The sequence below is a fragment of the Stegodyphus dumicola genome, chromosome 3 (assembly GCF_044657685.1).
Source record: "Stegodyphus dumicola isolate Sdum_Otavi_A_Nest chromosome 3, ASM4465768v1".
NCBI lineage: Eukaryota > Metazoa > Arthropoda > Arachnida > Araneae > Eresidae > Stegodyphus > Stegodyphus dumicola.
The window spans coordinates 25769992-25834165 of NC_140770.1; the positions used below are offsets into that span (position 1 = coordinate 25769992).

At 34.0% G+C, this 64174-nt stretch overlaps 1 protein-coding gene across 3 annotated transcripts; it reads right to left on the reverse strand.

Annotated features, from left to right (window-relative positions):
- Positions 1-28558: 28558 nt before the first annotated feature.
- On the reverse strand, positions 28559-56316 carry LOC118202022 (solute carrier family 35 member G1-like). Of its 3 annotated transcripts, XM_035374181.2 has the most exons (3): positions 56117-56316; positions 38476-38611; positions 28559-29996 (listed from the first exon to the last, which is right to left on the reverse strand). In XM_035374181.2, exon 3 carries the CDS (start codon positions 29978-29980, stop codon positions 28910-28912), a length of 1071 nt encoding a protein of 356 aa, XP_035230072.1. In that variant the 5' UTR covers positions 29981-29996; positions 38476-38611; positions 56117-56316; the 3' UTR covers positions 28559-28909. The 3 variants fall into 3 exon arrangements, with proteins under 3 accessions (XP_035230072.1, XP_035230073.1, XP_035230071.1); XM_035374182.2 differs by lacking the exon at positions 38476-38611; XM_035374180.2 differs by lacking the exons at positions 38476-38611; positions 56117-56316 and adding an exon at positions 45108-45456.
- Positions 56317-64174: the final 7858 nt, after the last annotated feature.

The following is a 64174-nucleotide window of genomic DNA, read 5'->3' on the forward strand; positions in this document are numbered from 1 at the left end:
CTGAAGATAAATATTATAATCAAAAGGGCTATTTTGAATACGCATCTCTATCCCAATCAAATATACATGAAGACATAAGAGCAGAAATTGACGTTATCGGTCGCTGCACGGAACTGAACCCAAACATAGGATATGAAGGAAGTCTTTTGAATGAAACCCAACTTTTGAATGACGTTAATGATGATTTTGAATTAATTGATCTCTTTACGGAACTGAACCCAAGTTTAGGATATGAAGGAAATCTCTCGAATGAAAACCAACTTTTGAATGACGTTAATGATGACGTTGACCTAATTGATCTCTTTACGGAATAGGACCAAAATATAGCACACGAAGAAAATCCAGTTTTATCTGAAATTGAAATTGACAACGAAAATGGTAACCTGCCTGTTCGTCGTGAAAGAAATAATAAGGCAATCAAGAACGAAATTTCGAACCATGATAAAAATACAGAAATTCTGAAGCCTGAAATTGGAAAATTTTCGGATCAACTGCCAATGCTTTTCACCATGTTTATACATAGCATCTGTGTTGGGTATTTTATTGGAACCTGTATCCGAAAATGACTTCTTATTCTATTTGATTGTTTTTATTTTTTATGTATATTTAATTTTTATTTATTCAGTCTATTTTTAAAATTTTTTTCTCTAACTATAAAATGAAAAATTAGTAAAAAATAGTAAAATTTTGGAAAACTGGAATAACTTTAGAAACTCGGTGTACAAATTGATATATTCATCAATATTTTTTTTATTTCTACAATATATTTAGTTTTTAAATAGGAAAGAAGTATAGTAAAATTTAAATAGCTAAAAGAACACAAGAACTTTCATGCGAAAATGCTTTGCTGTATTGTTTTCTTTTTTCTTTCGGCATGCGAGAACTTTAAATGCACAGAATAAAACTCTCAATATCAGAAATCTGAAGCAACGTTGGAGCCTAGAGAAGAAAATAACTTATTCCTCCGTATTGTCACTTACGACATATATCATAAAACGAGAAAAAGAAAATAGAAGATTTTCTAAACCCAAACTATTGATGCTAGTAAGAAACATCCACGGTGAAACCCACAGAAACCAGCAGAAGTCAATAGAGACTTGTAAAATTCCAAGACTACCTATAGGAAGATTTACTGGTTTCTATGGGGCATTTCGAGACCAGTACGAGATTCCAACAGAGACCAATAGAAACCAGTAAAAGTCAGTAGAAATCCGTAGAATGTCATGGGTACCATAAAACGTTTCACAGGTTTCTCTTAGGCACTTTTAGCATAGACGTCAATTCAAATGCAGAAATCTCCGATAGAAAAACAGATAAAGCTTCTCACAGCTCAGTTCTCCCGTACACTAAAACTTTTAAATCCCATAGTTGAAAGAATTACTGAAAAATTTTGAAGATCTTAAAAGAATACATCTATACAGGAAACGATACAAATTATTATAGCAGTCAAAAACCTCATAGTGATAAAATGATTACAAGATTCCGCGCCTTCGAATTAATTACGAAATTGGCAGAGCAGAAAGAATAGATGGTAGCTAAACAGTATCTACACTTTACTGAATTGAGGATCGAGTGATCGTTCCCCGCTCGGGCAGAATCGACATAATTCAAGATTATTTTACTCGTGAAGACTGGAAATAATTCAGGATTATTTAAATTTCCCAATTCCACGCATTCGTTTTTAGATTTAACTGCTCTGAATATTTTTTCTCCGCTCTAAATTACCCTATGACACGAATGATGACCGGAGTCAGAGCCTTGAATAAGGCCGGTACTTCAACTAGTGTAATGTCCTGACCTGACGTGAAGTCCATCCTCGTTGTGGCTCTAGCAACCATTCTTCCATAAAATTTGGATTCAACGTAAGCTTCATCTCCGATGTCAAAAATTAATTTCGCGACTTGGTACAATCTATCCCTACTTATAAATTAAATTAAAATTTATTCCGAGCAAAAGGTTTTGCTAAGTATGTTAAAAGAAATTAGTTTCTTTTCTAGATTGTATACAGAAATATGCGGTGCGATGATGCTTCGAATGCAGAATTTTAATTTGAAAGTACCTCAATACTATCAAACGGCAACTTGTATTTAACTGGCTATAAGTATTCCAAAACAGCTAGTTAAAATTATTTAAAAAATTTTAATAATTAGAAAACCTTTCTACAACAAATACAAAATAGAAACAAACATAAAGCATTTTGTGTTGGATATGCATTTATTAACACTGTTGCTTGATATTCTCAAGACAGATATATGGCTATTGTTGGAAAACAGATTTAAACAATGTAATTTAGCATAAAAGTCATTTTGTTCCTTAAGCTAACTAAGGTGCTTGCGGAATGCGATTTCTCTTCTTTGATGAAAAGATTATTTTGTACGTTAAAACTGTTTGCCAGCTAAACTGGTGAGGTGTTAAGGAGAGGACTAGTTGATATAATGGAAGGACTGATAAAAAGAATAATTTTTATTACGCTGTTTTTCATAATAGCGATTCTGATATTCTTACCTACCAATGCTTTCGCTCCTCATGTATTTGAATTCCTTGGATTTCAAGCAATTTTCCGGCTTTTTCTCAGCTGTATGACTATTATTTTCATATCGATCATGGCACTGAAGAAAATGAAAACAGATGTCCATAACTTCGAATTTACTGAAGATAAATATTATAATCAAAAGGGCTATTTTGAATACGCATCTCTATCCCAATCAAATATACATGAAGACATAAGAGCAGAAATTGACGTTATCGGTCGCTGCACGGAACTGAACCCAAACATAGGATATGAAGGAAGTCTTTTGAATGAAACCCAACTTTTGAATGACGTTAATGATGATTTTGAATTAATTGATCTCTTTACGGAACTGAACCCAAGTTTAGGATATGAAGGAAATCTCTCGAATGAAAACCAACTTTTGAATGACGTTAATGATGACGTTGACCTAATTGATCTCTTTACGGAATAGGACCAAAATATAGCACACGAAGAAAATCCAGTTTTATCTGAAATTGAAATTGACAACGAAAATGGTAACCTGCCTGTTCGTCGTGAAAGAAATAATAAGGCAATCAAGAACGAAATTTCGAACCATGATAAAAATACAGAAATTCTGAAGCCTGAAATTGGAAAATTTTCGGATCAACTGCCAATGCTTTTCACCATGTTTATACATAGCATCTGTGTTGGGTATTTTATTGGAACCTGTATCCGAAAATGACTTCTTATTCTATTTGATTGTTTTTATTTTTTATGTATATTTAATTTTTATTTATTCCGTCTATTTTTAAAATTTTTTTCTCTAACTATAAAATGAAAAATTAGTAAAAAATAGTAAAATTTTGGAAAACTGGAATAACTTTAGAAACTCGGTGTACAAATTGATATATTCATCAATATTTTTTTTATTTCTACAATATATTTAGTTTTTAAATAGGAAAGAAGTATAGTAAAATTTAAATAGCTAAAAGAACACAAGAACTTTCATGCGAAAATGCTTTGCTGTATTGTTTTCTTTTTTCTTTCGGCATGCGAGAACTTTAAATGCACAGAATAAAACTCTCAATATCAGAAATCTGAAGCAACGTTGGAGCCTAGAGAAGAAAATAACTTATTCCTCCGTATTGTCACTTACGACATATATCATAAAACGAGAAAAAGAAAATAGAAGATTTTCTAAACCCAAACTATTGATGCTAGTAAGAAACATCCACGGTGAAACCCACAGAAACCAGCAGAAGTCAATAGAGACTTGTAAAATTCCAAGACTACCTATAGGAAGATTTACTGGTTTCTATGGGGCATTTCGAGACCAGTACGAGATTCCAACAGAGACCAATAGAAACCAGTAAAAGTCAGTAGAAATCCGTAGAATGTCATGGGTACCATAAAACGTTTCACAGGTTTCTCTTAGGCACTTTTAGCATAGACGTCAATTCAAATGCAGAAATCTCCGATAGAAAAACAGATAAAGCTTCTCACAGCTCAGTTCTCCCGTACACTAAAACTTTTAAATCCCATAGTTGAAAGAATTACTGAAAAATTTTGAAGATCTTAAAAGAATACATCTATACAGGAAACGATACAAATTATTATAGCAGTCAAAAACCTCATAGTGATAAAATGATTACAAGATTCCGCGCCTTCGAATTAATTACGAAATTGGCAGAGCAGAAAGAATAGATGGTAGCTAAACAGTATCTACACTTTACTGAATTGAGGATCGAGTGATCGTTCCCCGCTCGGGCAGAATCGACATAATTCAAGATTATTTTACTCGTGAAGACTGGAAATAATTCAGGATTATTTAAATTTCCCAATTCCACGCATTCGTTTTTAGATTTAACTGCTCTGAATATTTTTTCTCCGCTCTAAATTACCCTATGACACGAATGATGACCGGAGTCAGAGCCTTGAATAAGGCCGGTACTTCAACTAGTGTAATGTCCTGACCTGACGTGAAGTCCATCCTCGTTGTGGCTCTAGCAACCATTCTTCCATAAAATTTGGATTCAACGTAAGCTTCATCTCCGATGTCAAAAATTAATTTCGCGACTTGGTACAATCTATCCCTACTTATAAATTAAATTAAAATTTATTCCGAGCAAAAGGTTTTGCTAAGTATGTTAAAAGAAATTAGTTTCTTTTCTAGATTGTATACAGAAATATGCGGTGCGATGATGCTTCGAATGCAGAATTTTAATTTGAAAGTACCTCAATACTATCAAACGGCAACTTGTATTTAACTGGCTATAAGTATTCCAAAACAGCTAGTTAAAATTATTTAAAAAATTTTAATAATTAGAAAACCTTTCTACAACAAATACAAAATAGAAACAAACATAAAGCATTTTGTGTTGGATATGCATTTATTAACACTGTTGCTTGATATTCTCAAGACAGATATATGGCTATTGTTGGAAAACAGATTTAAACAATGTAATTTAGCATAAAAGTCATTTTGTTCCTTAAGCTAACTAAGGTGCTTGCGGAATGCGATTTCTCTTCTTTGATGAAAAGATTATTTTGTACGTTAAAACTGTTTGCCAGCTAAACTGGTGAGGTGTTAAGGAGAGGACTAGTTGATATAATGGAAGGACTGATAAAAAGAATAATTTTTATTACGCTGTTTTTCATAATAGCGATTCTGATATTCTTACCTACCAATGCTTTCGCTCCTCATGTATTTGAATTCCTTGGATTTCAAGCAATTTTCCGGCTTTTTCTCAGCTGTATGACTATTATTTTCATATCGATCATGGCACTGAAGAAAATGAAAACAGATGTCCATAACTTCGAATTTACGGAAGATAAATATTATAATCAAAAGGGCTATTTTGAATACGCATCTCTATCCCAATCAAATATACATGAAGACATAAGAGCAGAAATTGACGTTATCGGTCGCTGCACGGAACTGAACCCAAACATAGGATATGAAGGAAGTCTTTTGAATGAAACCCAACTTTTGAATGACGTTAATGATGATTTTGAATTAATTGATCTCTTTACGGAACTGAACCCAAATTTAGGATATGAAGGAAATCTCTCGAATGAAAACCAACTTTTGAATGACGTTAATGATGACGTTGACCTAATTGATCTCTTTACGGAATAGGACCAAAATATAGCACACGAAGAAAATCCAGTTTTATCTGAAATTGAAATTGACAACGAAAATGGTAACCTGCCTGTTCGTCGTGAAAGAAATAATAAGGCAATCAAGAACGAAATTTCGAACCATGATAAAAATACAGAAATTCTGAAGCCTGAAATTGGAAAATTTTCGGATCAACTGCCAATGCTTTTCACCATGTTTATACATAGCATCTGTGTTGGGTATTTTATTGGAACCTGTATCCGAAAATGACTTCTTATTCTATTTGATTGTTTTTATTTTTTATGTATATTTAATTTTTATTTATTCAGTCTATTTTTAAAATTTTTTTCTCTAACTATAAAATGAAAAATTAGTAAAAAATAGTAAAATTTTGGAAAACTGGAATAACTTTAGAAACTCGGTGTACAAATTGATATATTCATCAATATTTTTTTTATTTCTACAATATATTTAGTTTTTAAATAGGAAAGAAGTATAGTAAAATTTAAATAGCTAAAAGAACACAAGAACTTTCATGCGAAAATGCTTTGCTGTATTGTTTTCTTTTTTCTTTCGGCATGCGAGAACTTTAAATGCACAGAATAAAACTCTCAATATCAGAAATCTGAAGCAACGTTGGAGCCTAGAGAAGAAAATAACTTATTCCTCCGTATTGTCACTTACGACATATATCATAAAACGAGAAAAAGAAAATAGAAGATTTTCTAAACCCAAACTATTGATGCTAGTAAGAAACATCCACGGTGAAACCCACAGAAACCAGCAGAAGTCAATAGAGACTTGTAAAATTCCAAGACTACCTATAGGAAGATTTACTGGTTTCTATGGGGCATTTCGAGACCAGTACGAGATTCCAACAGAGACCAATAGAAACCAGTAAAAGTCAGTAGAAATCCGTAGAATGTCATGGGTACCATAAAACGTTTCACAGGTTTCTCTTAGGCACTTTTAGCATAGACGTCAATTCAAATGCAGAAATCTCCGATAGAAAAACAGATAAAGCTTCTCACAGCTCAGTTCTCCCGTACACTAAAACTTTTAAATCCCATAGTTGAAAGAATTACTGAAAAATTTTGAAGATCTTAAAAGAATACATCTATACAGGAAACGATACAAATTATTATAGCAGTCAAAAACCTCATAGTGATAAAATGATTACAAGATTCCGCGCCTTCGAATTAATTACGAAATTGGCAGAGCAGAAAGAATAGATGGTAGCTAAACAGTATCTACACTTTACTGAATTGAGGATCGAGTGATCGTTCCCCGCTCGGGCAGAATCGACATAATTCAAGATTATTTTACTCGTGAAGACTGGAAATAATTCAGGATTATTTAAATTTCCCAATTCCACGCATTCGTTTTTAGATTTAACTGCTCTGAATATTTTTTCTCCGCTCTAAATTACCCTATGACACGAATGATGACCGGAGTCAGAGCCTTGAATAAGGCCGGTACTTCAACTAGTGTAATGTCCTGACCTGACGTGAAGTCCATCCTCGTTGTGGCTCTAGCAACCATTCTTCCATAAAATTTGGATTCAACGTAAGCTTCATCTCCGATGTCAAAAATTAATTTCGCGACTTGGTACAATCTATCCCTACTTATAAATTAAATTAAAATTTATTCCGAGCAAAAGGTTTTGCTAAGTATGTTAAAAGAAATTAGTTTCTTTTCTAGATTGTATACAGAAATATGCGGTGCGATGATGCTTCGAATGCAGAATTTTAATTTGAAAGTACCTCAATACTATCAAACGGCAACTTGTATTTAACTGGCTATAAGTATTCCAAAACAGCTAGTTAAAATTATTTAAAAAATTTTAATAATTAGAAAACCTTTCTACAACAAATACAAAATAGAAACAAACATAAAGCATTTTGTGTTGGATATGCATTTATTAACACTGTTGCTTGATATTCTCAAGACAGATATATGGCTATTGTTGGAAAACAGATTTAAACAATGTAATTTAGCATAAAAGTCATTTTGTTCCTTAAGCTAACTAAGGTGCTTGCGGAATGCGATTTCTCTTCTTTGATGAAAAGATTATTTTGTACGTTAAAACTGTTTGCCAGCTAAACTGGTGAGGTGTTAAGGAGAGGACTAGTTGATATAATGGAAGGACTGATAAAAAGAATAATTTTTATTACGCTGTTTTTCATAATAGCGATTCTGATATTCTTACCTACCAATGCTTTCGCTCCTCATGTATTTGAATTCCTTGGATTTCAAGCAATTTTCCGGCTTTTTCTCAGCTGTATGACTATTATTTTCATATCGATCATGGCACTGAAGAAAATGAAAACAGATGTCCATAACTTCGAATTTACGGAAGATAAATATTATAATCAAAAGGGCTATTTTGAATACGCATCTCTATCCCAATCAAATATACATGAAGACATAAGAGCAGAAATTGACGTTATCGGTCGCTGCACGGAACTGAACCCAAACATAGGATATGAAGGAAGTCTTTTGAATGAAACCCAACTTTTGAATGACGTTAATGATGATTTTGAATTAATTGATCTCTTTACGGAACTGAACCCAAGTTTAGGATATGAAGGAAATCTCTCGAATGAAAACCAACTTTTGAATGACGTTAATGATGACGTTGACCTAATTGATCTCTTTACGGAATAGGACCAAAATATAGCACACGAAGAAAATCCAGTTTTATCTGAAATTGAAATTGACAACGAAAATGGTAACCTGCCTGTTCGTCGTGAAAGAAATAATAAGGCAATCAAGAACGAAATTTCGAACCATGATAAAAATACAGAAATTCTGAAGCCTGAAATTGGAAAATTTTCGGATCAACTGCCAATGCTTTTCACCATGTTTATACATAGCATCTGTGTTGGGTATTTTATTGGAACCTGTATCCGAAAATGACTTCTTATTCTATTTGATTGTTTTTATTTTTTATGTATATTTAATTTTTATTTATTCAGTCTATTTTTAAAATTTTTTTCTCTAACTATAAAATGAAAAATTAGTAAAAAATAGTAAAATTTTGGAAAACTGGAATAACTTTAGAAACTCGGTGTACAAATTGATATATTCATCAATATTTTTTTTATTTCTACAATATATTTAGTTTTTAAATAGGAAAGAAGTATAGTAAAATTTAAATAGCTAAAAGAACACAAGAACTTTCATGCGAAAATGCTTTGCTGTATTGTTTTCTTTTTTCTTTCGGCATGCGAGAACTTTAAATGCACAGAATAAAACTCTCAATATCAGAAATCTGAAGCAACGTTGGAGCCTAGAGAAGAAAATAACTTATTCCTCCGTATTGTCACTTACGACATATATCATAAAACGAGAAAAAGAAAATAGAAGATTTTCTAAACCCAAACTATTGATGCTAGTAAAAAACATCCACGGTGAAACCCACAGAAACCAGCAGAAGTCAATAGAGACTTGTAAAATTCCAAGACTACCTATAGGAAGATTTACTGGTTTCTATGGGGCATTTCGAGACCAGTACGAGATTCCAACAGAGACCAATAGAAACCAGTAAAAGTCAGTAGAAATCCGTAGAATGTCATGGGTACCATAAAACGTTTCACAGGTTTCTCTTGGGCACTTTTAGCATAGACGTCAATTCAAATGCAGAAATCTCCGATAGAAAAACGGATAAAGCTTCTCACAGCTCAGTTCTCCCGTACACTAAAACTTTTGAATCCCATGGTTGAAAGAATTACTGAAAAATTGTGAAGATCCTAAAAGAACACACCTATACAGGAAACGACACAAATTATTTTAGCAGTCAAAAACCTCAAAGTGATAAAATGATTACAAGATTCCGCGCCTTCGAATTGATTATGAAATTGGCAGAGCAGAAAGAATAGATGGTAGCTAAACGGTATCTACACTTTACTGAATTGAGGATCGAGTGATCGTTCCCCGCTCGGGCAGAATCGACATAATTCAAGATTATTTTACTCGTGAAGACTGGAAATAATTCAGGATTATTTAAATTTCCCAATTCCACGCATTCGTTATTAGATTTAACTGCTCTGAATATTTTTTTCCTCCGCTCTAAATTACCCTATGACACGAATGATGACCGGAGTCAGAGCCTTGAATAAGGCCGGTACTTCAACTAGTGTAATGTCCTGACCTGACGTGAAGTCCATCCTCGTTGTGGCTCTAGCAACCATTCTTCCATGAAATTTGGATTCAACGTAAGCTTCATCTCCGATGTCAAAAATTAATTTCGCGACTTGGTACAATTTATCCCTACTTATAAATTAAATTAAAATTTATTCCGAGCAAAAGGTTTTGCTAAGTATGTTAAAAGAAATTAGTTTCTTTTGTAGATTGTATACAGAAATATGCGGTGCGATGATGCTTCGAATGCAGAATTTTAATTTGAAAGTACCCTAATACTATCAAACGGCAACTTGTATTTAACTGGCTATAAGTATTCCAAAACAGCTAGTTAAAATTATTTAAAAAATTTTAATAATTAGAAAACCTTTTTACAACAAATACAAAATAGCAACAAACATAAAGCATTTTGTGTTCGATATGCATTTATTACCACTGTTGCTTGATATTCTTAAGACAGATATATGGCTATTGTTGGAAAACAGATTTAAACAATGTAATTTAGCATAAAAGTCATTTTGTTCCTTAAGCTAACTAAGGTGCTTGCGGAATGCGATTTCTCTTTTTTGATGAAAAGATTATTTTGTACGTTAAAACTGTTTGCCAGCTAAACTGATGAGGTGTTAAGGAGAGGACTAGTTGATATAATGGAAGGACTGATAAAAAGAATAATTTTTATTACGCTGTTTTTTATAATAGCGATTCTGATCTTCTTACCTACTAACGCTTTCGCTCCTCATGTATTTGAATTCCTTGGATTTCAAGCAATTTTCCGGCTTTTTCTCAGCTGTATGACTATTATTTTATTATCGATCATGGCACTGAAGAAAATGAAAACAGATGTCCATAACTTCAAATTTACTGAAGATAAATATTATAATCAAAAGGGCTATTTTGAATACGCATCTCTATCCCAATCAAATATACATGAAGACATAAGAGCAGAAGTTGACGTTATCGGTCGTTGCACGGAACTGAACCCAAATTTAGGATATGAAGGAAGTCTTTTGAATGAAACCTAACTTTTGAATGACGTTAATGATGACGTTGACCTAATTGATCTCTTTACGGAACTGAACCCAAGTTTAGGATATGAAGGAAATCTCTTGAATGAAAACCAACTTTTGAATGACGTTGATGATGACGTTGACCTAATTGATCTCTTTACGGAACTGGACCAAAATATAGCACACGAAGAAAATCCAGTTTTATCTGAAATTGAAATTGACAACGAAAATGGTAACCTGCCTGTTCGTGGTGAAAGAAATAATAAGGCAATCCTGAACGAAATTTCGAACCATGATGAAAATACAGAAACTCTGAAGCCTGAAATTGGAAAATTTTCGGATCAACTGCCAATGCTTTTCACCATGTTTATACATAGCATCTGTGTTTGGTATTTTATTGGAACCTGTATCCGAAAATGACTTCTTATTCTATTTGATTGTTTTTATTTTTTATGTATATTTAATTTTTATTTATTCAGTCTATTTTTAAAATTTTTTTCTCTAACTATAAAATGAAAAATTAGTAAAAAATAGTAAAATTTTGGAAAACTGGAATAACTTTAGAAACTCGGTGTACAAATTGATATATTCATCAATATTTTTTTTATTTCTACAATATATTTAGTTTTTAAATAGGAAAGAAGTATAGTAAAATTTAAATAGCTAAAAGAACACAAGAACTTTCATACGAAAATGCTTTGCTGTATTGTTTTCTTTTTTCTTTCGGCATGCGAATACTTTAAATGCACAGAATAAAACTCTCAATATCAAAACTCTGAAGCAACGCTAGAGCCTACAGAAGAAAATTACTTATTCTTCCGTATTGTCACTTACGACATATATCATAAAACGAGAAAAAGAAAATAGAAGATTTTCTAAACCCAAACAATGATTGGCACCTGCAACTGAATTCGATTTGCTCATCTTTTTTTATTCACTTACTGGAACATCCATAAAATCCGACGAAAAAATTAGCAAAATCTGAAAAGCTGAGATAAAATTGAGAACTTTATCCTAAAATATTTCGTTCTCCGACTCTCAGACTCTAATTCTTAACTGGAAATAATAACATATGAAAATCCTAAAAGCTAAAACATTAGAGTATGGATACGAAAAACATTTGTTCCTACCTTTGATTTATTCTCGAAAATCTGAAATCATTAATGGGATCATAAAACTGTAAACCATAGTTTTATGCATACTACAGACGTATCTGACAATATTAACTTTAATTCCACTAAGAAGGAAGAAACATTAAATGGATGTCCAATGGTTTTTGCTACGCAGAGTCAATGACTGGTTCCGAAGATATTTTTCTTATTGTCACACTACAAGCTATTCTCTGATGTTGAACCCTGATATTAATCTAAAGCATGATACACCCGGCATTGCTTCGCTGCTTCAATTATTATTAATGATCAATTATTTACTCTTTATTCCTTTTATTATATTCGTTTAAAGATCAGCATGGATAACATAACATTTCGGCTTTTATTCAAAATTATTCATAATTCATACATTATTTTTTTTGTTATTGTAAATACTTGTTTCTTCTTTTTTTCTTAATTCTTTTTAGTATTATCCATTTAAAAACCGTCATGGATTAAGTATACAATTTTGGATTTCACTCAAACATTATCTATATAAGATTTAAGATGTATTATTTCTTGTTATTATTTTAATGGTGCGATTTTTTTAATTATTAATTCATTGTTCTTTTTATTTCGTAATTTTAAAAAAACTACATGGATAATAATGTTAAGTCATTTTAGGGACGTTTAATTTTTAACGTAATTCATAATTTCTTAATTATTTAAGTTTATAATTGGAATAACTTGTTCCTAAATATTTGTATAAAATTTTAAAACAGATAATAATTGAATTACCCTCCTTAAGTTTAAAATTTGAGAATGCAAATCCAAGTTATTATTGTGAGTGTCCTAAGTGAGTATTTGAGAAGTCAGGGAAAATTAGAATGATTTTAAAAGTTTACTTTTTCAGAGGTGGCAAATCGCGAAGTTCCCACTTTTGAATGCGGGAATTTTACAAAAGAGGGAATAAATTGTCTTTTAATTGCAAAGAAACAGATTGCGGAAGAGTGTCAGTGGCCTGAGTTCGTTACTATTTTGGGACAAGGTGACGGATCCGATAAGAAAAAGTACATCCGTTTCGACGAACAGAGAGGATAGGGTGGATGGATAGCAACGGCCATGTAGTAGCTGCCGGCAGAATTGGAAAGTTGGTGGAAAGACCCCTAACACCCCCCTCCGTGACTTAAGAACAAGAGTGGCGAAGAAGGAGGAGAGAAGCATCTATCAAGAAGAAAACCGGGACATCCCCCTCCCTGCTGTGATCAGCCAGCAAACAGTTTGGGTCGCAGAGAACGGGAGGAATATTCTCTAATCTACGAGTATGAATTCGAAAAGCGTCTTATTTAAAGTCTATCCCATTTTCTGACTCCCGCTACACTTATAATTTCCTTTCGGAGGGACGAATAATACACGTAGCCTGGGATACACCTTTAAAAATCTTCTCTAACGCCTCCAGGATAAATTCTGCCACTCTCGAAGCCTTCGAAAGAAATTTTTAGCCCGTGCTGGGATCGAAAAGGAAACATTTAATTCATGGGTTCGCATATACGTAATAAATTGTTTCATAAGGTCTAGGAAGACAAGCATCATTTCGAAAGTCATGGAAATACATAATTGAATGTCACACACACACACAACACCGAACCTATAACCAAAGACTAACTACTGAATGGTTCGATAGTTATGCATTATGATTGTGCGTAATATGTATTATGCAAGTCTACCTATTGCATGAATGTGTGCAGGAGGGCAATGTTTATCTAAATTATGAGTTATGGAAGAGCCTTTGGAAACGGCAGTCATTTTAGGACAGGGTTTAAAACAAACTATAAAAAATTACACATTAGTAGAATCTGAAATATTTGTGTGTAATTATTTTATGGAGAAAAATTAGCAATTGAAGTATCAATGGTAAAGATGTTGTAATTGATAATTTGCTGTAAGTTGTGATTAGTTAGGCAAGAATAAAATTTTAAAATTTTGAGCTCAATATTGGCGTAAGTCAAAAGCTCTTCAATGGCGTACATAAGTCAGAATAATTAAATTTGCTTTACGTTTCTTGAGGTTTGATATTGGGAACTGAGTTATATTGGTTGTTAAGGAAAATGTCAGAAATCAAAATTTTGATTTATGGATTAATAAAGAGTTATAGGTTAGGTCAATTGTGTTGTTTTGTGTTTTCAGATTTCGGAGTATGCCTTTTGTTTTATTATTTAAGCAGAGATGTATTTAATTAGTAATTTGGTTACAAGTTCTGCTAATCCATTTAACGATATTTAGTTACGAAGAGTGATCTAAAACTTTCTGTTCTCTTCAGGTTGTTGATGGAATCAGGCTCGTGATTAAACTTTTAGGAAATTAAGCATTACTTATAAATAATTACTGTTTATTTTGTTAGAAATAAACTTTCTATGTGTAATGGAGAATGGATATTTAAATGCGAATTTTATATTGAACAGAATTTTGCATTTAATCCATTTTCTCTCTTTAATACTTCCAGTTATTTGTAGTCTTGCTTATGAATTTTGTCATGCTTCCGGTTGCCAATCATATTTCAAGGCGTATGCTTCATTATTTAGACTTATTACGTGTTTACCAATAGGGATACGAGAAAACTTGTTGTTGTAAATTTTTAACGTATTTTCTTCTTTATGTTGAAATGCTGCTAATGACGGTAAATTTTAAATGAAGCTAACATCTTCTTTAGAATATGAATTCATTTTTTACAATTTCAACGTGTGTAGCAGTTTAAACAGAAATGGGACGAAATTACTGCATGGATTTGAGCAATTTACGATCTACCACCTTGCGTTCCTCAATCATGATGGCATGAATATTTTCTTACGGGAAAAAGACGATTTGCTATGAAAACATTTTAGTGCTGTTTCAAATTAAATATAATTCAATTCTATAAAAAAATGTAAAAGAAAAATATTTCTTAATTTGATTTTACATATAAACAGTACATGATATTTAGTGATTAATAATCTAATCTCAAATCTTCCAACTTAATATCCAGTTGAGAGGCCAGTGAGATCTGGCATTACATAAATTTATTAAACATTAATTATTCTAATTCATAATATTATGGTTATTTGATAGTGTAACTGAAAATATTTCCATTTAATCTTAAATAGTATAATCGCTCTTCTCAGAAATTAATTTCTTATCAACTTAAGGAAATTATTATTTACCTGATGTGAAATCATAGATTTTATATGTTTGATGATAATAATATTTTAAGGATAAAAACTACGATTCGTTGTCTAGAATGTTTTAGTATATGGTATCTTTAATATATTTTATGCATATGAATTCAGCTGGAATTTATCCATAATTCAAAACGAATACCTGTTCCATCCAATCTTGTTACCAAATAAATGTGAATTTACTAGGATATTGAGTAAATTGAACACATGAATAATTATCAGGCTAGAGCTCAAGTAATACGAAATATATTTACGGGAAAGGCTTTGGATAATTCAAGTCACATAAATAATTAAATATGTTTTTCATAAAAGCAAGGTTTATGAACAATTTAAAGTTAAATCTATATCAAGTGAACCTACATATGTTTGCAACCAGATTAATTTACAAATTGTGTAGCTTTCCAGTTTGTAGTAATTGAATTTGAATACATTCATTAAATACATATTAAGAAGTCCAAGAAAGCGTTTTAAGAATTTAGGAAAATATTTCAGATAGGAATTTTTCAGTGAGCGTATTGATAAATGCAATCAAAAACGTGTTTTGAACCCAAAATTGGTGAAATAGATTTACTGAGCGATGATAGTAAAAATCGTTTATTTTGGTTCATAACAAACATTATTGAACTGATGCCTGAGTGAGATAGGAGAGTTCGTAACTTTAGGCTTAGAAACCAACACAGAAGAGTCTTGCGATAGTTGCAGCAGGCCTTCCCTTTAGAACTGCAATCTATTAGAATAGTGTAAACGGAAAGTAAGAAAACAGGAGAGGAGGAACGTAATTCTCATAAACATTCTGGATTTAAGATGAGTTTGTCTCCTGTAGGAAAGAAAAGATATTGGACTTTTGGTAGGAGCTAAGAAGTAAATAATATAGTGGATTTAGTCAACTATATTTGCTATATATTTGAGGCTCTTCCTAAAATCAGAAAAGTGTGGGGATGTTACAAACTCAAGTTTACTGAATCTGAGTTAGAGCAACTTTAACTTCTAGAGTATATAAGAATCAGAGTTAGTCTTTTGTTAATGTTCCGTGTTGTGTGAGTGTGTAACATTCAATTATGTATTTCCATGACTTTCGGAATGATGCTTATTTTCCTAGACCTTATGAAACAATTTATTACGTACATGCGAATGCATGAATTAAATGTTTCCTTTTCGATCCCAACACGAACTAAAATCTTTTTTTCGAAGGCCTTTGAGAGTGGCAGAATTTTTTCTAGAGGCGTTAGAGAAGATTTGTAAAGGTGTATCCCAGGCTACGTGTATTTTTCGTCCCTCCGAAAGGAAATTATAAGTGTAGCGGGAGTCAGAAAATGTGATAGACTTTCAATAAGACGCTTTTCGAATTCCTACTCGTAGATTAGAGAATATTCCTCCCGTTCTCTGCGACCCAAACTGTTTGCTGGCTGATCACAGCAGGGAGGGGGATGTCCCGGTTTTCTTCTTGATAGATGATCCTCTCCTCCTTCTTCGCCTCTCCTGTTCTCCAGTCGCAGAGGAGTGTGTTAGGGATCTTTCCACCAACTTTCCACTTCCCCGGGCAGCTACTACTTCAACGCTGCTGTCCACCCAAACTCTCCTCTCTGTTCGTCGAAACGGTGAAATTTATTCCTATTGGGTCCATCGGCATGTTAAAAAATGGCAATGCGTTCAGGTCACGGACATGCTTCCCCGGCACCGGAAATGTTTCTCTGCCTTTAAAAGAAAATTTTCTGCTGTTTTGCGAAGTTTCCACATTAAATACAAATGAACTGCGCACTGTACAGCTTTCAGAAAGAGGTAAACATTTAAAAATCATTCTATCTAATGTTCTCTAATTTCTATAATATTCTTTCATGCAATGATTCTTATAGTTCTTTCATTTTCTTTTTTTTAACTTTTACGCAATTCCACAAATAATCCTCTTCGGTATGTTAAGTAAAATTGAGACTTTCATTTTAAGCACTTAGAGATTGGAAATTAAACGAATTCTTTCCGTCATTGGAAATTGAACGAATTCTTTCCGTCATTGGAAATTAAACGAATTCTTTCTGTCATTGGAAATTAAACGAATTCTTTCCGTCATTCTGTTATATGCAATGATTCTTATAGTTCTTTCATTTTCTTTTTTTTTTTAACCTTTTCGCAATTCCACAAATAATCCTCTTCGGTATGTTAAGTAAAATTGAGACTTTCATTTTAAGCACTTAGAGATTGGAAATTAAACGAATTCTTTCCGTCATTGGAAATTGAACGAATTTTTTCCGTCATTGGAAATTAAACGAATTCTTTCTGTCATTGGAAATTAAACGAATTCTTTCCGTCATTCTGTTATATGCAATGATTCTTATAGTTCTTTCATTTTCTTTTTTTTAACTTTTACGCAATTCCACAAATAATCCTCTTCGGTATGTTAAGTAAAATTGAGACTTTCATTTTAAGCACTTAGAGACTGGAAATTAAACGAATTCTTTCCGTCATTGGAAATTGAACGAATTCTTTCCGTCATTGGAAATTAAACGAATTCTTTCTGTCATTGGAAATTAAACGAATTCTTTCCGTCATTCTGTTATATGCAATGATTCTTATAGTTCTTTCATTTTCTTTTTTTTTTAACTTTTACGCAATTCCACAAATAATCCTCTTCGGTATGTTAAGTAAAATTGAGACTTTCATTTTAAGCACTTAGACATTGGAAATTAAACGAATTCTTTCCGTCATTGGAAATTGAACGAATTCTTTCCGTCATTGGAAATTAAACGAATTCTTTCTGTCATTGGAAATTAAACGAATTCTTTCCGTCATTCTGTTATATGCAATGATTCTTATAGTTCTTTCATTTTCTTTTTTTTTAACCTTTTCGCAATTCCACAAATAATCCTCTTCGGTATGTTAAGTAAAATTGAGACTTTCATTTTAAGCACTTAGAGATTGGAAATTGAACGAATTCTTTCCGTCATTGGAAATTAAACGAATTCTTTCCGTCATTGGAAATTAAAGGAATTCTTTCTGTCATTGGAAATTAAACGAATTCTTTCCGTCATTCTGTTATATGCAATGATTCTTATAGTTCTTTCATTTTCTTTTTTTTTAACTTTTACGCAATTCCACAAATAATCCTCTTCGGTATGTTAAGTAAAATTGAGACTTTCATTTTAAGCACTTAGAGATTGGAAATTAAACGAATTCTTTCCGTCATTGGAAATTGAACGAATTCTTTCCGTCATTGGAAATTAAACGAATTCTTTCTGTCATTGGAAATTAAACGAATTCTTTCCGTCATTCTGTTATATGCAATGATTCTTATAGTTGTTTCATTTTCTTTTTTTTAACTTTTACGCAATTCCACAAATAATCCTCTTCGGTATGTTAAGTAAAATTGAGACTTTCATTTTAAGCACTTAGAGATTGGAAATTAAACGAATTCTTTCCGTCATTGGAAATTGAACGAATTCTTTCCGTCATTGGAAATTAAACGAATTCTTTCTGCCATTGGAAATTAAACGAATTCTTTCCGTCATTCTGTTATATGCAATGATTCTTATAGTTCTTTCATTTTCTTTTTTTTTAACCTTTTCGCAATTCCACAAATAATCCTCTTCGGTATGTTAAGTAAAATTGAGACTTTCATTTTAAGCACTTAGAGATTGGAAATTGAACGAATTCTTTCCGTCATTGGAAATTAAACGAATTCTTTCCGTCATTGGAAATTAAACGAATTCTTTCCGTCATTCTCTTATGTGCAATGATTCTTATAGTTCTTTCATGTTCTTTTTTTTTAAAACTTTACGCAATTCCACAAATAATCCTTTTCGGTATCTTAAGTAAAATTGAGACTTTCATTTTAAGCACTTAGAGGTATTTTTAATCGAGGAAATTCTTCTTAACAATTGCTAAGTTGCAGAGACATTAGGATTTTTCGGAAGATGAAAAATTAGCAACCGCCTTCGCCGGGAATCAAACCACGGATCTCTGAAATACCGGCTCAGTGTGCTGACCACTACACCACGAAAGCGCACTAGGAAAGCGGGAGAATACCTTATATATTTTCCTTTTTTAAAGGGCGACTGGGGTTTTTAGGGTACCGAATCGTCAAATCCTGGGTGTGGAGAGTCATCGTCCACAACCCTTTTAGTTCGGGCGCCACTCAAGAGTCATCAGGTAGTTTTCTGAAGCAGGCAAGATGAAAAACTAACAACGCCTTTTCGAACCACGAACCTCTGGAATACCGGCCCAGCATGCAGAACCATTACACCACGAAGGCACGCTAGAAAAGCGGAAGAAATCGGATTGACTGCATTTAGTCTTCTGTACCTTGAATATCAGACAGTTCTATCAGAACATCCTCCACGAAAGCTTCGCTTCTAAATAGTGTCGCCAGCATCATTATAACAGATTAATGAAATCGGTCTTTAATATTCACAGAATCTTTCATCAGTTAAACTACCACCCCGAAGAAAAGTTTATTTGAGCCTGATCAAAAATTTATACGCCATATAATTAAAATGTGCCAATAGTTTGCTTGTCAGAAACTTTTTTTCCTAACATTCTCATACATGTTTATCATTTCTAGTAGCTTATATATAGCCATACAGGATAATACACGATTACATGTGATCATTATTTGTTATCTTCTACATTAATGCACAAGTATCATTCTCAGCGTGTCATTTCTATTAACGTATAGGTGTTTAAATATTTCAGTCCTATTGATGTATGCAAAGCCAAGTAGGATAACACATGATTATTTGTTATCATTAATCTTCATCTTTCGTATTATGGATGTTTCATTTTCATTAATGTATGCATATCCATATAGTATAATGCACGATTCTGCGTTATCATTAGTGATCATCTTCTGTATTAAACTACAAGTATCTTCATCAGTGTAACATTTCAATGAATGTATAAATGTTTAAGTGTATCACGTCTTCTAATTTATATTTAGTCACGTATTACACTACGCGATTAGGTATAATCATGAATCATCATCTTTCGCGATAATGCACAAGTATCATTCTCAGCGTGTCATTTCTATAAACGTATAGGTGTAAATGTTTCAGTCCTATCGATGTATGCATAGCGAAGTAGGAAAATACACTATTATTTGTTATCATTAATGTTCATCTTTCGTATTAATGTGCAAGTATTATTGCTATTAACACATACGTGTTTATCATTTCTAGTGGCTTATGTATAGCCATACAGGATGATACACGATTACGTGTGATCATTATTTGTTATCTTCTGCATTAATGCACAAGTATCATTATCAGTGTATCATTTCTATTAATGTATAAATGTTTATTGTTTGCCTATCCCATTAACTATTCAGGCCAATGTATAGTATATGTATTCAATGTAGTACCTGTAAATTATTATTAATTGTATGTTGAAGCATATATGCAAATACCCTTGTTTTGTCACGTCAAAAACCTTACATTCTGCATTAATAAATTCCCGCTGTCCCTGCATTCACCTGTCACCTTATAAGGTATTTCTCCCACTTTCCTAGCGTCCTTCGTGGTGTAGTGGTTCTGCACGCTGGGCCGGTATTCCAGAGGTCCGTGGTTCGATTCCCGGCGAAGGCGGTTGCTAATTTTTCGTCTCTTCGGCTTCCGAAAAAATCCTAATGTCTCAACAGTGGCACCCGAACTAAAAGAGTTGTGGATGATGATTCTCCACACACAGGATTTGGCGACTAGGTCCCCTAAAACCCCGTGGCCCTTTAAAAAGGGGAGTATATAAGGTATTTCTCCCACTTTCCTAGCGTCCTTCGATGTGTAGTGGTTCTGCACCCTAGGCCGGTATTCCAGAGGTCTGTGGTTCGATTCCGTGGTCCGTGGTATTCCAGAGATACGTGGTCCGTGGTTCGAAGGCGATTGCTAATTTTTTATCTCTCTGGCTTCCAAAAAAATCTTAAATGTCTCTACAACCTGTGGTCCCAGTAACAAATTTTTTAAAAGAAATAATAGAAACTTTTGAAACTTTTCAAAATGTGCAGATATGATTGCAAAATTTGACCCAATCATGTCGGTATATGTTAATAGATCTAAAAAAAAAAAAAAAATATATGTCACTTTATCTTAAAAGATAAAATTCAAAACGAGACGTGTTAGTGAGTTTCCTGGTGCAAAGTCTTAAGGGCAATATGCGCAGAACACACGCACGTCCGATGCGTTTACACGTCAAAACGAACCGATTAAATTAATAAGTAATGATACATGAAAAAATATTTTAAATGCAGATAAAAAAAGTTGTTTCAAAATGCTGTTGTTTCCAGCCCACTGCAAAGATTTGTTATTTAATGCCATATCTTTCAATAATCTTACTTCTGTTATTTGTAGATCTAATTCTTTAACAGCATTTGCTCTTGATGACCACCGTGTATCCGTATGACCTTTTAATGTTGTTTTCGAAACGGATATAAGTGCATCACATCTACTCGTTGAAGATAAAAAAAAATTATAAATCCTCTGTACAGTGCCAAAATATATTAACATACTTGAATTTTTTGAAACTGCATTTTCGCATACTAAATTTAAATTATGAGACGAACAAGGAATATATGTAGCTGGATCATTTTTTTTTGGAAAATAATGGATTTAGCTGGATTGTTTATAACACAAAATTCTTTTAATATTCACTGATGTATTCCGAAATTAAAAGTCAAAAATCATACGTTTTAAATAAATTTCTGAATTTTTGATCGAATAGCTAAATTGGCGCTCCTTCTGTTTGCTCACTTGAAGCAAGTGCCTCACCCTCGTCCCGACCCGGTCAGTTACGTCACTACCTTACATGTAATTTAAATTTTCTTGTATTAGGAGATGTGAAAAATGTGAAATGCCCTCGCCTAGAACCCCGGACCTCTCGAATGCGCGTCAAGTATGCTTCCAGTTACACCACAAAGGCATGCGGAAAGAAAGCATAAAATATCTTATAGGTGAGGCATTTTATATCCAGTTATCAACATTATGAGCTTTCTTATGAGCACCATGAAGTTTCCAGTGACGTTTGTTTCTCTTCTCCAATCCTGCAAACTATGCATCAGTTTTCACCACGGTCAGATTAAGACTTTTAAAGGCCCTAAGCATTTTAGTAATTAATGCTCTCACTTCCATCTACACCTGTTCTTCCACCCCCTCCCATTTCTTCTCCTTCTGTCTTGTACTCCGTGGTAAAATCGGCGCAATGGAAATTTTTTGTGGTTCTCCCTTTTCTTGAATTCCTGATGACCTTTCTATAGTTCCTCAAATTAATAATTAAATTGGCCAATACACGGTTCTCCTATAACACTAACAAATTACACACATTTTGCAGTCAAAACAGCTCTCGAAGCACAGATATTTTTAGTTTCGTTGCATGATACTATTCTAGAAATTTAGTTTCAGCATGTCTTTCTTTGAGGTATTTGCATTTTGTTCTACCTCTTTATCAATTATAATTCTTTGTTTCCACAACCTGCACAATGCTATTTTAGATATTTGAAGTTTAAATATTCTTTGGCTGCATTTATACTGCGTGCCAAGAGAAACTGCATTGACTAAAATGGAAGATCTCTGAAAGTGTCCCTATTGCATTTTCATAGAAAAATATTTCTCCGTTGTAGCTGGTCAAGCAGAATATTTTCCCTTCCTCATTCGTATTACCCTCTCTCTCTAGTATTTCCCCTCTAGCGTTTAATCACCAGGTTCAGAAATTTAAAAAAATATTTCCATAATTTTTTCCCCTCCATCTTTTGTTTATACTTTTTTCTCTAATGACTACTTTTTTGGCATACTGTATTTTCTTGATTATTTTCATTTTGATTCAGTGCATTCAATTTGTATTAGCATTTTATCCGTTTTATTTTCCCTTGCATTTATTATCTAAAATGTATTTTGTACAGGTTCTTTAGCCCACCAGCGGCCGAGCGGTAAAGTCGCTGAACACTGGTAGTTCGGTCCGAGGTTCGAATCCCGCGAACGGGCTGGCTGCATGGGCGTTTTCGTGGTTTTCCCCATGTGTAACATGTATACGAGCCAGCTTCCCTTAGAAAGTCCTCCACGAAAGGCATCCCTCCCCTTAGGCAGATAGCCCTAGTGTGCTTTGCCATAATTAAATACACCACACCACACCGTACAGGTTCTTTAAGCTACACAGACTGGAAGGTGTTTTCAGGTTTACGAAACTTTTAATAACAAAGGTAAATAATAGAGGTAAGGTGAAAAAAATCACCTTACCTCTATTATTTACGTTCCAGCTCAATGTAGCCTTATGTACTGGTGATATATTCCATCACTCAAAATGTGTTTTGTTCGCCTTTACGAAATTCGTGTTTTGTTCTCCTATGTGAAATTCTTATTTTGTTCTCCTCCCTTCTCTTAGCATTTTCTCCGATGTCCTTCTTGAGAACTTTGTTCAAGACTCACTGATATGAAGTGCCTATGGGGCTTTACAAGGTGATGGAACCAGCTCAGTTATCCTCAGATACCAGCTTAAAATCCTTCTGATATTATAATGTTAATATTACTACGTATTTTCGTTGTAATATATGTTTCTTTTAAAAACAATAATATTGCGATAGTTACCTGATTAGATTACTTTTCATTTGTTATGTTCTTCCCGTAACCGCGTTATTCGGGAATTAAATTACTCGCATACATTTCCTCTCTCGAATATCGGAGAATAAAATTACTTTAAAATAGGGGGGGAATAAGCGAGGAAATATATTTATTTTTTACGTTACTGAAATCAATCTAATTTTAATATTGTCAAAATACACATTACTCATATTTTACAAATGAATAAATAACATTTCATCAATCTATAAGATATTTCTCCCGCCTTCTTAGCATGCCTTTGTGGTGCGGTGGTCTGGACGCTGGGCGCGTATTCCAGAAGTCCGCGGTTCGATTCCCGGCGAAGTCGTTGCTCATTTTTCATCTTTCCTGCTTCCAAAAAATACTTAATCTCTCTACAAATCTACTGTTTTATTTTTCTGCTTTTTTTTTTTTTTTTTTTTCGAGACTTCTTTTAAAAATTAGATTGCGATGCTAAAATATTTGGAAATCACTATCTTATTTCATTTACTTCAATTCATAATTTTACTTTTGTGAAATATTTTTGAGTACATATATATATATTATACAAACGTAGCTTATTCAATAATTTTGCGTGCTTTCTACAAGTTGTATGCGTAAAAACTGGGTGTCGACGAGAAATTATAAGTTCGACGAGAAATTATAATGTCGATGAGAAATTATAAGTTCTATAAACTCCAGCCTGTATTATATAAATGTTTCCCTGACATTATAAATAATTAAAGAATAAATCATAATCATTTTCTAGCCAATCATTTTCATTTGAAATAGCAGAATATATAAAATAATTTCCTTCTTAACAGAGTAAAAGAGTAAAAATGATTATCAAATTAAATTTCATTAAAAAACTTCGAGGCAATTGGATTTGAGCTTCAGTTGAATTATATATGATTTACTCTTGAGTACTTTGTTATAGCGTTCCCTAACCATATCTGGTGCGGGTCCAACAGGGGCCGAACGGTAGAGTCGCTGAACACTAATAGTTCGGTTCGGGGATCGAATCCCTGCGATCGGGCTGGCTCCATGGGCGTTTACATGGTTTTTCCTATGTGTAACGTGTATACCAGCCAGTTTCCTTTAGAAAGGTCCACCACGAAGGCATCCCTATCTTTAAGCAGATAGCCCTCGAGTGCTTTGCCATAACTAAATAAACCAAACCAACCATATCTGGCGCTTTTAGATTTGCACCAATATCTCAGCTATAATTTCGCCAACCTTGTAAAGCGCGAATTTGAAAATAAACAACACGATATCTAATAATAACAATATTCACATGTAGTTTCCTAAGAATATTTTTAAGAATCCTTCTTCTTCTTCTTCTTATTATTATTTTATTGCATGAAATTGTTCCAGTCAATTGCAGCACATTCACATACATTAAACAGTTTGGTACACCATTTCATGGAGGTTAACTCCTCTGCCCAAGAATACATATATCTAATAGTAGTAACGAACGATATTCTAGGACCGCTGAAACAATTTCCAACATGGAGGCCCTTCGTTTCGCAATTTTTAATATTGCACGTCCAAATGGTTCGTCGTTAACATAACGTTTCGCGTTGTGGCCATTTTCGCATACTCATTTCTCAGGTAAAAGACCACTTTCTTGAAAAACATGACATGGTATCCAGCTCATTATTTGGTAGATTCAAGTCTGTTAACCTCATATTCACAAAAAAGGAATTAATTTACACTCATGTCCATAAATTAAGGATAATGCAAAATGAGGCAAAGGAAGAGTTAGAAGCAAAACAAATTTGACTTATTTGTAAAGCTTATTTATTAAGCAAAAGGTAAAGAGCAAAAAAAGATGCTATATGTTTGATATTATTAAAAACATAGCGATTTTTTCTCATTGGAGGTAAAGAGCAAAAGGTAAAGAGCAAAAAAAGATGCTATATCTTTGATATTATTAAAAAACATAGCGATTTTTTCTCATTGGAGCAAATTACAAAAAAAAAAAAAAAAAAAAAAAAAAAAAAAAAAAACCTATTTACAAAAAACCAATATTACATGGTTGGTATGATTGTTAATACATTGTATGTCTCCCAGACGATGCTATACAGTCCGTACAACGCCTAGGCATGCTGAGTATCAAATTATCGATCTGATCTTGGGGGATATTACACCACTCAAAACGCGATGCTCTCCTAAGTTCCGATAGACATGTAGGAGGAGGTTGACGGGCTGGAACTCGTCGGCCAAGCATGTCCCACACGTGCTCTACTGAATTCAAGTCCGGTGAGAATGCTGGCCAGTCCATACGGGTGATATCCTCCGATTGAAGGCATTCCCTTACGATGTTTCCGCGGTGAGGACGGACGTTGTCATCCATAAACACAAATTGTGCGCCCATGGCGCCCCGAAACAAACGTACATGTTGTTCCAGAATGACGTCCCGATAGATTTGGCTTGTCATGGTTCCAATTTGAACATGCAGGTCAGTTCTGCAACCCAGAATAATGCCACCTCAAACGAGCACTCCTGCACAACCGTAACGGTGTAGTTCAATGATTTTTTTTTGCTGGTAACGGGTACCTGGAGCTCCCCATATGAAAGTCCGGCGAGAATCAGACTGCAAGCTAAACCTGGACTCGTCGGAAAGCATCACACAAACCTACTGTTATGGTGTCCACAACGCATGCTCTCTACTCCAGGCTAACCACAGGCGACAGTGAGTTGCAGTAAGTGGAACGCATCTGACAGGTCTACGAGCATATAGACCAAAGTGCTCTAAGCGTCTGTACACAGTCTGCCTTGAAATTGTCGTACCAGTGGCTGAAGAGAGCTGACGAGACAGGCCTGAGGCTGTGCTCCGCCTGTTTCTTTTGGCAGTAACTGCCAAATACCGGTCCTCATTCGGCGTTGTAACTCTGGGGCGACCTGTGCTGTAACGTCTACTCACATTACCATCTTCTTGGAATCGTTGCCAAAGCCTGGAGATGACACTCTGGGCAATTCCAAGTTCGTCTGGCACTTCCAGTTGGGTACGCCCCCATTCCAGACGGCCGATAATTCTACCACGTAAAAAATCATCCAAATGCGTCCTTTGTGTCATAACTATTCGGTTATTGCACTGAAATGCTTATAAAGCGACTGCGAACAATTTTACTCCTTTGTCTGTATTCCTTATATATCACTCTCTTACACTCTCGTCATTGTGACGTACCATCGGTGTCATCTGGTTACTTCCTGAAATTTGCATATGATTCTTGAAGATGTGTGTGGTGATTTTACAGGTGATATATTTATTTTAGAGTTCGATTTCCGCGTAACTCCAAATTATCCTTAATTTATGCACATGAGTGTATTTTAAAATAAATAATTCGAATTCCAAAACCTCATCAAAAATGAATAATATAAGAACACACGACGAAAGCAAAAACGCAATACGGGGCTAATATAGAGTTACTTGGCGAAGTATAAGAACACACAGCCAAATTTTGGCGAGATATCTTGGTTGATTGGCAATTTAATCTCGGGAGCGGTATATCAAAGAAGTACCAACTCTCCCAAGTCTATTTTTATTACGTGTACATGTAATGCAAGTTTATAAGTATTTGTGATAAAAAAAATTAGTGATATTAGAGAAAATTTTAGAAAATGTTAATATCTTGCAATGTATGCAAAAAGTGATTATTAGTGATTTGAGTAATTAGTAATTCGAGTTCCTTCCCTTAGGCACATAGCCATTGAGGCTTTACCTTAATCACATAAGCCAAGCCAAGCCACTGATAGAACACTTGAAATCTATGAAGGATTGAAATATTATTTTATTTCACAACAAATCTATCCAGTGATCATAAAAAATTTTTGGTCAATGACTGTGGTGAAATGTGTTTGTAGTTTGTGAAAGGGCAACATAAATTGTTTAACAAAGCTATCTTGATTATGGAAATGAAAAAAACTAATGCAACTGACATTGTTAATGAAAGTGGAAAATTAAAAACAAACCTTGCAGAAAGGCTTGATAATACATTTATGCCTCAATAAGTTTTTAAAATATTGGAAAATAATGGAGTGGTTAATATCAATGCATTGTTTGAAGAGTTACGGTATTTTATGTCAGATGTCTGTCTAACATTAAGCTATGGAGAATGTGGTGGAGCACATTCTCCTATTTCGTTAAACACCACTGAATTAGCACAGCCTGAATTTGAAGTTTCAAGAGAAAAAAAAGTAATGAAACTGTCGCAAAGAATATAATAAACATGGATCAACCTTTTGATGAAGTAGTGATTGCAAGAACGTTTTGGTCAGCAGGTTACGAACTTTGGAAAAATAAAAGTTGTGAAAAAAAATGTACAAACACTTTTCATTCAACGCAGTCTTTTCGGTCGCAGGATACAACTTTTCAATCATTTCAAAGAAAAATATAGCATTTCATTGTTCCGTATTGTTCATATAGTAGAACACATTTTAAATATGCCAAGCACATCGGCACAAGTTGAAGGAGTGTTCTCAATATAAATGTCACATGATGTGAAGAAAGATTTATAATGTGTGAATCAAACATAAGAGCTATACTAACTGCAAAATTACATAGAACTAAGTTATAGTAAAATTTTCGATGCCATTAAAATCAACAAAGAAATTTCAGAGAAAGCTCACACTAGTGACTAATAATAGTAATAACTTTTAATAATATAGTATATTCCCTTGAGTTATTTCAATTTCTTTTAACTCTTCGTTCTTTTTTGTTAACAACTTTATTTAGAATTTTCTATCAAAGGTTTAATTTTCTGTTGGGAGTATTTGCTCAAAATTGTCCCTGTATTCTTAATTACGTATGATCTGAATTATACCTGTATTAATTACTAAAAATAACTGTCTGAATACACAGAATTGCGAAACTGTAGGGGCAGGAGAATTGTAGTAATTACAGTTTCTATTAAAAACAAGAAAGAACTGCTGAATCAAAATAAAAAAACTTCACGATAAGGCTACAAGTAATCACAATATAAGTATTTAAGTAAAATACAATTTAGTAATTACAATTTTTTTAAATTAAAAATTAAAAAAAAAACCTATGCTATGTAAGTACAATCTTTTATTCTGATGAAAATTCGTTTTAAATCGCCATTGCATAATCATTCAGTTCCATTTGGAGATTTTCTGGAGCCAACTCGATATCAACGTGGAAGAGAATTCAATATATTCCAATTATTTTACCGTGTTTGCCTAAGTTGCTAAATCGACTCCCAAATGCAACTATGTTTCCTTTCTTCGATATATTTAGGGGAAGGGATTATTAAATAAATAGTAAATTGTTGTGTTATTCGTATACGACTGGCACTGCAATCATAAAATTATCCATTTAAGTCGTTTAAAAGTTGAAGATTCTCGTGACAAAGTAGATATCCATTTCTGAAGTCCAACAAAAGTGACCGAAAAACTAACTAAAATGGCACCGCTGATGCTGAAAGCATCAGGAATATCGGAAAACAGAAATGTTTGCCACATAAATGCCAACACAATGTCCGAAGCTGCACGCATAGTTGCCACAGGTCCAGCGTTTTCGCACTGCAAAGCTATAGTTAGCAATGTCTGCCCCACGTAACTGAATATGCCTAGAACAACTATAAGGAAACTTTGAAGACCACAGAATGGCCACTTGAAGTCCCCCATTAGAGCTGTAAGTATCACCGTTTCTATGATCGCCACCCAACTGAAGTTGAACATGATTATCGCTTGATGAACACTTTTCACTTTTCGAATGACTATAAATCTACAGGTGCTAAACAATAGCGAGCCAAAAGCTGCTAAGATGCCGTAAATAAACTCCTTCGAATAGTCGAAGGAACTTCCAATTAGTTTCGATGGAAGTTTTGTGCTGAGTATTATACCAATCACAGTCAAGAAAACAATGCCCGATTGGAATATACCACAAGGTTCTTTTAGGAATATCCTAGCTGTAACTGTAACGAAAACGGGCACGCTGAAGATGATAACAGCTGCTTCCCCAAGAGGGAGATAACGAAATGCTAGAAAGTTTAGAAACAAATTGGTTGCACCAAAAACACCTCTCAGAAATAACAAGAAACGCATATCTTTAGGTCCGATAATCATGTCGCGGCATTTGACGGCCTGAGGAAGAGATAAGGCAAATATGGCCACGAATCTGTATACTGCAAGTTGTCCTGGATGTAGATTAGTCATTTTCTTGACTATGACTGCTGAAGACGAATAAAACACCCCAGACAAGAATGCAAGAAATAATCCTTTGAAGACAGAGAATTTGTTTTTAGTAGGTTCTGTGTTTTCATTCTCTTTCTGGTCTTTCTGTTCAAGCCGGAACTTTTTTCTTTTGTGAATACTTCGAGCTGAGCAGCAGGAATAGCACTTTGCCAGTACGTCAGCGAAGGTCATCATAATTCTTGGAAAGAACCTATTTGAAATAGAATTAATTTGTAAGAAATGTAGCATAAGTAAAGAAAATGCTAAAAATAGTTACAAAACATTTACGAATGTATTGCATAAAATAAATCTGGAATAATCTATCCGAAAACAATAAATCTAAAATCTGAAAGTGATACATTTGCTATAGCAAAAGAACTTAATAAATATAAAAATTAATAAATTATAATAAACCATTTCAATTATATCACAAATTTGCCCACCAGCGGTCGAGTGCTAAAGTCGCTGAATACTGGTAATTCCGACCTGGGTTCGATTGTAGGCGAAAGGGCTGGCCGCACGGACGTTTTTATAGTTTACCTCATATGTAATATGTATACTAGCCAGTTTCCCTTAGAAAGTCCTCCAGGAAGGTATTTCTCCTTAGGCATATTGCCCTGGCGTACTTTACCATAATTAAATAAACCAAACCGAACTATATCCTGAATTTATTATAAGTACCTACTTTTACGAAGTCCAGACGCGGTAAGATAGCTTCCCCGCAAAGCAGGTTTAGGGTTGCCAGAAATTGCAAGGGAAAGCAGAGTTACCACATTTGGCGAGAAATCGCCCATTTGACGACATATGGCACCAAAATTGGCGATATGCCAAAGTCGGATGGAGAACCTTCTGGAACGAATTCTAACCGGTTTAGCCCAGAATGTTCTCGAACACAAGCCAAAACCTATATAAACGCTGTTGGTACGCGGAGAGTGGGTTAGTCCGTGAAGAGTCCATCGAGTTCATAGTCAGTCAGTGACTGCCGAGTTGGTCGTCGAGCGCACCGAAAGAGTCTCTTAGTGTATCGCGGTTAGTGCATCGTCGAGAAAGTGTGTTGAGCTCCGGGAATGACTGAACCGAAGAGTCGGGAGCTGTGCTCCGTGTGTCGTCGATTGCATCGCGAGTTGTAGCGTGGAGAGTCTCGAGCGTACGTGGAGTTCCGAGAACGACCAAATAGAGTGGAGAGCTATACTCTTGTGCTTTGCAGTGAAGCTGTCTCCGCCGTTATAGCCTGATAATCTGAAGGCTATGTCGCTGATTGTTCCAGCGATTTTATAGTAGATCTTCGACGATTGTAAAACGTGACTTTGGAGCTGTCCTTATTAATACTGGGTAATAAAGTGTGTTTCGATATTCTATCAAGTGCTGTCGTCGTTATTCACTCCAAATCCGCACGAACCCTGTACGAACGTGAAGGAAAAAAGTAACGTAACACTACAAACAGCTCACCGCCGTTTATACCTACACTTGTGTTTTTCTTGTAACAAACGTTTATCATCTAGTGTAATAAAAATAGATATCTTTTATACGTTATCATATAATTTGCTCGTTTTATTCCAAAAATGCCTTCTTTCATTTATATCCTATAAATATTTTCAAATGAATGAAAACTAATTACATAAATTTTACGAAGATGTGAATAAATACGTGTCTGGTGCTGGTACAATTATTAGGCTGGGCAAATTCAAAGGGCAATATATAATGGCAATGCAAATGCTGAGATTTCATAGCTAAACTATTTTCGAACAAGCACTGTAGCTAATTAAGCCATTCGTTGCCAGTCAGAAACTCTGGCAAATTTCTGTTGGCCTGTGAGGGTCTGTGTTAATTAATAGTTTTTATGGTTAAAGTCTTTAACTTCTTACTTCGTGATCTTTAGTAGAATGCAAAATAGCTATTTTATATTTAAGCTGAGGTTTTAAATGTTTAGAGGCAGAACTTCTGGCAGCCTCGTCTTGCTGCTGTTTGCTATCGTCAGCTCTGCCTAAGTTACTCCGACTTTAGGAACTTGCTAGCCGACTTTAAAATACGCGCCTGTGAATGAGTCAGCTTAAGTAGTCTGTTGTGTGTGTAGTTTCACACTACGTTAAGCACGCTGGAAATTAATTTTATGTCATTAATTTAAATACTCGAAAGTCACGCAGGTTCGTCTGACGCACAAGCAGTACCCTTCTCTTTATTTAAGAGTTAACTAAAGAAGGTTATTTTGACTTTCTTAAGGCTTGGTGTCTTGTTTCAAAGATAAGCAATACCTCGCTCCCATTCTAGTAGGATCTTGACATTGACACAGATTTATAAATATAGCAGAACCCTACGCAAAATATGCATACAAGGTTATTGCAAACGTACCTACAAACGTCACGAAAAAATCCACTCTGAATCCATTTTACAATCCACTTTGGATGTCAGTAATACAGATGGTCGCTCAAAAAAATAGGGAGAATGGATTCAGGAGGTTACATTAATGGTTAAAATGGATATTCCTGTTAAAATATTATAACCTAAATTTTTCGAAATTACAATATTTCATACAAGGAGATGGAAAGAAAATAAAACATGGCTGGTATAATTAAAAAAAAAAAAAAAAAAAAAAAACCCACTTTTGCTATGTAAGTGCAATTTTTTATTCTGATGCTTGAAACTACGTTTTAATTCGCCATTGCATAATCATTCAGTTCCATTTGGAGATTTTCTGGAGCCGACTCCATATCAACGTGGATATCATCGTTATTCAACTTATTCCAATTATTTTACCGTGTTTGCCTAAATTGCTAAATCGGCTCCAAAATACAACTACGTTTCCTTTCTTCGATATACACTCATGTCCATAAATTAAGGATAATGCAAAATCAGGCAGAGGAAGAGTTAGAAGCAAAACAAATTTGACTTATTTGTAAAGCTTATTTATTAAACAAAAGGTAAAGAGTAAAAAAAGATGCTATATGTTTGATATTATTACAAAAATTAGTGATTTTTTCTCCCTGGAGCAAATTACCAAAAAAAAATCTATTTACAAAAAACCAATATGACATGGTTGGTATGATTGTTAATACATTGTATATCTCCCAGACGATGCAATACAGTCCGTACAACGCCTAGGCATGCTGAGTATAAAATTATCGATCTGATCTTGGGGAATATTACACCACTCAAAAAGCAATTCTCTCCGAAGTTCCGGTAGACATGTAGGAGGAGGTTGACGGGCTGCAACTCTTCGGCCAAGCATGTCCCACACGTGCTCTACTGGATTCAAGTCCGGTGAGAATGCTAGCCATTCCATACGGGTGATATCCTCCGATTGAAGGCATTCCCTTACGATGTTTGCACGGTGAGGACGGGCGTTGTCATCCATAAACACAAATTGTGCGCCCATGGCGCCCCGAAACAAACGTACATGTTGTTCCAGAACGACGTCCCGATAGATTTGGCTTGTCATGGTTCCAATTTAAGCATGCAGGTCAGTTCTGGTATCCAGAATATGTCCACCCCAAACGAGCACTCCTGCACCACGGTAACGGTGTCGTTCAATGATGTTTTCTTGGCGGTAACGGGTACCTGGAGCTCTCCATATGAAAATCCGGTGAGAAACAGACTGCAAGCTAAACCTGGACTCGTCGGAAAACATCGCACAAGCCCACTGTTGCGATGTCCACAATGCATGCTCTCTACTCCAGGCTAACTGCAGGCGACAGTGAGTTGCAGTAAGTGGAACACATCTGACAGATTGTCATAAAATTGTCATAAAAGTGAGCTGACGAGACAGGTCTGAGGCTGTGCTACGACTGTTTCTTTTGGCAGTAACTATTCGGTTATTGCAGTAACTGCCAAATATCGGCCCTCATTCGGCATTGTAACTGAGGGGCGACCTATGCTGTAACGTTTACTCACATTACCATCATCTTGGAATCGTTGCCAAAGCCTGGAGATGACACTCTGGGCAATTCCAAGTTCGTCTGACACTTCCAGTTGGGTACGCCCACATTCCAGACGACCGATAATTCTAACCCGTAAAAAATCACCCAAAAGCGTTCTTTGTGGCATAACTATTCGGTTATTGCACTGTAACGCTTATAAAGTGCCTGCAAACAATTTTACTTCTTTGCCTGTATTCCTTATATATCACTCTCTTACACTCTCGTCATTCTGACGTACCATCGGTGTCATCTGGTTACTTCCTGAAATTTGCATATTATTCTTGAAGATGTGTGTAGTGATTTTACAGGTGATATATTTATTTTAGAGTTCGATTTCCGCGTGACTCCGAATTATCCTTAATTTATGGACATGAGTGTATTTAAGGTAATATAAGGTAAATTTAAATGCTATTGTAGGTAGCGTAGTGTTACGAATTTTGTATGAATGCAAATAGTTTTAGTGAATTATATGTAAATTCGTAGTATAATTTCTATAATAATATATATCATTTGTATAATATTGTTGCGTTATTTCTTCCGTCACGTTCGTACGTACGGGATTCCTTGCGGATTTGGAGTGAATAACGAGGATGAAGTATCGAAACACACTTTATTGGCCAGTATTCTCAGGACGTCTACAAAACATGTTTTACAGTCGTCGAAGAACTACTGTATACAGACGCTGTAACAATCAACAGGTTATCAGGCTATAATGGTGGAAAAGCTTCACTGCAAAGCACCAGATTACAGCTCCCGACTCTGCTCGGTCGTTCTCGGAACTCCATCTACTCTCGAGACTCTCCACGCTGGCAACTCGAGATGCACTCGACGACACACAGAGCACAGCTCCCGACTCTTCAGTTCAGTCGTTCCCAGAGCTCAGCACACTCTCTCAACGATGCACTAACAGCGATACACTAAGAGACTCTTTCGATGCACTCGACGACCCACTCGGCACTCGCTGACCGGCTGTCAACTGGATCGACGCCGCACGGCCTGACTAACTATCTCGCACTTACTCTCCGCGTACCAGCAGGGTTTATATAGTTTTTGGCTTGTGTTCGAGAACATTTTGGGCTAAAGCGGTAAGAATTCGCTCCATCCGTCCATGGCATATCGCCATTTTTGTCGCCAAATGGGCGATTTCTCGCCAAATGTGGCAACCCTAAACCTGCTTTGCGGGGAAGCTATCTTACCGCGTCTGTACATTTCGTAACAATATATATTTGTATATTAACATAAAAGTCTGACGAGCGAAACTTTGGCGGAAATCTAAGAATAAGTCTCTTTAACATGGAGTAAACGGCTACTTCGCTAAACTGGCGAGATATCGCCAAGCTCTCGATGGTTCGGCGACAATTTTATATCGCCAAATTTAACGAGAAGTCGCCAAACTTGGTGGCAACTTGACGACATTTGTGTCCGGTCCCTGTATAAATGTGATGGTTAGAATGCCGAGACGACCCGATCCAGTGATATGATATGATATGAGGGACGTAGCCCAACCCTCATGGCAGACTTTACGTCGCCTTATGGCCTTTTTACGGGCTACGCCAGAGCAAGCCAGAAACAACACCTTCAACAGACATAAAGAACATAACTAAAAAAACAAAATTCAGATTAAAATCTCTACTGCAAGCTTATTATGGTTAATCTTCTCCATCATTTTCCTGGCAAATTTTTTCAGTCTTTTAAAATATCATATATATTAAAAACAACATTTTTCTTAAACTCGTTCCTGATATCAATAAAATATTTACATGTTTCCACATACAGTGGTGGCCAAATTTGTGAACACTTTTGGGAATTTTTATGTTTTTGAACTTTGTATGTTTATAGAAAATGTTACGTTTCGCAAAATGCAAACTTGTATGTATCATTTTAAAGAGAATTTATTACTGAATTCAATACAAAACGCAAAATTCAATTATTTGCAATACAAAAAAAGTTATATGTACTTTAATATAAATAAAAAACACAACAATGAAGTGGTTTGTAATGTCTAACTTTCCTGGCCAATCACTGTTCTTGTTCTGAGAACCAATCAAATGTTAGTAACTGCCAGTAGAAGCTGACATCATGTTTACACTTGAAACAATTCATTATTGTGCTTTGTTCTGTGGAAGCAGGACCTGTTTCTTATACACTGCAATTACAAGTAGGAATTTTTCTAAAAATTTTTAATATTTAGTCAAGAAGCAATGACATCAAATAAAGAGTAAAGGACACCTAGAAAGAGATGTAATATTATTGTGTTACGAGAAAGTGGTCTTTCCTATGCTGAAATTGCAAGACAGGTGGGTGGTTCAGTGATTACATCTCGAGTCCGAAAGATTTGTTCACGATATCAGGAGACAAATTCAATAAAAAACAAAGAAGGAAAAGGCCGAAAAAGATGCACTACATCTATTGATGACAAAAGAATAAATAGACTATGTCTCCAAGATAGAAAAATGTCATCAGCGGCCATCAGAAGTGATCTGAATGATGCTGGTGTTTCTGTCAGTTCAAGAACAATCAGGAGAAGATTAACAGATGTCGGACTGAGAGGTAGAACTCCACAAAAAAAGCCTTATCTTAATTTTCAGCAACGCAAAAAAAAAGACTACAGTGGGCAAAGGAACACATTAATTGGACAGATGATCAGTGGTCACAAGTTATATGGAGTGATGAAACTAAGATATCGTTATTCGGTAGTGATGAGCGAAAATATGTAAGACGTAGAATAGGAGAAGAGCTACATCCTGACTGCATTCAAGCAACTGTGAAGAACCGAGTTAGTGTTATGATTTGGTCATGCATGTCAGCAGATGCTATTGGTCGCCTTCATGTCATCGATGGGATATTGAATGCCAGAAAATACATAGACACTATTCTAGAACCAAAACTTCTACCTTCCATCAGAGATCTCTTTCACAAAAATATTTCGTTTATTTTTCAGCAGGATTGCCACACGGCCAAAATATCGAAAGAGTGGTTTCGTACAAAGAGCATTAAATTGTTGTCATGGCCAGGAAACAGTCCTGACCTCAATCCTATCGAAAATTTGTGGCACCGTTTGAAAACTCTTGTCCGAATGAGGCGCCCATCAATTAAAAGGGAACTAATTGAGGCTATAATTGTTTCCTGGCATCATGTAATAACGAAAGAAGAGCTTAAAACTCTTGTCAGCTCAATGAAACGCCGATGTGAAGCTGTAATCAAAAATAAAGGTTACCCTACTAAGTACTGATGACTCACTGCAGTCATCACTATCTAATGTATATCGATAACTATTATCGTTTAACTTTTTTTGTATTGCAAATAATTGAATTTTGTGTTTTGTATTGAATTTAGTAATAAATTCTCTTTAAAATGATTTATACAAGTTTGCATTTTGTGAGACGTAACGTTTTCTATAAGCATACAAAGTTCAAAAACATAAAAATTTCCAAAGGTGTCCACAATTTTGGCCACCACTGTATACTCAATTTCTTCTATATTTGGAGCATCCAAATAATACGGAATAAAAATTCTTTCAGCAGGGTTAAAATCAAATTTTAAATCAAATTTTGCAAAAGCACACCGTGTTACAATAGAATCTCCATATAATTTAAAATCTATATTTCCTGATCTTAAACAAAATTTATCATAATAAAAAACAAATAGTTTGGAGAGAAGGGGCACTCCGTCCAGGCACCCGATCCAGTGATATAAGATTACAATGTAACTGTGATCTTACCCGGCCTTCATATGCCTTTTACTAATTTCGAGATGGAATTTACTAATTATTTTTCGGCGGCTGCGTGAAAACTGTATAAGATCGGAGACAGCATCAGTTTTTGAGTATTTTTTTTAGTTCATTGAGTTTGGAGTATTAAGATATCTTTGCGTTAACTTCGCTGTTTAGATGCGCGTTGCATTGCGTTGTGTGTGACGCCCTTAGTAGTTTGAAATGTAACTACTAATTGTACTCTGTGATATTGTGAAGAGCTTCGCGAATATTTTTGTGGAAAGTAACACAACTGTAAAGTGTTTATTTGGTAAAAAATTATTTTATTAAGCAGCAGTAGTTTCAGTCTAAACACACAGTATACTACTAAAATTCTCTCAGGATAATTAACGGCGCGAAATTCAGTTGTCGGCTAGCAAGATGCTAAAGCGGGGATAACTGATTATAACACGTATTACGTATATTAGGGGAGCCAGAATCTCTCTCTAAAACATTCAAACATTCGGCTTAAATATTGCATTCTAGTCATTATGATTTGTCTAAGGGAAGAAGAAGTTCAAATCACAATAACTAGTTAATTACTATTAAATCCTACAAAACCAATTAGTTTTGTTCGAGTGACTACTTTCAGTAAAAGTACACGAAACGTAAATTTTTATATGGTCATCGCTGAAACTGTCAGTGAGAAAATATTTTCTTGTTGTAAAAATTCCTCTTTTTATCATGAATTAAATTAAGGCGGTCGAGCGGTAAAATCGTTGAACACTGGTAGTTCCGACCTGGGTTCAATTCCAAGCGAACAGGCTAGCTGCATGAGCGTTTTTGTGGTTTTCTCCATGTGTAACAAGCCATAGTTTCCCAACGAAAGTCCTCCACGAAGGCACTTTTTAAAACCAAGTGATAAACACTATAGGGACGGCCATTCCCTTCCGCTAGTGATTCTTTTTATCCCTACTATCGCATAGGAAACATGGAAATTTAGTATAACCAAATTGTTGGCCAAGTAACATTCCAGTTACCTTCAACTCACCACATAAAAGTTAGTGATGTTTGTTATAATTTACCTTGTCTAATAAAAGTGCGATGTTTCCATATGTTTCTTTCAAACGAACAGAGTGTGCCATTCGAATTGATGCATATTGATTTCCATTGTGAAGTAAAACTCCTTTCAAATTTCTTTTTGAGGAACCTATAAATAGTCTGCAATCCGAAGAATTGTGATTAATACCGAAGAAATCCATTATTGCATTAGCATACACTCACTAAGCACGAAGATGTAAAATGCAAAAAAATCAACAAACACTGCTTTGATTGACAGAAAATTCGGCAGGAAAGTAGCATATATATTTATGCATAAAACAAATCAACAATTATATACAGAAATGAAAACAATATTAAATTTTTGTAAGTTATAAGATAATGACATACTACATACTTAAACAGAATTATGTATAAAGTGAAAATAAACAGCATAAAATGAAAAAAAAGGACATTAATAGGGTATGTGATCCCCTCTAATCTGTATACAAAGTTTACACCTTGTGACCATGCTTTCAATTATGTGGACAACCACCGCAGAATTAAGCAATCGCCATTCTTCTTGTAGAGCAGTTTCCAGCTCAATAAGAGTGGCTGGAGGTGGGAAACGTGAAGATACAGCACTGCCGAGAGCATTCCAAACATTTTCAATTTGATTAAGGTCGGGCAAATATTCTGGCCACGCCATACGCGCAATCTCTTCAATCTCCAGGTAGTTATCGACGATGTCGGCTCTATTAGGACGTGCGTTATCGTCCATTAAAACAAAAGTAGGGCCAACTGCTGCAGTGTACTATCTCACAATGGGTTCTAGGACTTCATCTCGATACCGGACAGCCATCAAAGAACCCCATTTAAAGATGTGCAAGTCAGTGCGGTATCCTAATAAAATCCCTGCTTACACCATAATGCTTCCGCCTCGAAATGCGTGATGTTCGGTGATGTTTTGGGACTGATTGCGTGTTCGTTGTTCACGCCGTATCCTTATATGCTTATCATCTGGCTCCAGAGCAAATCTTGACTCATCAATAAACATGACATTGCCCCAGTCAGACAAATTCCAATTGACATGTTCTCGGCACCACTGTAATCGTGCCCCTCTTGATTGGACGGATACAGGAACACAAACTCGAGGTACCCGGGCATACAGTCCACTCATATGTAATCTTCGACGGACAGTAGCTACAGATATCGCTTTACCAATAGACGCTGTAACCATAGATGTCACACATGTGGAGGTCGCGCTGCGATTCCGCTTGGCTACAATAGCAATATATAGATCTTCGGCGGGGTTTGTAACCCTTGGGCTACGGGCCTTCGGACAACTGTCTGTGTGGTTTGGAATTGTTTCCATAAACGTCAAATTACAGATTGATGAACCCCGAAGAAAAGAGCAACATCTGTGATCGACTGTCCTGCTTCAATGCGCTCCACAGCACGCCAGTGCTTCCATTTGTCACACAAAAATTACAGTCATCATAATGATTCTTTTATTCTCTCCATAACAATGGAATTTCAAAAGGCACTTTATTTATTTATTGTTTTTTTTTTTTTTTTCTTTTACATTTACTCCAAAGGCGCAAAGTTTCAACACAAGTTCAATACACTTCATGAGGAGCCCACGGCTTGCATTGATCGCCTAATTTAATTCCAAAATATGCAAAGCATTCATTTTTAACAAAATCTGTGATATTTTGCCTTTGTTTTACTGGTGCACAGTTTCCACAAATATGACAAAATGTATCGGCATCATTCGCGTAATTAGCAGAAGCCATAATTCATACAATTCTAATTAAAAGCATTAAAAATAACTACTTAAAACTTAGCAACAAGTAAAGTGCTGCCATCTATTAGAAAGAAAATTAATCGCAAATGCATATTTTTCATATAAATCATTCAATTATTTAAAAAAAAAAATCTCACGTGATAGGGGGGGAACTATATTTCTGAAATCAGCACCAAATATATTTCTAGAAACATCCAAAAGCATTCTGACTTGTGTTATTATTATATTTATTAACATTATTATTAATTACTTTTTAACATCTGGTCATATTAGTTTAAGTGAATAATTTGAAGAAATTTTTGTCTATAGAGCCTAAATAAGCATAAAAGTAACATACGTTACGGCTTTCATTTTTGTAATCTACATAATAATCTATAATAAAATATTATTCTAAATCATTAAAAAAATATTTTATTATAATTATTTTTTCGAATAATATTTATTCTCTGGAATATTATCTGATTACTGTAAATAAATATTAGAGTAATTTTTAATATCTAGAATAATATTTGATGTTATAAATACTTTTAGGGTAATAATTTATTTCTAAAGAATAAAATTTATAATAATACTAATTATTAATTATTATTATTAATAGTTAATAATAATTATTATTACATTTTTTAATGTTGTTATTATCATTTAATATCTGGTCATATCTAATATAAGTCTAACTTAAGGAAATAACCCGAAGTACTTCTTGTACATACACTATAAATACGTTTAAAAGTAACATTACGGCTTTCATTTTTGCAGTTTACGTAAATAATAAAAAATCTGATGTGTACACCACATGACTTCCTTGTACGGAATATTAAATTATATGTATTTTTTCTTGCATTTCATTTAAACTTATTGGATTGAATTAAGTCTACTTCGCCGACAGAGCATAAACCACAATAGAATAAATGCATTCTTTAAAATTCACTCTAGTATTTGTTTATCATAGCGACACTCTGGCGCTAGATTCACTTAACAGTACTATATTTCGTTCATATTATAACTCAGAATGCGCAAAATATAATAAAGTATGTAAAAACAGTTACGCGGTTGTATTAAATTTACCCAAACGTAAAAAATATATATATATATTATAATATTCTTCGCAGGGAAGTATCCTGGATTTCCATGAGAGGAACGCTACTGAAGAACAAATATTTCGAAAATTAAATTGTAGAGACATTAGGATTTTTTTAAAGCAGGAGTGATGAAAAATTAGCAAACGCCTTCGCTGGGAATCGAAACCTCTGGAATACCGGCCCAGCATGCAGAACGACTACACCACGAAGGCACGCCAGGGAATTAGAAGAAATACCTTATAAAATTAATGAATGAAAACTAGAAGTACTTTTATTGGAAAGCTGAATATAGTATTTATGTATTAATATGTTGTTAAAACATTCCATAAAATGAAAAAAAAAAAAAAATAGTTAAATGCGTGTAATAAAATTTTTTAACTTCTTACGTTTAAGATCTGAAATGGAAATTTTTTAGTTAAGGTTTGCTGACAGTTTATATCATAATTCGATTCTGCTTCATTTATGCACATCGCACTATAATATATTTCCAAGCGTAATCTGCAAATGAATTACAGTAGTTATTGATAAAATATTATATTATCGTTGATAAAATTTGAACAGTGGTACAGTCAATGCTGGTATTCGCAAAATCAGCTACTCAGTCTTAAAAATTTTATTGATTATGTTACGAATACTGTTAAAATTTATAAATGGCATAAATTTACATACAGTATGAGTATGCCTTGTGTTTTACCTTTATATACACATTCTCTTTACGTTTTATCATCTTTAAGTACTTTTTATTTTTTATAGAATATTTAGGATTTTATTTTTTATAGGACGATTAAAATGTAACTATAAAAAGAATTAAGCCTTTTAAGAGAGTGTCTGTTTTATTTTCAGTCATGCTTAAAATTAAAAAAATCTGATGTGTACACCACATGACTTCCTAGTACGGAATATTAAATTATACGCATTTTTTCTTGAATTTTATTTAAACTTATTAGATTAAATTAAACCTATTTCGCCGACAGCGCATAAACCACAATAGAATAACTGCATTCTTTAAAATTCACTTTGTTTACCATAGCGACACTCTGGCGCTAGGTTTACTTAACAGTATTATGTTTCGTTCATATTATAACTCAGAATGCACAAAATTTATATCATTTAAAGAATTATCTAATCGTTGCCACATGTTCTATTCAAATACTATAATAAAGCTAGAATGATGTATAAAAGAAATTAAGCAAACAAAACAAAAAACAAACAGTTACACTTATTTCCTCGAAAAAATTCCAGAAAGGATTAAGCATGATTTAATTGGCAATAATAAATGAAGACGTTATCTTTGTTGTTGTGAAGCTAAGTTTCTCTAGACTGGCAACAAATCCACTAGTCTACTATTTCAAATGTAAACAATCAATGGCCGCCATCAAAAAAAAAAAAAAAAAAAAGGCTTAGCGGCACTTAAACAACTTTAAAATTGTTTATAATTCTAAAAATATTGCATACAGATTTACTAAATGCATAAAAACCTTAACCGGAAGATAAAAACAGCATAATTCAATCATTTTTAAAGCAAAAAATGTACAATTTACAAACATATAAGAGTAAAGAAACCGAGATCACTGAGCCGCGTAACAGAGTGGATATATATATATAAATATATTTATATACGTTTGGTGCGGCCGATTGCAACCAAAATACGAGGTGCACATCTACATGTTATAGCAGTCCTATATACAAAATTTCAACGTTCTGAGGCTACTCGTTTTTGAGTTATGCGAGATACGTACGTACGTACGTACTATTAATACGTACTATTAATTAACTATTAATACGAACGTACGTACATACGTTCGTACAGACGCCACGAAAAATTCTCTTCAGAATTAATTTTAAAGCAGTTTTATAATTTTTTTGGAGGAAACGTGTCTTTTACTCTACCCTTACGTACAAATATCACGCAAAAATATCGTTAAATTGCATTCGATAGCGGTTAAAATGGATATTTTCGTTGAAATATGCTGCCTGAAACTTTTCGCGATTACAATACTTCCTTTTTACTTCGTACAAGGAAGTAAAAATTAGTCTTTTTAGAATAGTATTTTATAATTATAACTAATTTTTCGAATAATATTTATAGTCCGAAATAATATTTTCTTACGGTATATAAATTTTAGAATAATATTTACTGTTTAGATTTATTCTTGACTAAAATTCTTGACTTTAAAATTTGACTATTAAAAATAATTTTTAGAATACTACTTTATTGTCTATAAAATAATATTTCATAATAATAATGTTAGTTAGTAATAATAATTATTATATTTATTAATGTTATTATTATCATTTAATATCTGGTCATGCTAGTCTATCTAATTTTAGTCTAAATTTGGGTAATTATCCGAAGTAATTTTTATATAGAGAGCCTAAAGACGTTTAAAAATAGCATTCGTTAGGCTTTCATTTTTGGAATCTGCGTAATAATCTATAATGAAATATTATTATAATTTTTAGAATAGTATTGTAGAATAATTATTATTACATTTATTAATGTTGTTATTATCATTTAATATCTGGTCATATCTAATATAAGTCTAACTTAAGGAAATAACTTAAGGAAATAATATTATAGTCCGGAATAATATTCTCTTACGGTATATAAATTTAAGAATAATATTTACTGTCTAGATTTATTCTTGACTAAAATTCTTGACTTTAAAATTTGACTATTAAAAATAATTTTTAGAATACTACTTTATTGTCTATAAAATAATATTTCATAATAATAATGTTAGTTAGTAATAATAATTATTATGTTTATTAATGTTATTATTATCATTTAATATCTGGTCATGCTAGTCTATCTAATTTTAGTTTAAATTTGGGTAATTATCCGAAGTAATTTTTATATAGAGTGCCTAAAGACGTTTAAAAATAGCATTCGTTAGGCTTTCATTTTTGAAATCTACGTAATAATCTATAATAAAATATTATTATAATTTTTAGAATAATATTGTATTATTATTAATGATTTTTAAAATAATATTTGTTGTCTAGAATAATATTTAATTATAATAAATAAATTTTAGAATAATATTTTCTAATAATAATATTAATTAGTAATTATTATTATGTTTGTTTATATTATTAATAATTATTATTTAACATATGGTCACACTATATATGTATGGTCACACTATATTTGTATATTTATTTATGTATACTATATATGTATGGTCACACTATATTTGTATATAGAGTCTATATTCGCTTAACAGTAACATACGTTACGGCTTTCATTTTTGTAGTCTGCGCAATAATCTACAATGAAATAATATTCTAATTTTTAGAATAATGTTTTATTGTCTGTTGAATAATGTTTAACAATAATAATATTAATGCATAATAATAATTATTCAATTTCCCAATATTATTATTAATTATTATTATTATTATCTAGTCATACTAGACTGTGTCATATTAGTCTACTATAAAGGAATAATTCGAAGAAATTTTGTATATAGAGAAAGAAGCTAAAAAGTAGCATATGTTACGGCTTTCATTTTTGCTGTCTACTTAATGTTCTACAATATAATATTTTTATAATTTTTAAATTCCTTTCATCATAGTTGTGTATTACAGTTATAACTCAGAACGGGTAATAATACTTCAAATAATGAGTATATCGTAAAGCTATCGAAGTAAGACTTCGTCAAAGTAAAACTACGTTTTCATGTACTAAGTTTTATTATTATATTATAATTTAAGTATTCATATAGTTATAAAATAAATAACTATATTTTTATTGTTTACAACATGAAATATTAAAATTTACATTACTTACCTCGAGATTATGCAGAAAGTTCAACTTTCTGATAGCTTCTACGGATTAACACAAAGAACTGCTATCAAGTGTATAGGAGTTTCACTGCTGTTCGAAGTAGAAGCTGCACTAAAATAATTTCCTTAAAATAAAACCTATCGAATTTTTCCAGTGGGATTCAAAATCGTACTTGTCTGGACGCTTTGTTTATTCTCTTCTCTTGCTGAAAATAACTATCATATATAGAATTAAGTATGCTTAGAATTGAAATGCATAAAAATAATCATTTTTCTCCTCTCGATACCATTCGGGGATGTTTCGCCGTTACGAGCAGTACCTTCTTAGAAATGATTACTTCATTCTACTACGTATGTTCCTTTAACAGTTTTTAAAATACAACAAAAAATTTAACACGGAAAAATTTAACCGAGATATTATATGTGATGCAATATCAAATTATTTCAGTGATTTATATTTACTTTGTCATGCATCTGTTGCATCAGCTGCTACCCTTGGCGTGCACGGAATCATTAAAGTACACGGTTAAATGTCATCAAAGAAGAATTGGTTAGAAATCATGAAAACTGCAAACGATATATCTTTATGGAATCTTCCTTCTTTGACTATGCGTTTTAAATTATTTGTTTAGAATACATGTATGTAATGTATAGTTTGCTATGCAACATTTATTTTCAGTTTTAAAAAATTAACCTAACTTTGATTACAAATACTGAGCAACGTAACAGAAAAAATAAAGCTTTGTAAATAGGTATTTAAAAGGAATTGGTTTACTGTAACCGATATGATTTGCTCTGCTTATGACGCCACTCAGTTGGTAATGATGTTGAATTCCGTAACGAAAGATGTTAATGATGTTGACTTCCGTAACGAAAGGCCTGGGTTCGAGTCTAGCAGAAGCATCGCTGTTTCGCTGGTGTATGTGAGGCATTCAAAATATACGGTGAGCCGAAATACTCTTAAGAGGTTGGTGGTGGGAGAAAAAGCGCTAGGAGACGCTCGGACCACACCCAGAGTTTCTCCTTCGGAATTCCATTCGGAGCGAGAGCTTAGCAGTCAGCAAGCCCTGGCGATAGCTAATATGTTTGCCTGCATGCACTGCCTTGCTTCAACCTGTACTTGCCAATGAACAAGACGTCATCAGGTGACACTTCACACTCTCAGTTTGCATTGTTGTATCTTAAATTAAAGGAAGTTCCAAAGCAGCAGGTGTTTAATTTTTATTTGATAACTTAACTGGGTGACAAAAATTACTTACATTTTCACCAGACACTTGTAACGTTTGAAAAATCAGTTACAGACGAGGACTCCTTCGGAACGGCGAGGAGTTGATTTTTGAGAGAGGTACAACCGAATTCCAAAAATTCGTGTGAAGCCATCTCGACCATTCTCATCTTCGTACGACTATAATCAGCCGAGATATTATTTAAAAACTTTAAAAATGCTAATTTTTGCTCTCATTTTTCCGTATGGCAACAGTTTCGCATGCTGGAGACTAAAATCTGCTTTGTTTCGAAACGTGTTGCCACTGCTCGCTTTCAAATCGTGGAGCTACGTTAAGCGAACATTTGTAAGTTTTATAATTTATGAAATAAAAATAGCATTGTTAAACATTAAATATTTTATTATTATTATATAAGTTCATATTCTGACACTAAAGAAAGCACGCGATTGCATGTGACGTCATTGCATGTCGAAAATTTTTCGTTAACGTCAGCATTTTAAATAAATACGTAGTACTGTTGGCAACTTTTGTTTTTCACATTAGTATAACTGACACGGTATGTTATTTCCACGTTAATTCCTTTACTGATATTGAGAAAAAGTTGTTATATTACATTAAATTTAAATCATGATGTCATACGTATCCGTATTAACATGATGTGTCAAAAGTTTTTGTTTCTTGGTTTGGCAACAAAAACGTTATTTACAAATGGGTTACTGCTTTGAAAGAATGAACTGGTTCCATTCATACTGAGATGCTTTTATGTATTTTTTTTCAGGTTTACGTAGAACTTATAATTTTTGCTTTGGCAACAGCCGGCTCATCTGGCGGGCTTGCCCGCTAGTCGTTATTATAGCACAGTCGTGCATTATATTACATTATATCCTTTATGCTAATTTTAATTTTCAATCCAAATGAAGAATAAGAAAAATGGGTACTTTTCCGTTTCGCCGGCGCAAATCTCGCCAAGCAGACTTTATTGGCGACAACATACAGTATACACATAAAAAATATTTAAAAAATGTTAGTTCTAAGAATTCTTTTTTTTTTTTTTTTGAAGGCATAAACATTTTAATATCGCTTAAAATTTTATAAAAAGCCAATAAATAAAGACAATAAATTTGTAAAAAGACATTAATTTAAAAATTTAATATGCTTTCATGGTTCAACCTCCTGATTCGCCGGTTCATATCACGTGACCCCAAGCGATCTCATCTCAGTTAAACTACTCCACAAAAATCTAATGCTCTCAGTAATTATCTACATTAATTTCAAGTTAAATCTTTATTTGGAACACAAGTTAAATGCAAGAAATATTTCAATTCGTACGAATAGCTTACTCAGAAATTATGTAAAACTGCAGTGCTTTACTTCGCTAATGCATTCTCATTAGAATTGATGAATTTAACCCTTGACATTTCTTTTCTATATTTTCGGCTTCGGGTAAGCGCTGTGATTGCATCCTAATTGACCTAATTACCGAAAATGGTTTTAGACATAAAACTGAACTATCTGATAAAAATTCTATGTAATTATATGCCAGTATTGAAAGAAACAATCAATCTGATAAGAAAAAGCTGCGACTTGTTTTGAAAATGAGGCGTAAAAGGTTACCAGCGAGAATATTCCGTTTGGCATCGGTTGTACCATTATTGGCGACTTTATTGCTTGCGCCGGCAAAACGGAAAAGTACCGAAAAATGCTATAGTCGATCTTATGTAAGTTAGTATTGTTTTATATTTTGATAAATAATTAAAGACAACCGCAACGATACACAAGGCTTTGCTATTGAATAATTAGGAACAAATCTGCTAATTAGATTCAACCTAGAGATTATGATTATACTGAAGTTCTTAAAATTGAGTATCAGAGATAAAATTGAAAGGTTATGGAAGTCTGCCCCTAGTAGTGAAAATTTATTGTTGTCGCAGAATGACGTATGAGATAGGTGGATCAACTGGCTGGCGATTGCATAAATACGCAGCATTGTATGAAGCAAGAAGTTTTTGAGGATGTATAAAAGTTGAAACAGAAGTGTGTTGACTGAACGTATGTTGACGCTAACTGAAAAGCTGTTAAATTTTGTTGTTTCTGTTTTGTTTTTGGTTATGTTGTTAGGTAAATTCTAAGACAGACGATTAAAATAAGAAGTTAGAAGTTGGAAGTAATCACGTGCATATAGAAATGATTTTCGTAAAACGGATCATTCGTAAAAGTTTATTTCGGATAGCCATTCTATCCGAACTCAGCAAAATACGGTGCTACTTTGGTAGACGGTTGCACGGGTTTTGGCGATTTTTTGGCGATTTTTCTTTTGGCGAGTAATACAACTTATGGTAAACCCATTGCTGGATAAGTTATTTATGGTAACCGATATTTTGTTGTCATTTTATTAAAAAATAATGCGTTTTATTATGCATAACTTCCGTGTTTTAAATATTATTTATGGCTTCTAAATATTAAAAATCAATTTAATTTTCATTTGAAATAAAAATTTTGTTGTTTATAATATTTTATATAATTTTATGTTGTTGATGGTGTAATCAATGAGGTCACCTTACTTAAAAAGTAATTGGTTTTATTAATACCTATAAATTTAATCTAATGTTTTAAACATTATTTATGGCTGTTAAATATTAAAATACAATTTTTTGCATTTGTTTTAAAAATGATTTTATTATGAATGATTATTTAAATAATTTTTATTCTATGCGTGATGTAATCAGCTCCCTGATTGGTTACTCAATATTTGTGCATTACCGCGCCATTTTAAAATTTTATTATTCATCTCTTCGAATTCGTCAGATTTCAAATGGAATGGATATCTCTGTTTCAAAGATGAATGTTGTTATTGGTAATTACCAAGAATTATTGGTATTGGAATAAAAAAAATGCCCTTTGAGACCTTATTTTGGCCAACCTGTCTTTCCTAATCAAAGATTTATTTATAAATTGTTAATAGCGTCAGAGGAAATGTATTTTAAATTTTTGGAGGAAACCTCGCTAATTGCTTCTTCAATGAAGTGCGAGATATGTGGATAACAGATGAAGATGGTTAAAAGAGCCAATTCAATTATGATTTCGATTTTTTTTTGTGGTACTTATCAATAAACAAGAGGTTAAATTACTCAAAAAAAATGCAAGTACATATTTTTCTTTTATTTTATAATTGTATACTTCAATTTTTGTTAAAAAAATTAATACACTATTTTCAAAAATTGCTGAGATAATTATTGTCACATATGTTTTAATGTTAATTATATTTTATCTAACGTATTTTAAAGTATTTGAATTTAATAATATTATAATTCTTTTAAATGTTGGTAGGATGGTTTTAAATTCGATATTCAATTTCAGTAATATTTTAATCTAATTAAACGTTGGCACAATGTTTTTATAGTGGTGTTTTTATTCTCTTTTTTGCTACATAAAAGTAATAATAGCCTTTAGTATTTTATACTCATAGTAAATGTATTTATTTACACTTTCCTGCCATCTTAAAAAACGACATTTTCAACAAAAAATTAATCCATTACTTTTAACGATATTTATTTTTTTTTTAAGTTTCGAATACTTTACTATGCTAAAAACAGCGTTTTTCAAGATGGCTGACGATTTTAAAAATCGCACCAACAATTGCGCCAACGTAAATCGCCAAAAATCCGTGCAACCGTCTACCAAAGTAGCACCCAAAATACTCTTACTAGAATGCAAAGGTGAAATTACGTTTTAGCGTTACAGCTGGTAGCTTAGTAAAGAGGTTTACTCACTCATTTCAAGTAAGGATTCGAAACACCATGCTTTTGATAACGCCTGTTGTACTCACGCTAGCCTGAATACGTCTTAGATTCTTGCCCATAAAGCTAGTTGGTAACGGAGGTGTGGTGAACACTCTAATCCATCGTTTCTCAGTCTGTGACCCGGCGGATTCACATGTGATCCTCCAAGGCTGCCTTTATGATCACGCAAGATTTCCCAAAAACGATTTTCCCCAAGATTAAAATTTAAAGAAATGCATTATCGTTTATTATACTTACGGACTTTCCATTCTAGTCTTATCTGCAAAAAGAAAGATTTAAAACCACGTGACTGTGGTGCTTCTCTCCGTATTTTCGCTGCCTATCTGGCACTCCATTTGCTACCCAACCGGAGACTACCCCAGAGCACCTACATGTGCAGACGTGCTAAAGATTCATTTCATGATTTTATGGCTTTCGTCCTAGTTTTTGAGATGCGTTGAAATGACAAGTACACAAATGAACTGCACTGTTACTTGTTGAAATTCGGGCATCTTTCTGAATTTTATTTCTATTTTCCCAAATGATTAAGGAAAAATTTTTAGACTTCACCTGTTTAAAATCCGGGAGAATCAGATCCAGAAATTCGAGGCATAGTGGAGACTTGAAAAAGACTAAACTGCAGAGCACTTGTCTTAGCGAAATCATGACTGTTCAGCTGATGCTGAGCAATCATGCTCCTTTTCATGCTCTCAGGAGATTATTGTACTTAATGCAAGTGTAATTCATAGTGTAAGGATAATATCATCATTCGTTCCATGTTAAACAGCTTCAGGATAATGAAAGGACCGAATAAACTGGCCTTCCTAATCTTCCAACCTAAACTTTAATACATCATATTTAAGCAGGGCCTTAGGAGGCACATTTAGAAGTACATGCTTTCCATAGACTACTGATAAAAGTTTGATAAAATAAGACGACTACCTCAAAATCTTGCCTTGTTAAAGGCAAGAACTTTCTTTTTTATGCATACATTCCAATCAGAGGTTAGCAGGTTAATAAATTAAATAAAGATAGATATACAAGGTGACTATAAATGAATTGTCAGGTTTAAATGCAGTATTTCAAAATGCATGCTATAGAGTTATTCCAAATAATACAGCCTGGAGCCCCTGGAGGATGAGGTCCACGAAAATTAGCCAGGCCAGCAGCCAAGGGTGTAGAACTGAGATCAGCAAGTTGAGGTGGATTACCAGAACTAGAACTAATTTGTCGCTAAAAGAATTACCTAGTACAGCAGTGGAAAGTATTTGCAGTGTACAGCAGTGGAAAGTATTTTCACTATTTCCAAATGTTGTACTTTGCCATTAGTACATGCCAAACCAAAGATAAATTGAAATTTATTTATTTTCTATTCAAGTGGAATTTTACTGATTTTTATGTGAGTATCGCAAGTTGCTGGTCCCTGTATTTTGCCTATAATGAGGATATTTGAAATTTTAGTACAGCTTCTATTAGGAAACAAGTTAGTTAATGTACGGAGTTTTTGACTGTTATCATTAGGATTTAATTAGAAAAGAGTTATCATTAGGATTAACATTAGGATAAACAGTTATCATTAGGATAAGTCGACCCCCCCCCCACTTCGACATAAAAAATTCGTAGAAAATAAGAAACCCGCGTATAAGTCGACCCCCCACTTCCGAAATCGATCGAGAAACTTCGAAAATGTTAACAGTTATCATTAGGATTTAATTAGAAAAGAAGCATGCTAACGTAAATTTAAAATTAGGCAGGGGAAAGCAGTCTTAGATTTGCGTAGATTTGGAATAAATCTCTATCGATTTCGAAGGCAATCAGACACAAGTTGTCCTTCTTCTTGAGCAGAACTAAATCATTACTTCTTCTAAGTGTTATAAACTGCGTGGTATTGAAAGCAAGGAAGACGTATTACTAGAAAACATAAGTAAAATGTTTGTCAGTGATTGATACTCATGAACAACTTTTAGCAGCAAATCTTTGGATCCAGAATTGAAACTGTGGCCGTAATTCCGGGAGGATTAACATCCGTCATTCAACCCCTAGATGTCTGCCTCAATAAGCCCTTCAAAGTAAATGTTAGAAAATATTGGGCAGAGTGGATTAGTTCCGGTCGACCAACATTTACAAAGGGAGGCAACATTAAAAAGCCCGGTATTACATTAATTGCTCAGTGGGTTAAAGATGCTTGGAACGAAATACCCTCTGAAATGATTATAAAATTATTTAAAAAATGTTGTATTAGCAACGAACTAGACGGCACGGAAGATGATGCTGTTTTTGAAAGTGGAAATGACGACGAAGGCTCTAGTAGTGATTGTAACAATACAGAGTTCGAGACTGAAAATATGTATTATGACGAGCCAATGACGACAGAAGAGTTCTATGAAATGTTTGGCGAATCTGACCATGAATCGGACGTTGAAGGATTTTGATTTTGTTTATTTACCAAGGTATTTTTTATCGTATATTTACTTACTTTTTTTCCTCAGATGATTTTGAATAAATGTAGTACTTAAAAAAAAATTTTTCGAAGTTTCTCGATCGATTTCGGAAGTGGGGGGTCGACTTATACGCGGGTTTCTTATTTTCTACGAATTTTTTATGTCGAAGTGGGGGGTCGACTTATACGCGGTATCGATTTATACACGAGTATATACGGTAAATCTAAAGCTCTCGAATACACGCCGGGTGTGCTACTGTTACACACCATGAAGGCATGCAGAAAGAAGGTAAAATGTACCTTATAATCTTAAAAAATATTGAAATCTCAAAACAATGATAGTAATGATTTTAGCTATGTTTATAGGATTCATACTTTTTCTCTGTGTGGAATTTTTTCTACAGAGGTTCTGCAGAAGTAGGCTTGTAATACCTGCTGTGGGTTTCAAAGAATTTAACTTTATCAGTTATTATGGAATAAGGTGTTACGTTTTTTTCTGTGCAATGAATTATCTATATCAGAATATAACCATCAAACAACAGGCAAAAAATTAAAAAACACTTAAAATTTATTCTTCTTCAATAGTTGTGAGCGTTTAAATTAAAATATAAAAATGAAAATTAACAGCCAATCTGGACCTGGAAATGGATAATAAAGTCAATAATTTTATCCAACCTAAGCAGAGACTACGAGCTTACCTAAACAGAATTTCGAACACTAACTTACTACACAGGATCTAAAATAATCCTACACAGGATAATTACTACACAGAATCTAACTAAAGTAATCCCAGCAAGATAATAGCTTTAAACTTCTCTAGCAGTTTGCTTTTCTTCCATCGTCATCGCAGCGGAATGCAAACCAAACTCTTCCCTATTCGTAAAATACTACACTTTATACTAAAATTGCTTGTCACTCAAAATCTGCATAAGCTGCAGAATGAGTGAAGCTCGTAGCGCAACGAGGCAGAAAGGAAAGAACTGAACAATATTTCGTTAGTAAAACTTAAATATAAATTCCGCATGCTTATATTTCAAGCATTAAGTATATGCAGTCAGTTGACTGACTCAACCTTTCATCCCTTGAGACGGTTGATAAAATGAGTACCAAGTTCCCTTGGGGACTAAACACCGCGGGTGCTGCGACAAGCTGACCACTTGTCCAGGCAATATGCACAAGCACCCGGAGCCCACGGTCTAGAAAGCAAGTAACAGGGCACTGTCGGCCATGGCTCTCTATGGGCTGTTTGTGCCGCCGAATTTAATTTAGTTTAAGGAGGCTCATACAGCTTAAACCCCTTATGACCTTCGAATATGTGACTGTTGCAAGAATTGAGATATTTTATTTATTTTAAAAGCAATTACTTCCAACATTTTACAGCTGACTACAAAATATAGCTTCTTTGGAAACTAGTAACCAGAAAATATGTGTTGCCACAAATATTTTTGTAATTTAATCCGCTTTGCGACAAAATTTTTCGTCATATTTCCACCTTGCGCGCATGATATTTTGAAAATGGCTAATGGTACATTCTTGAAATTAGATGGAATTCTTTATATGGGCACTATTTTCTAACTGAACCAAAAATCTGACGAGTATTTTAGAATTAAAAAAATTTATGCACGAAAACATTACAAATTTTTTTAATAAAATACATTTTATAAACTCAACTCCAAATAAAATAAAAATTTAACATGAAATTCTTAGAATTTTTGGTTCACAGTAGTTTTCAAATGCTATTAAAACTATATATTAAATATGGAATTAAATGCAACAGAACGTTTTAAACTGTGCGCGCAACGTGGAAACGTGACGAAAACGTTTGTCACAAAGCGGATTAAATTTTTAAAATATTTGTGGCAACACAAACTTTCTGATGACTATTTCAGAAAGCAGCTATATTATGTAAACAGCTGTAAAAAGTTGGTAGTAATTTCTTTTAAAATAAATAAATTATCCCAATTCTTGCAACAGTCACCTATTCGAACATCTTATGGGTTTTAAGGTGTATGAGTCCCCTTAATTAGTTGATCAGTTTCCATTCAGCTAAGTTCAAGACATCTTTGTAAGCGAGTGTAGAAAAAAAAATCATCATTCAAATGGTATGAAATGAATATAAGCTAATTATCCCAATTTATCTACAATAGTTAAAAAGTATTAAAATTCAAACTTATAGTGAGTTTAAATTAGGAGATTGTTAAAAAAATTCATAAAAAATTAATAAAATTAGTAACAAAAAGAAAAAGTACAGATAAATATATTTATACTAAAAAACAAGATCTCGCTCAAAAGGGCGTTTTTTTTAACGTTTTGTGTGTTACCTTTATTGATTAAATATCATGTTCTTTGCATTTAAAACGCAAATTCAATTCAACAGCAGTGTCACAAAATATTTAAAAGCAGCATATCTTTAGAATTTCCGATACACAATCTCGCGAGCTGGAGATAAAAATGTTTTTTCCGTACAATGCTGCCATTGCTCGCTTTGAAATCGTTGAGTTTCTTAATCAAAAATTCGTTAAAGTTTCATAAAATATGAAACAGATGATAAAAAAATTCGAAATTAAAAAATTTGGGCTTCCAAGAGCCCATGTTCGGTTGGAGGACTACGCTATTCAGAATTTGATGGTTCTAGGTACCGTTGCTTCTTCATAATGCGAGAAACATTCATGCGAATTCTTCATTATTAATTTCTTTAAATATAATACGTGGCGATAATATTTGGTGGCAACAGTTTGTAAAGTGAATCGAAAATGCAAAATACATTTTTCAAAAACCCCGTTTGGGCTAATAAAAATCTGTAATGTTTCAGATTTTATAATTTGCCCAAACAAGCGAGCGATGTTTTTATTTATTTATTTATTTATTTATTTTTAATTTTAATTTTTTTTTTAACAGCAGGGTTTTTTTTTTTTTTTTTTTTTTTTTTTTTTTTTTTTTTTTTTTTAACAGCAGGTTTTTTTTTTTTTTTCCTTCATTTTTTTAAAGTGTGGGCTATCGCCACAATGTCCTAAAAATATTTAAAAGGATCGTATCTTTAGAAATTCCGGTAGACAGTCTCGCGCGCTGGAGATAAAACTGCTTTATTCCCTACAGTGTTGCCACTGCTTCCTTTGAAATTAATGAGTTTTTTAATGAAAACTTCGTTAAAGTTGTACAAAATTTGAAGTAGACAATAAAACAGATTCCAAATTCGAGTTTCCAGGTTCCCATATTCTGGTGGAAAACTACATTATTCAAAATTTAATGACTCTAGGTACCGTTGTTTTTTCACATTGCGAGAAACCTACATACAATCGTGCATATTTTTCATTATTTGATTGCTTTAAATGTAATACAGGATGATAATATTTGGTGGCAATAATTTCAAAAGTGATTCGGACATTTGATTCAATGTAAAATGCCGTTTTTAGACTTATAGCCCTTCTGAACAACGCTAAAAACAAACATTTGGGCTAAAAAAGAATATTTTGGAGAGGAGAATGGTTTGTAGCAAGAGCATTGTTTAATCATGGAAAGTCTCTTTCGGTTTTAGGGGTAGTAATAAATAAGCAATATGAAGACTCACCAACAAATGACGATCTCATAAGTTCATTTATCGGATATATATAAATGAAGCTGACAATAAAATATCCACCTGCTTGATCCCCTGATTCAGTTCCAATGGATTTTTGATTGTTTGGGTATCTGAAAGCGGAAGTGCTTAATCAAGGTGTTCTACTTTGCCAGAAAATGAAAAGCACCATTCAACCCAAGGTGCATTCCCTCCAAACCTAGCATGTTATACTCAGCTGTCATGACCATTGTTCCTTGTTTGAGTTCCATCACGCACTGTGGCAGAGGACATGTTGAACATTTGCTAAAGTAAACAGTCTGAGCCATTTGTTCTTTTCTTTCTGTTCTGAATGTATGAAGCATCATTCGTTAGATGTCATACATTTACTTATTTTTCTCTGACAAAAATATCCTTCACTTTGATAATACAGTTACTGCAAGTCATCCACTCATGTGATCATTTGATATTTTTTTATATTTTTCTTAAAATTTCAGCAAACATGACGCGAATTCAAATCTTTAGGTTTGTTAATGAACGATAAAATAAATTCCAAATTTAAATTTCGGGGCTTGGAAGACCATACATCCAAAGTTTGACGGATCTAGGCAGTGCCATTTTTTCACAGTGTAAATAGCATGCGTACATGTATATGCTTCATTATTTAATTTATTTAAAAATAATATAGAGATAGTATTTGGTGGCAACAATTTAGAAAGTGATCGCGTTTATAGCGAAGCAACGCGAAATCTCATTTCGGGAATAATAGCCACTTTTGGGCTAAAACTTATGCTGAAAAACATTAACTTCTAAATCTGTGTAAGTTCTTCTTAAACCTTAAAATTTGCTTTTAGATTCAGAGCGTTATGTTTCATTAGCTTAATTTTCGATACAAATGTATTTTATCATGATGATTCATCACAATAGTTTCAATTTTTTCACATAAAAACTCAATTTCTTTTGTAAATTTATATCTGTCACTGAATCAGACTGAAAATTCGCTATTTTAATTACAAATCACCGTTTCTATTTTGAATATTTCAACTAATTATTTTATGGTTCGGACTGCAAGTACAGTTCTGTAGGGAAATAAATTGGGGGCATATGCAAAATTCACAAATTATTATTCGGCAGAGAGGTTTTTCCTATTATTTCAATATCCTTGCTTCTTTGACTGATTTCAATAATACCGAAAGTAAAACTAAAGAGATATCCCCTTTTTGCACTGATATTATGGCACCAATTAATAGGGCATTCCAGAGATTTTCTGTTCTTTTTAATAGAAAAAATCTTTCAATGATTAATTTCAAACATTCATAATGTTCAAATTATTTTTATATTATTAAGAGTTTTAGTTCAGAGCTTTATTCAAACAAATGTGAATAAATATATCTTTTCCTCAGCATGTTTTCCTGAAAATATGCTGACGAAAAGATATATTTAATCATATTAAACATTTTTTCATGTTTTCCTTTTGCTCTATTTCTTAATATTATTCTCGAAAATTGCCTAATACTTTCTAATGAAAACAAGTATCAACACTTGTGCCGTTTGAAAAGGTTTCTTTTTAAAAGTAAGGAATTTAAAGTTTAATATTCAAAGCAACTGAAAGCTATTGAAATTCTGTCAAACACTTTTGTATGCATCACTTTTTGTACCATTAAAGTGTTTAGTCTTCAGCCGTTTAATTTACATCTTCTTCGGACAATTACGTGAATAAATAATGAAAAAATTCTTTAGTTACATCCATTATCAGTTACGTTGCTTATGAAAAACAATACTAAATAAAAATACCAATGTATTATTTGCAGTAAACTGTAATGAAATTAAATGCAATTTTATTCAAAGTGTTTTAATAATTACTTTTTTTTCTTTTAGAATTGTTAAGGAAATTAATGAAGAGTCGTCAAATTCTTGAAATACACTCATGTCCATAAATTAAGGATAATTCGAAGTCACGCGGAAATCGAACTCTAAAATAAATATATCACCTCTAAAATCACTACACACGTCTTCAAGAATCATATGCAAATTTGAGGAAGTAACCAGATGACACCGATGGTACGTCACGATGACAAGAGTGTAAGAGAGTGATAGATAAGGAATACAGGCAAAGAAGTAAAATTGTTCGCAGGTGCTTTATAAGCATTTTAGTGCAATAACCGAATAGTTATGACACAAAGGACGCATTTGGATGATTTTTTACGTGGTAGAATTATCGGCCGTCTGGAATGTGGGCGTACCCAACTGGAAGTATCAGACGAACTTGGAATTGCCTAGAGTGTCATCTCCAGGCTTTGGCAACGATTCCAAGATGACGGTAATGTGAGTAGACGTTACACATAGGTCGCCCCAGAGTTACAACGCCGAATGAGGACCAGTATTTGGCAGCTACTGCCAAAAGAAACAGGCGTAGCACAGCCTCAGACCTGTCTCGAATTGTTACGAATTTAGTACATATATGTATGATTTTACTGCAATTATATGTGAAATTGTTTATTTTTCTGTGTGATTTAAGGCAAAAAGATCTGTCTCGTCAGCTCTCTTCAGCCACTGGTACGACAATTTCAAGGAAGACCGTGTACAGACGCTTAGGGCAGATTGGTCTATATGCTCGTAGACCTGACAGATGCGTTCCACTTACTGCAACTCACTGTCGCCTGCGGTTAGCCTGAATTAGAGAGCGTGCATTGTGGACACCGCAACAGTGGGCTTGTGTGATGTTTTCCGACGAGTCCAGGTTTGCCTTGCAGTCTGATTCTCGCCGGACTTTCATATGGAGAGCTCCAGGTACCCGTTACCACCAAGAAAACATCATTGAAAGACACCGTTACCGTGGTGCAGGAATGCTCGTTTGGGGTGAAATTATTCCTGGTTCCAGAAATGACCTGCGTGTTCAAATTGGAACCACGACAAGCCAAATCTATCGGGACGTGATTCTGAAACAACATGTACGTTTGCTTCGGGGCGCCATGGGCGCACAATTTGTGTTTATGGATGACAACGCCCGTCCTCACCGTGCAAACATCGTAAGGGAATGCCTTCAATCGGAGGATATCACCCGTATGGACTGGCCAGCATTCTCACCGGACTTGAATCCAGTAGAGCACATGTGGAACATGCTTGGTCGATGAGTTGCAGCCCGTCAACCTCCTCCTACATGTCTACCGGAACTTCGGAGAGCATTGCTTTTTGAGTGGTGTACTATCCCTCAAGATCAGATCTATAATTTGATACTCAGCATGCCTAGGCGTTGTACGGACTGTATAGCATCGTCTGGGAGACATGCAATGTATTAACAATCATACCAACCATGTCATATTGGTTTTTTGTAAATAGATTTTTTTTTGGTAATTTGCTCCAGGGAGAAAAAATCGCTAATTTTTGTAATAATATCAAACATATAGCATCTTTTTTTACTCTTTACCTTTTGTTTAATAAATAAGCTTTACAAATAAGTCAAATTTGTTTTGCTTCTAACTCTTCTTCCCTTGCCTGATTTTGCATTATCCTTAATTTATGGACGTGAGTGTACTATGAAGTATATTCTTGTAACTACGTTAAAAATCAAACTGCTTATTTAAGATTTTTAGATTGTTACGAATTTAGTACATAGATGTATGATTTTACTGCAATTATATGTGAAATTGTTTATTTTTCTGTGTGATTTAAGGCAAAAAGATCTTGAGAGATGTTATACCTGAAAAGTAAGAATACAGAGGGAAATCGATTTAGAATTGAGTAAATGGGTATCTCGGTAATTTGGCGAGATATTGCCAAGCTGACAACGATTTTGGCGTCTTATTTTGTCGCCAAAAACGGCGAGAAATCGAGAAATGTTGCCAAACTTGGCAATATTTTGGTCCGTTCCTTGCATTAGTGTATTGCAATTGAATAAATGTAATTGATCACTATTATTAGCTGCAACCGTAATTAGACCCTCATATTGCTTTTCAGTAATTTCCAAAAAGTGAAAAATACAAGAAATACCTTGGCGGCCAGTTGAAAACTAGACATGATACATAAAAATGGCAAAAAAAGAGAAATTAAAATAAATAAATAAATATTTATTTATTTATATATATATTAAATATTTATTTTAATTTTTAATAATTACAATCTATATTTATTTATATATATATATTAAATATTTATTTTAATTTTTAATAATTACAATTTATATTTATTTTAATATAAATAAATATTTAAATAACTAAATAAATATTATTTATAAGGTACAGAGAGTATCTGCTCTCAGTTAGCTAGTTATTATTGTTGTTGCGAGTTGTTAGTTCAGCATGAACTGAAATATCTCCCCTCCTCCGGATTAGCTTTTTCCTTGGTGCGCTTTGCATTGCATTGTGTTCAACGCTCTTAGTAATTTGAAGTGTAACTTCTGATTGTTCTCTGTGATATTATGAACCACGTGTACAAGTTCCTGAACACTGATGTGTTTCATCTGATAAAAATAATTTTTGTAACCTATCATCGGATTTGTGTGCATTCATTCTATTACGAACTCTTACGCAAACAACAATATTAATTTATTAGATTTCAGTAGGAAAAGTGAAACGTTTTGAGTCTCACAGGAAAATAATAATCTCTCTTTTCTTTTCTTTTCTTTTCTTTTTTTTTTTTTTTTTTAAAGGTTGAAAACAAATAAGGTATTGTCTCCCTGCCTTCAACATGCCTTCCTAGTGTAACTGACGGAACACTCGACGCATATTCGGTATGTCCAAAACTCCAATACCGATGAGACCACTGTACTTTTTTTCACATTTCTGCATCGATATAACTTAAGGAATCTACAAGTGACGTCGGAACTAAAAGGTGGTAGACTATAATTCGTCACCAGGTTTTGGCGACTGAATTCCCTAATCTCCACTCCCTTTAAAAGGACGGAGCATATAAGATATTTTCTCCCTCCTTTCAGCATCACCACGTGATCTCATAACACTCCTGATTCGTCTAATCGAATCAATGAGGCTACAACTCATGTTCACTCGTAACGCGCTTTACTTGACTGCCAGTTTCTCTGCTGCAGTCTCGAGATTAGTGTCTGCTTTTGCTTTTAATTTACAGACATTGCTACTGGAAAATTTCTGGAGTTTACGTATTTGTGATAACCTCATCTGGGGATTGCCTGAGGTGACGGAAGTAGAGTGATATTTTTCATGCTAAAGCCGGCAAACACGAAAATATCAAAATATCATTCAGCATATCTGCGTGATGAAACTGAAGACGCACTCTTAGTCAAAAGGTCAGAATTTCGAGTCCCGAAGAAGGCATTAGCTTTCGGCTTGTGTTTGAGAACATTCTGGTGTGATACTTCTTTGGCGATATGAAGCAACTCCAATGATGGAACACAGCAATAACTTTTATTTAACATTTAAAAAAATGGCGACATACAAACAAGAAGAGAAAACATATTCTAACATTTAAAAATAAATTACATTCTTCGTGCGAGAGTCGCACGTGGCACTCGAGTCTGGTTTCAAATATTGCCATTAACAAATACCTTAATGTTCATCTATTTAAATTATTTAAACTACAAGATTTTAATATTATTTAAATCTGTTACACTGGGCTAAACCGGTAAGAATTCGTTCCAGAAGGTTCTCCAACTGTCCATGCATGAGTTGTTGAGGCATTGCTGCCCATTCGTCTTGCAGCGCCAATCGAAGCTCCGGAATCGTTACTGGTGGTAAGGTACGAGCTGCCAAGTGTCTGCCTAGAAAATCCCATACATGCTCGATGGGATTGAGATCCGGAATCATGCCGGCCAATTCATACGTTCAATATCCTCACTCTCTAAGAGTTGTTCGGCAGCTACTGTGCGATGACATGGTGCATTGTCGTCCATGAAAAGGAACTGCGGACTCACAGCGCCTCTAAAAAGACGCACATATGGAAGAAGAATCTCGTTACAATAACGGGTCCCGTTGACTGAACCTGCGTCGAAGATGTGAAGGTCTGTACGACTACCAAGCATGATGCCTCCCCAAGCGAGAATACCGCCACCTCCATACCTGTCCCTTTCAATGATGTTCGAGGGATGATTGCGGCTTCCCCGCTCTCTCCAGATGAGTATGCGATGAGAATCGCTACTCAGACTGAATCTGCTCTCATCTGTAAAGAGTACTCGTCCCCATTCATTGTCTCTCTGATTCCGGTGTTCCCGGCACTACAGAGAACGTCTTCTCCGATGGGCAGGCGTTAGAGGTACACACCGTACAGGGCGTCTTGCAAACAGACCACCACCGTGCAGTCTTCTGGCCACGGTAAAACGCGACATCGGTCGTCCAGTCGCCTGTGTCGTGTGTCTAGCGATTTCTCCCGCTGTCTGCCGCCTGTTTCTTCTGGCCTGTAAGGCAATATACCGGTCATCTGCGGGTGTGGTTCCTCGTGGACGACCACTACTAAACCCCCGGATAGCTGTTCCTGTAGTTTGAAATTGTCTCCAAAGTCGTGAAACGATGCTGTGAGCAATTCCGAACTCTGCAGCCACACTTGTCACACTGCGGCCTTCCTCCAACTTCCCAATGATTCGACCTCGGGTAAAAGCATCCAGATGTCGTCTAACAGATTGATTATTCGCCATTTCTCGCTGAGGCAGCAACTCGGTGTGATTTTAACTGCTATACGGCGTGCAATCTCTTAGCCAGAAATACTAATCTTACACCGACAACATGCTTTATACTACTCAGACACTCCCCCATTACGTCTACCTGCATATCTGCGCATGTGCTACCGTACATCACCTTACTTAATCTCCTGATTGGTCTTTCTGTCCGCTCTGCCTCTTCGTTCAGCTGATATGCTAATTTTTCGACTTCGTCCTTAATTTTTGCACAACAGAATGAGCAAGAATTCGTGCAAGAATGAGCTCATAAAAATCAACCAAGCAATTTATAGCAAGCTTGTTCATAATTCTGCTCTTGACCAGTTGAACATGTTCTGTATAAGTGTACAACACGCAGAAAGAATAAATAAATTCAAACAAATTTAATTAGTCAAATAAGAGAGCTCAAATAAGTGAGCAATAACTAAGTTATATCTAGGTTCAACAAAATTTGAAAGCATTGCCATTTTCGGGGAAGTGCAAAGTAGTTGATATTTTGTACAGTATTCTATCAAAATGAAAATTTACAAGAAAGCTTAGAATCTTAGTTAATATTAATGAAACAGTAACAACTGCTCAAACGTTTGACACCGACAGCGTTAAGTATTTACATACCAGACTGAAAATACATAGATTTTAATCTCCTGGCTTATTTAATTATGGCAAAGCACTCGAGGAGAGCTATTTGCCTAAAGACAGGTATGCCTTCGTGGAGGACTTTCTAAGGGAAACTAACTCGTATACACGCTACACGGGGGAAAGACCAATAAAACGCCCATGAAGCCTGCCCATTCGCCGGGATTCGAACCCCGGACCGAAGCGCTCAGCCGGTGGTGGGCCTGAGATTTAAATTTACGAAAACCAATCTGCACTTACTCCATTTCACCTTATTTTTAGCTTGTTTTATAAATTAAACAACACTAAGCATAGAATGTGCTGCATAGAAAATGTTGATGAATGTCAAAACGTGAATAAAAGCTGCATTTTATACTCACAAACTCTAACTGAATACTTAACATATTAATGAAAAGGCTGACAGCATTCCCTCTTCGAAGCTATGAATTCCTCGTAGGGTCGATTTCCTTGGTTGAGAAGCCCTGATATAGGACAATATATTAATTTATTGACAGTATTACATACATTATTAAAACTTACTAACGTAACCCCTGATACATATAGTCTGTACTACTAAAAACGTAATCAAATTTGAAATGGTTATACTCAAGCATTCACTTTCACTTTCACAGTTAAATTATTTTAATTTACATAAGAATATTTTTTTTGTTTGTTTTTCTTTTGGTTTGTCGCCTCACTGCAATAGATCCATATGTCTAATATCCATCAAACAAATACACAGTTTTATTATTAAAAATTTCATGTAAAATTCGTTACAATTGAGGCGATTGGAGAATCAATTTATTGATTTATTATTCTGTAAGTATTTCATTCAT

Coding starts and splice junctions, on each gene's coding strand:
- LOC118202022 (XM_035374182.2), bottom strand. CDS start 29,980: ATGATGACCTTCGCTGACGTACTGGCAAAGTGCTATTCCTGCTGCTCA.